The sequence below is a fragment of the Puntigrus tetrazona genome, chromosome 1, assembly GCF_018831695.1.
Source record: "Puntigrus tetrazona isolate hp1 chromosome 1, ASM1883169v1, whole genome shotgun sequence".
Taxonomy (NCBI): Eukaryota; Metazoa; Chordata; class Actinopteri; order Cypriniformes; family Cyprinidae; genus Puntigrus; species Puntigrus tetrazona.
In genome coordinates, this window is record NC_056699.1 from 30,186,354 (window position 1) to 30,253,743 (window position 67,390).

The 67,390-nt window shown below is 38.6% G+C and overlaps 1 pseudogene; it reads right to left on the reverse strand.

Moving 5' to 3' along the window:
- Nucleotides 1–49,616: 49,616 nt before the first annotated feature.
- LOC122349636 lies at nt 49,617–55,082 on the reverse strand (annotated as a pseudogene).
- Between the last annotated feature and the right edge of the window lie 12,308 nt (nt 55,083–67,390).

The window sequence follows — 67,390 nt, forward strand, 5'->3', positions numbered from 1 at the left end:
TTTATTTTTGTTAATTTAGTCACTGTACTGAATAAATACCGGGGTTGTGTTTGTTTTCTTCTAAAAGGGATGAAAAATAATCAGATCTTGCTATTTTTAATGCTTTTCTGTATGACAGCATACTCTCCCGCCAGGCAATACGAAATACTTCTAATTTGTTTTTTCTCCACCTGCGCTCCATTTTCCGGGCTGCTCTCTTTAGGGTGCGTGTGTTGTCATTATACCAAGGAGTCAGATTGTTTTCTTTATCTTTTTTAAGTGCAAAGGAGCAACTGTATCTAAAGTGCTAGAAAAAAGAGAGTGCATAGTTTCTGTTACATCATCAAGTTTTTGCATCGTATTGGATGAACTAAGGAATTGAGATAAGTCAGGAAGGTTATTTCGAAAGCTTTCTTTTGTGGTGGAAGTGATGGTTCTACCATACTTGTAATAAGGTGCAGAGTTTACAGGTTTAGCTATACAGAGTTCACACAAGACTAGATAGTGATCTGAAATGTCATCACTTTGCTGCAGTACTTCAACCATTTTAACATCTATTCCATGTGACGACCCATGTGTATTATTTATAAAGATCAAAATTTATCAGACAAGAGTTATAGATCAGGTCTGTCCGCTTGGTACAAATGTTATTTTTAAATTATCAAGAACAAAGGACTGGAGTTTTTTTTTTTTTTTTTTTTTTTTTTTAAGTACTTTTTCAAAGAATGGGACAAAATCCACACACAGATCACACCTATGTGGAAAATTAAAGATTGTAATTAATGTACCTTTTGGAACTGAAAAAGTGAAATACTGGAAGATGGCAAGATGCACTCGAGTCCGTGATAAAGAGAGAGTTTCAGAAATTACCCACTCATTGGGCAGTGAGTGTCATCTCATTTTACATGCGAGTAAAGCTGTAGACAGTTGGCATTGTACTTAAAAGAAAAATACATGAGCATTTTTAATATTGAAAATATTTGTGCATGAACACTAGCACACACCCATTACACAAGTACACTAGTGTTCTTTTTGTGTGATTCCTCTGTTTCTGGTTTGCAGGTAGTTTATGTGGTTTTGAGTATTGTAAATCACAGTACTTTGCTGGATATCTGATGAGCACACTACTGAGTGCACTGCAGCACTGCAGGGCATCGACTCCAAGACTGTGATCCTACTGGGAAAAGTTGCACTCTGGGTGATGGTTTTTGCATATGATAGATTTGTCCAGCATCACCATGGCACAGTGAGACGGAGAGGTTATCTGGACTTCTACAGACTGACCCGCAGAATAAAAAAACCTTCCACTGCTCATTCACTCTGCAGGTGAAAATATGTTTCGTGATTATGTTAACATTCCACTCCTGGTCATTAAGTGAAAAAGTTGCTCATGCTAATCGAAGTACTCTTTCAGTCACATGTTAAATGCTTGTTAGGGTTCACAACTGACCACTAGATGGCAGCAGAAAAGCTATTATTGAATGTGAGGGACCGAGAAGTCAAAGACGAGGAACACCAGCAGTCACCAGAAAAAAAAAGAACTTTAATTAAACTCAAAGAAGTACCTTTACAAAAACAAACCAGGCAGACAGAGACAGACCAACAACAACAACAACAAAAAAAAAAGCCACCAAAATGGACAACACAACAGCTTATAAAGAGAAAGATGGGCCCATTACAAATTAAAAGAAACACTAAATCATCCCCAGAGAACCTAACCCATAACCAAACAACATAAATAGACAACCAAATATAATTAATAAAATCAGCTACTTTTCCTTTCTTGCCCCCCCCCGACCATCTCTCTGAATGGTATGTCCAGGGAGAACCATTCCCCCTTAAATTCCCAGTTTCCACCCGGACTCTTAATTTTCAGTCACACCAGGAAGCTGCAGTACTTGGGCCTGACAATCGTCACCACACACGCCGGTAAACTTAAGCCAAAATAGAAACAAAGGTAAATAACAGATACAAAGCAACTAATTTGTGTGCACTCCAAATCAGCAACGATGTATGTTATAAATAAAACCTATGGAAAATAAGATTATAAACCGTGTATGCTTGTGATTAACAAATGCAACTGACAAACAGTTAAACTAAAACCATAAATAAACATGATTTACAAACTGTGTTGTGTGTGTGTGTGTAAAAGGTGATGCAGGTATATTACCACTCATGTGTGGCCACCACTGGTCGTCACATTGACACTGAACATACACTGCCTGTTCACCACCTCGATTTAACGAAGCAAACAGGTGATATGATCTGGCATCGCTGCAGCTGCTCAGGTCTAGGTTCAACAATGTTATGTTATTCCATACATTTTTTTTTTCTTCCTGATTGCATGGGCATATTCCAAGATAAAAATGCCAGGATTTATCAGGCTCAAATTGTGAAAGAAGGGTTCAGAGAGCATTAGATGTGATTTTTCACACATGGATTGGCCACCGCAGAGAGTCCATACTTTAACTCCGATGAGAATCTTTGGGATGTACTCTAGAAGACTATGTGAACAGTTCAACTCTCCCGTCATCAATATATAATCTTGGCGAAAAATGTATGCAACTCTGGATGGGAACAAATGTTACGACATTGCAGAAGCTTATCAGAAGAATCAAAGCTAAAGACAGTCCAAAGAAATATAAGTGTGTGTGTGAGTTTTTTTTTTTTTTTTTTTTTTTTTTTTTGCACAGGCAGTGTATTATTGATCATGAAATGTACACTGCCTGTACATTTCAATGCTTTTGTTATGAATAAAAGAAAAATAATTATAATAATTTTATAACGTGGTAACATTTACAATTTAATTCCACTTATTTTTACTTGATGTTTTCTACACACGTGGGTGAGTTAGACACATATATGAAGTATAAGAGATATACATTACCATAAACGAATAAGGCCACAATTTGTATTTCGTCTATCTATCATGTTTTTGGATAGTCTAAACTTACCGATAAGCGCATCCTGCCCCGTTTCTTTGTCTAACTTCCACGAGCAGGTCGCCGCCATTGTTGTCTTTTCTTGGCTGATATTCACACGCAGACCTGCTCGTACAGCGACATCCAGCGGCTGAGAAAACTTTCTACTTTGAGCTGATTGGAAGATTGCTTTCTTAATAGAGCATTATCGCCATCTACTGTGTAGTATGAAATAGTATTTGGGGGCTTGTTCATTTTACGTGGTATGGGTCTAAAATGGACCAAGTTTGCCACGGTAACGGTTCTGTTCAAATGGAAATATATTTGGTTTGGTTTGATATATATTTCATTCCATTCAGTAGTTTATGTAACACAGGTGGCTCTTTCGGGAGTGTGTGTGTGTGTGAGCGTCGGGAAAATAATAGTGTAGGTGCCGGTTTGATTGGGCAGCGATTGCCAAGTGAAAGCATCCATTCTTCTGGGAGCAACTGATTGGGTGTGGTAATATACCTTTGCGGGGAGTATCGCGAGAACTTCTTCACGCGACTCAGAGCCTGCTGAGGAAGTGTTGTGACATCGCGAGAGTTACTCAGACGAGTAAAAGTTTTCAACGAGAAACATCGTCGTAACACTCGTGGTTATTTCCCCTGCTTTTTCCGGGCGTTACAAAGACACACTCATGTATGAAAATAAAATGCATCTTTATTTAAAGGGCGTAATAAAGCGCTGTTTTAAAATTCGCATTATTTGAATTTCAGTTGGTTTCACTGACATTCCAATACGTCACAGCGCTTCGGTGCTAGACAACGAGAGAAAGTTTGCATTTGTTTATGCGTTTGGTTGATGCGTTATCTCAAAGCGACTTACATTGGACTGTAATCTACAATAAGTAGCTATTCAAAGTCTTTTCACGATCTACAGAGATAGTGTTTTTGACTGTTCTACCGACATCATGTCATTTACTTCATCCGAGAGTCAAAATGTCCCTGACGACCCTCACAGGCCCAGAAGCGACACATTCTCCGCTGAGTTGGAACTTCGCAACAGCTTTGAATCGACTCGAGGAGGCATGCTTTGACATCATGCATTGCATAAAATGAGCTGCAGCCGCATGTTCATGCAGGACAGAGGATGTAATGACGGTTTGGGATTGCTGAGCGTTGGCGGCATCTCCTCTTGTGAAAGCCAAATCGTCCGCAGTCCTCCGATGTCCAGCGCATCCTCCATACATCCTGCAATTCTCTAGAAGCAGCAGGGCCTTCAGAAAGCATGGATTTCTGTAGTGACCAAGAAGTGTCTTCTATCGAGTCTACATCTCTAGGAGTGTCACCTGCAGACTCTGTGGACAGCAGTACAGGTAACACTGAAATGTGGACCTGCACTACAGTATAAGAAGTATCTAGAAGCACTATAGAGTATAAAGTTCCCAAGTCTCTGTCTCATATTTAAGATTCCTTTACATTGTTGTATATTTTGCATAGACCAATGAATGCAATACTCACGGGACATATTTATTAAATGTAAAGTCCAAGTGAATGCTTCTTCGTTTTCGTTTTAGAAAACCATGTCAGTCTAGGGAAGAAAGTGAAGAACAGGATCTGCTCATTCTTCAAGAGGACATGGAATGCTATAAAGCGTCCTTCGTTCAGTTGTGAAACACTGACAGAGCCGTTCACGCCTCCGTCACATGACACAGATCTAGACGGTGCAGCTTCATCACGTCTTGCGGATCCTAGGCTGGCTGAATGGAGCTTTGACAGTGCCAACAACCCCTTTGAAGGAGGACGTGACAATAGCCTGGAACTGTTAAGCATTAGCAGTGAGGAACGGTTGGTCTCGGCAGAGTGGCCCTGCTAGAGAAGAGTGCGCATGTTCTGATCGTGAGAAGACGTGATGCATAACAGAGTCTTCCCTGAGCCTGAAGGAGCCGAGTGACGAAGTGGCGCCTTCTGTGGAGAACAGCACAGGTAAGAACGAAAGTACAGTAAAACCTGGGACATTTGTGTAGATAGTAAATACCAGCACAGTGCACTGGCATATGCAAATGATTCAGTCTTTTTGAATGATTTTTAGAAAAACACCGCGGTTTGAGGAAAAGGATGAAGAAAGGGATTTCTTCAGTCTTTAAGAAAGCATGGAAGCCCTTAAAGTGGCCCTCCTTCTGCTGCTGCCGCGGGACCAGAGTTGAGCCATTTGTGCCTCTACAAGAGAACTCGGAGCCGAATCCAGAGCCAGCTGATCCCAAACCACACTTTGTTGCAGAGCCCTTTGGTTTTCAATGATTTATTGAAATGTATGCATTTGAATTACACTGTATAATTTCATTAAGAATGTTTAAGCTTAGTATTTGTGAAATAATCTCCTAGTTTATTGCTATTATAATTGTACAAAAGCATTTCATTTAAATGGCTGATGATGTTTAAAATGTTTTTATTTAATAAAATGTACATATAAAAATAATATCTCTCTTTGTCTCTTACTTTTGGCTGCTCCAAAAGGTGAAATGCATCTCAGAAATGTTGAAGCTTAAATGTAAAGTCTGAATTTAAAAAAGAGTATAGGCCTAAATATCAATATATTGAGATGAGATTCATTGACGTTTATTTTAGAAAATCATTATAATTTATTTAAAAATGCAACTTCACCTAAATAGTATAAGATGCAGTCCTTTTGTGACAGGAAATAAAATAAAATTGAATTTCACTGAAATTTGCAATCATAATTTCCACAATAAAGAAAAAGGTTATGGATGATAGTGTGAGTTAAAAAAATACTCTGCTCCTATGTCACTTCTGGGGTTATCGCATGTCCTCTAAAGCTGATCGATTTCATGTGATAACCCCTGAAGACTCATAGGTTATGAGGAAGAGCCAGGATGAATTAAAGAAAAAAACCCTGAAATATGGTGCATATTTACTTTTGGGTGAACTATTCCTTTAACAGAATCTGCTGCGCATTATTATCAATCAATCAATCATTTTTATTTATATAGCGCTTTTAACAACACAGGTTGCATCAAAGCACTGTACAGTATAATGACAGGGATGTATAATGACGAAAGTGACCAATTTCTTATTAAATGCAGAGACGGTCTCTGTAGTCAATTTAACGATAATCACTAGAAGTTAAGTGTCCCCAACCAAGCAAGCCAGAGGCGACAGCGGCAAGGGAAACAAAACCCCATGCATACAGAATGGAGAAAAAAAAACCTTGGGAGAAACCAGACTCAGTTGGGGTCAGTTCTCCTCTGACCGGACGCCCAGCACTTAACTTCCAGTTCAATTTTAAACGCTGCTGTGTCAGGTAGTGTAAATGACTTTGTGTGTGTGTGTGTGTGTGTGTGTGTGTGTGTGCATCAGGATCTGGTGATCTGTCGACGGGCGCATCTAGGTGTTCTGGTCTCTGATGAACATAATCTCTGGGTGCTGATCCACCATCTAGTCTGGATACAAACTGTGAAAACAGATTGAGAAAGAAACAGGACTAATATTAGCGTAGATGCTATTCTTTTACGATGTCACAAGTACATCGATTTTAGGAGTAGTGTTCCCGGTTCCAGCAAATCTAAGTAATGCAGCCTAAAAATCCTTTAACGGATTTGAATAATAAAAGGTGTGTTGGTGTGTTATGTGTAGGCTAAGTTAAAAAGATGTGTCTTTAATCTAGATTTAAACTGGCAGAGTGTGTCTGCTTCCCGAACACAGTTAGGAGATTGTTCCAGAGTTTAGGTGCTAGATAGGAAAATGATCTGCCGCCCGCAGTTGATTTTGATATTCTAGGTATTATCAAATGGCCAGAGTTTTGAGAACGCAGCGGACGTGCAGGACTATAATGTGATAAGAGCTCGCTCAAGTATTGAGGAGCTAAACCATTCAGGGCTTTATAGGTAATTAATAAGATTTTAAAATCTATTCGATGTTTGATAGGAGCCAGTGCAGTGTTGACAGAACCGGGCTAATATGATCATACTTCCTAGTTCTAGTAAGGACTCTGGCTGCTGCGTTTTGGACTAGCTGAAGTTTGTTTATTAAGCGTGCAGAACAACCACCCAATAAAGCATTGCAATAATCTAACCTTGAGGTCATAAACGCATGAATTAATATCTCTGCATTAGAGGTTGAAAGCATAGGTCGTAATTTAGATATATTTTTAAGATGGAAAAACGCAGTTTTACAGATGCTAGAAACATGATTTTCAAAGGAAAGATTGCGGTCAAACAGCACACCTAGGTTCCTAACTGATGATGAAGAATTAACAGAGCAGCCATCAAGTGATAGGCTGTGTTCTAGATTATTATATGTGGGGTTTTAGGTCCAATTATTAGCACCTCTGTTTTTTCAGAATTTAACATTAAGAAGTTACTCATCATCCAGCTTTTTATATCGACTATGCATTCTGTTAGATTATCAATTTGGTGTGTATCACCAGGCTGCGCTGAAATATAGAGCTGAGTATCATCAGCATAGCAGTGAAAGCTAACACCATGACTCCTGATAATGTCTCCCAGAGGTAACATGTACAGGTTGAAAAGTAACGGTCCTAGCACTGAGCCTTGAGGAACTCCATATTTCACTTTTGATCGATATGATACCTCCTCATTTAATGCCACAAACTGATAGCGGTCAGATAGATATGATGTGCCATGCTAAGGCGCTTCCTCTAATGCCAACATAGTTTTCTAGTCTATCCAAGAGAATGTTGTGATCGATAGTATCGAATGCCGCGCTAAGATCTAATAGCACTAATAACTAGATAAAACCACGGTCAGATGATAGAAGCAGGTCATTAGTAACTCTAATGAGAGCAGTCTCAGTACTATGGTACGGTCTAAAACCTGATTGGAAATCCTCACAGACACCATTTTTTCTAAAAAGGAATACAGTTGTGAGGATACTACCTTTCTAGTATCTTTGACAGAAAAGGAGATTAGAGATTGGTCTGTAATTTACTAAGTCTTTGGGATCAAGATGTGGTTTCTTAATAAGAGGTTTAACTACAGCCAGTTTAAAGGTTTTGGGAACATAACCTAATGACAATGATGAATTAATAATGTTCAAAATAGGATCTATGACTTCTGGAAGCAGATCTTTTAATAGTTGAGATGGAATAGGGTCTAACATACATGTTGCTGGTTTAGATGATTTAACAAGTTTGTACAAGTCTTCTTCTCCTATAATAGAGAAAGAGTGTAATTTTTCCTTAGGGTTCTAAAGCTCACTATCTGATGTGAAACTGTAGTTGACGGCTGCATAGTTACAATTTTATCTCTGATGGTATCAATCTTAGAAGTAAAGAAATTCATGAACTCATTGCAGCTATACTCTTGGGGCATATTAGCACCTGCTGATGCTTTATTTTTGTTAATTTAGTCACTGTACTGAATAAATACCGGGGTTGTGTTTGTTTTCTTCTAAAAGGGATGAAAAATAATCAGATCTTGCTATTTTTAATGCTTTTCTGTATGACAGCATACTCTCCCGCCAGGCAATACGAAATACTTCTAATTTGTTTTTTCTCCACCTGCGCTCCATTTTCCGGGCTGCTCTCTTTAGGGTGCGTGTGTTGTCATTATACCAAGGAGTCAGATTGTTTTCTTTTATCTTTTTTAAGTGCAAAGGAGCAACTGTATCTAAAGTGCTAGAAAAAGAGAGTGCATAGTTTCTGTTACATCATCAAGTTTTTGCATCGTATTGATGAACTAAGGAATTGAGATAAGTCAGGAAGGTTATTTCGAAAGCTTTCTTTTGTGGTGGAAGTGATGGTTCTACCATACTTGTAATAAGATGCAGAGTTTACAGGTTTAGCTATACAGAGTTCACACAAGACTAGATAGTGATCTGAAATGTCATCACTTTGCTGCAGTACTTCAACCATTTTAACATCTATTCCATGTGACACCCATGTGTATTATTTATAAAGATCAAAATTTATCAGACAAGAGTTATAGATCAGGTCTGTCCGCTTGGTACAAATGTTATTTTTAAGAGCTTTTTTTTTTTTTTTTTTTTTTTTTTTTTTTTAAGTACTTTTTCAAAGAATGGGACAAAATCCACACACAGATCACACCTATGTGGAAAATTAAAGATTGTAATTAATGTACCTTTTTGGAACTGAAAAAGTGAAATACTGGAAGATGGCAAGATGCACTCGAGTCCGTGATAAAGAGAGAGTTTCAGAAATTACCCACTCATTGGGCAGTGAGTGTCATCTCATTTTTACATGCGAGTAAAGCTGTAGACAGTTGGCATTGTACTTAAAAGAAAAATACATGAGCATTTTTAATATTGAAAAATATTTGTGCATGAACACTAGCACACACCCATTACACAAGTACACTAGTGTTCTTTTGTGTGATTCCTCTGTTTCTGGTTTGCAGGTAGTTTATGTGGTTTTGAGTATTGTAAATCACAGTACTTTGCTGGATATCTGATGAGCACACTACTGAGTGCACTGCAGCACTGCAGGGCATCGACTCAAGACTGTGATCCTACTGGGAAAAGTTGCACTCTGGGTGATGGTTTTTGCATATGATAGATTTGTCCAGCATCACCATGGCACAGTGAGACGGAGAGGTTATCTGGACTTCTACAGACTGACCCGCAGAATAAAAACCTTCCACTGCTCATTCACTCTGCAGGTGAAAATATGTTTCGCATTATGTTAACATTCCACTCCTGGTCATTAAGAAAAAAGTTGCTCATGCTAATCGAAGTACTCTTTCAGTCACATGTTAAATGCTTGTTAGGGTTCACAACTGACCACTAGATGGCAGCAGAAAAGCTATTATTGAATGTGAGGGACCGAGAAGTCAAAGACGAGGAACACCAGCAGTCACCAGAAAAAAAAAGAACTTTAATTAAACTCAAAGAAGTACCTTTACAAAAACAAACCAGGCAGACAGAGACAGACCAACAACAACAACAACAAAAAAAAAAGCCACCAAAATGGACAACACAACAGCTTATAAAGAGAAAGATGGGCCCATTACAAATTAAAAGAAACACTAAATCATCCCCAGAGAACCTAACCCATAACCAAACAACATAAATAGACAACCAAATATAATTAATAAAATCAGCTACTTTTCCTTTCTTGCCCCCCCCGACCATCTCTCTGAATGGTATGTCCAGGGAGAACCATTCCCCCTTAAATTCCCAGTTTCCACCCGGACTCTTAATTTTCGTCACACCAGGAAGCTGCAGTACTTGGGCCTGACAATCGTCACCACACACGCCTGGTAAACTTAAGCCAAAATAGAAACAAAGGTAAATAACAGATACAAAGCAACTAATTTGTGTGCACTCCAAATCAGCAACGATGTATGTTATAAATAAAACCTATGGAAAATAAGATTATAAACCGTGTATGCTTGTGATTAACAAATGCAACTGACAAACAGTTAAACTAAAACCATAAATAAACATGATTTACAAACTGTGTTTGTGTGTGTGTGTGTGTGTAAAAGGTGATACAGGTATATTACCACTCATGTGTGGCCACCACTGGCCGTACATTGACACTGAACATACACTGCCTGTTCACCACCTCGATTTAACGAAGCAAACAGGTGATATGATCTGGCATCGCTGCAGCTGCTCAGGTCTAGGTTCAACAATGTTATGTTATTCCATACATTTTTTTTTCTTCCCTGATTGCATGGGCATATTCCAAGATAAAAATGCCAGGATTTATCAGGCTCAAATTGTGAAAGAAGGGTTCAGAGAGCATTAGATGTGATTTTTCACACATGGATTGGCCACCGTGCAGAGTCCATACTTTAACTCCGATGAGAATCTTTGGGATGTACTCTAGAAGACTATGTGAACAGTTAAACTCTCCCGTCATCAATATATAATCTTGGCTAAAAATGTATGCAACTCTGGATGGGAACAAATGTTACGACATTGCAGAAGCTTATCAGAACAATCAAAGCTAAAGACAGTCCAAAGAAATATAGTGTGTGTGTGTGAGCCTTTTTTTTTTTTTTTTTTTTTTTTGCACAGGCAGTGTATATTGATCATGAAATGTACACTGCCTGTACATTTCAATGCTTTTGTTATGAATAAAGAAAAATAATTATAATAATTTTATAACGTGGTAACATTTACAATTTAATTCCACTTATTTTTACTTGATGTTTCTACACACGTGGGTGAGTTAGACACATATATGAAGTATAAGAGATATACATTACCATAAACTAATAAGGCCACAATTTGTATTTCGTCTCATCTATCATGTTTTTGGATAGTCTAAACTTACCGATAAGCGCATCCTGCCCCGTTTCTTTGTCTAACTTCCACGAGCAGGTCGCCGCCATTGTTGTCTTTTCTTCGGCTGATATTCACACGCAGACCTGCTCGTACAGCGACATCCAGCGGCTGAGAAAACTTTCTACTTTGAGCTGATTGGAAGATTGCTTTCTTAATAGAGCATTATCGCCATCTACTGTGTAGTATGAAATAGTATTTGGGGGCTTGTTCATTTTACGTGGTATGGGTCTAAAATGGACCAAGTTTGCCACGGTAACGGTTCTGTTCAAATGGAAATATATTTGGTTTGGTTTGATATATATTTCATTCCATTCAGTAGTTTATGTAACACAGGTGGCTCTTTCGGGAGTGTGTGTGTGAGCGTCGGAAAATAATAGTGTAGGTGCCGGTTTGATTGGGCAGCGATTGCCAAGTGAAAGCATCCATTCTTCTGGGAGCAACTGATTGGGTGTGGTAATATACCTTTGCGGGGAGTATCGCGAGAACTTCTTCACGCGACTCAGAGCCTGCTGAGGAAGTGTTGTGACATCGCGAGAGTTACTCGTACGAGTAAAAGTTTTCAACGAGAAACATCGTCAGAACACTCGTGGTTATTTCCCTCGCTTTTTCCGGGCGTTACAAAGACACACTCATGTATGAAAATAAAATGCATCTTTATTTAAAGGGCGTAATAAAGCGCTGTTTTAAAATTCGCATTATTTGAATTTCAGTTGGTTTCCACTGACATTCCAATACGTCACAGCGCTTCGGTGCTAGACAACGAGAGAAAGTTTGCATTTGTTTATGCGTTTGGTTGATGCGTTATCTCAAAGCGACTTACATTGGACTGTAATCTACAATAAGTAGCTATTCAAAGTCTTTTCACGATCTACAGAGATAGTGTTTTTGACTGTTCTACCGACATCATGTCATTTACTTCATCCGAGAGTCAAAATGTCCCTGACGACTCTCACAGGCCCAAGCGACACATTCTCCGCTGAGTTGGAACTTCGCAACAGCTTTGAATCGGACTCGAGGAGGCATGCTTTGACATCATGCATTGCATAAAATGAGCTGCAGCCGCATGTTCATGCAGGACAGAGGATGTAATGACGGTTTGGGATTGCTGAGCGCCATGCATCTCCTCTTGTGAAAGCCAAATCGTCCGCAGTCCTCCGATGTCCAGCGCATCCTCCATACATCCTGCAATTCTCTAGAAGCAGCAGGGCCTTCAGAAAGCATGGATTTCTGTAGTGACCAAGAAGTGTCTTCTATCGAGTCTACATCTCTAGGAGTGTCACCTGCAGACTCTCAGTGGACAGCAGTACAGGTAACACTGAAATGTGGACCTGCACTACAGTATAAGAAGTATCTAGAAGCACTATAGAGTATAAAGTTCCCAAGTCTCTGTCTCATATTTAAGATTCCTTTACATTGTTGTATATTTTGCATAGACCAATGAATGCAATACTCACGGGACATATTTATTAAATGTAAAGTCCAAGTGAATGCTTCTTCTTCGTTTTGCTTTAGAAAACCATGTCAGTCTAGGGAAGAAAGTGAAGAACAGGATCTGCTCATTCTTCAAGAGGACATGGAATGCTATAAAGCGCCCTTCGCTCAGTTGTGAAACACTGACAGAGCCGCTCACGCCTCCGTCTACATGACACAGATCTAGACGGTGCAGCTTCATCACGCCTTATGGATCCTAGGCTGGCTGAATGGAGCTTTGACAGTGCCAACAACCCCTTTGAAGGAGGACGTGACAATAGCCTGGAACTGTTAAGCATTAGCAGTGAGGAACGGTTGGTCTCGCAGAGTGGCCTCTGCTAGAGAAGAGCGCATGTTCTGATCGTGAGAAGACGTGAGCAACAGAGTCTTCCTGAGCCTGAAGGAGCCGAGTGACGAAGTGGCGCCTTCTGTGGAGAACAGCACAGGTAAGAACGAAAAGTACAGTAAAACCTGGGACATTTGTGTAGATAGTAAATACCAGCACAGTGCACTGGCATATGCAAATGATTCAGTCTTTTTGAATGATTTTTAGAAAAACACCGCGGTTTGAGGAAAAGGATGAAGAAAGGGATTTCTTCAGTCTTTAAGAAAGCATGGAAGCCCTTAAAGTGGCCCTCCTTCTGCTGCTGCAGTGGGACCAGAGTTGAGCCATTTGTGCCTCTACAAGAGAACTGGAGCCGAATCCAGAGCCAGCTGATCCCAAACCACACTTTGTTGCAGAGCCCTTTGGTTTTCAATGATTTATTGAAATGTATGCATTTGAATTACACTGTATAATTTCATTAAGAATGTTTAAGCTAGTATTTGTGAAATAATCTCCTAGTTTATTGCTATTATAATTGTACAAAAGCATTTCATTTAAATGGCTGATGATGTTTAAAATGTTTTATTTAATAAAATGTACATATAAAAATAATATCTCTCTTTGTCTCTTACTTTTGGCTGCTCCAAAAGGTGAAATGCATCTCAGAAATGTTGAAGCTTAAATGTAAAGTCTGAATTTAAAAAAAGAGTATAGGCCTAAATATCAATATATTGAGATGAGATTCATTGACGTTTATTTTAGAAAATCATTATAATTTATTTAAAATGCAACTTCACCTAAATAGTATAAGATGCAGTCCTTTTTGTGACAGGAAATAAAATAAAATTGAATTTCACTGAAATTTGCAATCATAATTTCCACAATAAAGAAAAAGGTTATGGATGATAGTGTGAGTTAAAAAAATACTCGCCTCCTATGTCACTTCTGGGGTTATCGCATGTCCTCTAAAGCTGATCGATTTCATGTGATAACCCCTGAAGACTCATAGGTTATGAGGAAGAGCCAGGATGAATTAAAGAAAAAACCCTGAAATATGGTGCATATTTACTTTTGGGTGAACTATTCCTTTAACAGAATCTGCTGCGCACATTATTTATAAAGATCAAAATTTATCAGACAAGAGTTATAGATCAGGTCTGTCCGCTTGGTACAAATGTTATTTTTAAATTATCAAGAACAAAGGACTGGAGTTTTTTTTTTTTTTTTTTTTTTTTTAAGTACTTTTCAAAGAATGGGACAAAATCCACACACAGATCACACCTATGTGGAAAATTAAAGATTGTAATTAATGTACCTTTTGGAACTGAAAAAGTGAAATACTGGAAGATGGCAAGATGCACTCCTGAGTCCGTGATAAAGAGAGAGTTTCAGAAATTACCCACTCATTGGGCAGTGAGTGTCATCTCATTTTTACATGCTAGTAAAGCTGTAGACAGTTGGCATTGTACTTAAAAGAAAATACATGAGCATTTTTTAATATTGAAAATATTTGTGCATGAACACTAGCACACACCCATTACACAAGTACACTAGTGTTCTTTTTGTGTGATTCCTCTGTTTCTGGTTTGCAGGTAGTTTATGTGGTTTTGAGTATTGTAAATCACAGTACTTTGCTGGATATCTGATGAGCACACTACTGAGTGCACTGCAGCACTGCAGGGCATCGACCCAAGACTGTGATCCTACTGGGAAAAGTTGCACTCTGGGTGATGGTTTTTGCATATGATAGATTTGTCCAGCATCACCATGGCACAGTGAGACGGAGAGGTTATCTGGACTTCTACAGACTGACCCGCAGAATAAAAAAACCTTCCACTGCTCATTCACTCTGCAGGTGAAAATATGTTTCAGATTATGTTAACATTCCACTCCTGGTCATTAAGTGAAAAAGTTGCTCATGCTAATCGAAGTACTCTTTCAGTCACATGTTAAATGCTTGTTAGGGTTCACAACTGACCACTAGATGGCAGCAGAAAAGCTATTATTGAATGTGAGGGACCGAGAAGTCAAAGACGAGGAACACCAGCAGTCACCAGAAAAAAAGAACTTTAATTAAACTCAAAGAAGTACCTTTACAAAACAAACCAGGCAGACACAGAGACAGACCAACAACAACAAAAAAAAGCTACCAAAATGGACAAATACAACAGCTTATAAAGAGAAAGATGGACCCATTACATAAATTAAAAAGAAACACTAAATCATCCCCAGAGAACCTAACCCATAACCAAACAACATAAATAGACAACCAAATATAATTAATAAAATCAGCTACTTTTCCTTCTTGCCCCCTGACCATCTCTCTGAATGGTATGTCCAGGAGAACCATTCCCCTTAAATTCCCAGTTTCCACCGGACTCTAATTTCACACACCAGGAAGCTGCAGTACTTGGGCCTGACAATCGTCACCACACAATCACTGCAAACTTGCTCAAAATAGAAACAAAGGTAAATAACAGATAAAGCAAACTAATTTGTGTGCACTCCAAAACGATAACGCTGTATGTTATAAATAAAACCTATGGAAAATAAGATTATAAACCGGGTATGCTTGTGATTAACAAATGCAAACTGACAAACAAAGTTAAACTAAAACCATAAATAAACATGATTTACAAACTGCCAGTGTGTGTGTGTAAAAGCAGATGGAGCAGGTATATTACCACTCATGTGGCCACCACTGGCCGCCACATTGACACTGAACATACACTGCCTGTCTACCACCTCGATTTAACGGCTAAACAGGTGATAAGTGATCTAGTACTCCAGCTGCTCAGGTCTAGGTTCAACAATGTTATGTTATTCCATTACATTTTTTTTTCTTCCTGATTGCATGGGCATATCTCCAAGATAAAAATGCCAGGATTTATCAGGCTCAAATTGTGAAAGAAGGGGTTCAGAGCATATTAGATGTGATTTTTCACATGGATTGGCCACCGTGAGAGTCCACTTAACTCCGATGAGAATCTTGGGATGTACTTAGAAGACTATGTGAACAGTCTTCAATCCTCCCGCATCAATATATAATCTTGGCGAAAATGTATGCAACTCTGGATGGGAACAAATGTTACGACATTGCAGGCTTATCAGAAGAATCAAAGCAAAGACAGTCCAAAGAAATATATGTGTGTGTGTGTGTGTGTGTGTGTGTGTGTGTGTGTGTGTGTGTGAGCCTTTTTTTTTTTTTTTTGCACAGGCAGTGACACAGATCATGAAATGCACACTGCCTGTACATTTCAATGCTTTTGTTATGAATAATAAAAGAAAAATAATTATTATAATTTTATAACGTGGGTAACATTTATAATTTAATTCCACTTATTTACTTGATGTTTTCTACACACGTGGTGAGTTAGACACATATATGAAGTATAAGAGATATACATTACCATAAAACGTAATAAGGCTACAATTTGTATTTCTGCCTATCTATCATGTTTTTGGAGGGTTCTAAAACTCATCGATAAGCGCATCCTGCCCCGCTTTCTTGTTCAACTTCCACGAGCAGGTCGCCATTGTTGTCTTCTTTCTTCGGCTGATATTCACACGCAGACCTGCTCGTACAGCGACATCCAGCGGCTGAGAAAACTTTCTACTTTGAGCTGATTGGAAGATTGCTTTTTAATAGAGCATTACCATCTACTGTGTAGTGGCGTGAAATAGCATTGGGGCTTGTTCATTTACGTGTATATGGGTCTAAATGGACCAAGTTTGCCACGGTAACGGTTCTGTTCAAATGAAATATATTTGGTTTGGTTTGATATATACTTCCATTCCATTCAGTAGTTTATGTAAATACAGGTGGCTCTTTCGAGTGTGTGTGTGTGTGTGTGTGTGTGTGTGTGTGTGTGTGTGTGTGGAGCTGCTGGGAAAATAATAGTGTAGGTGCTGGTTTGATTGGGCAGCGATTGCCAAGTGAAAGCATCCATTCTTCTGGGAGCAACTGATTGGGTGGTAATATACCATGGGAGTATCGCGAGAACTTCTTCACGCGACTCAGAGCCTGCTGAGGAAGTGTTGTGACATCGCGAGTTACTCAGACGAGTAAAAGCTAACGAAACATCGTCAGAAGACTGTGGTTATTTCCTGCTTTTCCGGGGCGCTACAAAGACACACTCATGTATGAAAATAAATGCATCTTTAGTTTAAAGGGCGTAATAAAGCGCTGTTTTAAAATTCGCATTATTTGAATTTCAGCTGGTTTCACGACATTCCAATACGCTACAGCCGTGCTAGACAACGAGAAGAAAGTTTGCATTTGTTTATGCGCTGGTTGATGCTTATCTCAAAGCTTAATTTACATTGACTGTAATCTACAATAAGTAGTTATTCAAAAGTCTTTTCACGATCTACAGAGATAGTAAGCTTTTGACTGTTCCCATCGACATCATGTCATTTACATCATCCGAGAGTGAAATGTCCCTGACGACTTCTCACAGGCCCAGAAGCTACACATCTGGGCTGAGTTGGAACTTCGTGAACAGCTTTGAATCGGACTGAGAGGCATGCTTTGACACGTATGCATTGCATAAAAATGAGCTGCAGCCGCACAGTCTGGCAGGACAGAGGATGTAATGACGGTTTGGGATTGCTGAGCGCTGGCGTAATCTCCTCTTGTGAAAGCCAAATCGCCCGAGTCCTCCGGGATGTCCAGCGCATCCTCCATACATCCTGCAATTCTCTAGAAGCAGGGCCTTTCAGAAAGCATGGATTTCTGTAGTGACTACTTGGCATGTGTCTTCTATCTAGTCTACATCTCTAGGAGGTCACCTGCAGACTTCTGTGGACAGCAGGCAGGTAACACTGAAATGGACCTGCACTACAGTATATAAGAAGTATCTAGAAGCACTATAGAGTATAGTTCCCAAGTCTCTGTCTCATATTTAAGATTCCTTTACATTGTTATATTTCTGCATAGAAGCAATTTTAGACCAATGAATGTAATACTCACGGGACATTTATTAAATGTAAAGTCCAAGTGAATGCTTCTTCGTTTTCGTTTTAGAAAACCATGTCAGTCTACGAAGAAAGTGGAAGAACAGGATCTGCTCACTCTTCAAGAGGATATGGAATGCTGGTGTCGCCCTTCGCTCAGTTAGGAAACACTGACAGAGCCGCTCACGCTCCATTACATGACACAGATCTAGACGGTGCAGATCATCACGCCTTGATCCTAGGCTGGCTGAATGAGCTTTGACAGTGCCAACAACCTTGAAGGAGGATCATGTGACAATAGCCTGGAACTACATTAGCAGTGAGAACGGTTGGTCTCGCAGAGTGGCCCTGCTAGAGAAGAGTGCGCATGTTCTGATCAGGAGAACACGTGACGCTAAACAGAGTCTTCCCTGAGCCCGAAGGAGCCGAGAGGACGAAGTGGCGCCTTCCTGTGGAGAACAGCACAGGTAAGAACGAAAGTACAGTAAAACCTGGGAGCATTTGTGTAGATAGTAACACCAGCACAGTGCACTGGCATATGCAAATGATTCAGTCTTTTGAATGATTTTTAGAAAACACCGCGGTTTGAGGGAAAAGGATGAAGAAAGGATTTCTTCAGTCTTAAGAAAGCATGGAAGCTCCCAAAGTGGCTCCTCTTCAGCCTGCTGGGACCAGAGTTGAGCCATCGTGCCTCTATACAAGAGAACTCGGAGCCTAATCCAGAGCCAGCTGATCCCAAACTACACTTTGTTGCAGAGCCCTCTTGGTTTTCAATGATTTATTGAAATGTATGCATTTGAATTACACTGTATAATTTCATTAAGAATGCTTAAGCTACATTTGTGAAATAATCTCCTAGTTTATTGCTATTTATAATTGTACAAAAGATATTTTCATTTAAATGGCTGATGATGTTTAAAAATGTTTTATTTAATAAAATGTACATATAAAAATAATATTCTCTTGTCTCTTACTTTTTGCTGCTCCAAAAGGTGAAATGCATCTCAGAAATGTTGAAGCTAAAATGTAAAGTCTGAATTTAAAAAAGAGTATAGGCCTAAATATCAACATATATTGGAGATGAGATTCATTGACGCTTATTTTAGAAAATCATTATAATTTATTGCAACTCACCTAAATAGTATAAGATGCAGTCCTTTTTGTGACAGGAAATAAAAATAAAATTGAATTTCACTGAAATTTGCAATCATAATTTCACAATAAAGCAAAAAAGGTTATGATGATAGTGAGTTAAAAAAATACTCGCCCTATAAACATTTTTCCTGGGGGTTATCGTATGTCCTCTAAAGCTGATCGATTTCATGTGATAACCCCGAAGACCTGTTGAGGTTGGTGAGGAAGAGCCAGGATGACCTAAAGAAACCCCTGAATATGGTACATTTATTTTTGGGTGAACTATTCCTTTAATAGAATTGCGCATTATTATTTATAAAGATCAAAATTTATCAGACAAGAGTTAGATCAGTTCATCTCGCTGGTACAAATGTTATTTTTAATTATCAAGAACAAAGGACTGGAGTTTTTTTTTTTTTTTTTTTTTTAAGTACTTTTTCAAAAGAATGGGACAAAATCCACAATATGTGGACTACACCTATGTGGAAAATTAAAGATTGTAATTAATGTACCTTTGGAACTGAAAAGGAAATACTGGAAGATGGCAAGATGCACTGAGTCTTACAAAGAGAGAGTTTCAGAAATTACCCACCATTGGGCAAAGAGTGTCATCTCATTTTACATGCGAAAGAAGCTGTGGACAGTTGGCATTGTACTTAAAAGAAAAATATATGAGCATTTTTTAATATTGAAAATATTTGTGTATGAACACTAGCACACACTCCATTACAATATACATGTTCTTTTGTGTGATTCCTCTGTTTGGTTTGCAGGTGTCTATGGGTTTTTGAGCATTGTAAATCACAGTACTTCTTGTTGATATCTGATGAGCACAATTACTGAGTGCACTGCAGCACTGCAGGGCATCGACTCAAGACTGTGATCCTACTGGGAAAAGTTGCACTCTGGGTGATGGTTTTTGCATATGATAGATTTGTCCAGCATCACCATGGCACAGTGAGGCGGAGAGCTTATCTGGACTTCTACAGACTGACCCGCAGAATAAAAACCTTCCACTGCTCATTCACTCTGCAGAGTGAAAATATGTTTCGTGATTATGTTAACATTCCACTCCTGGTCATTAAGTGAAAAAAGTTGCTCATACTAATCGAAGTACTCTTTCAGTCACATGTTAAATGCTTGTTAGGGTTCACAACTGACCACTAGATGGCAGCCAGAAAGCTATTATTGAATGTGAGGGACCGAGAAGTCAAAGACGAGGAACACCAGCAGTCACTAGAAAAAAAGAACTTTAATTAAACTCAAAGAGGTACCTTTAAAAAACAAGCCAGGCAGACAGAGACAGACCAACAACAACAACAGAGCAAAAAAAAAAAAAAGCCACTCATAAAGAAATGATACCTTACACAAAAGAAACATACCAGAGATGTTCCCACCGCATTACAAATTATCAAAGAAACACTAAATCATCCCCAGAGAATAATTAACATAACTAAACAAATATAATAGACAACCAAAAACAACTACGATTTAGGCTAATTAATAAAATCAGCTACTTTTCAGAGTTAAAAAGGTTGGGAACCTTTCATCCCTTGCCCCCATAACCAAACAAATACAAATAGACAACCAACATAATCTCTCTGAATGGTATGTCCAGGAGAACCATTCCCCCTTAAATTCCCAGTTTCCCACCTCGGACTCTTAATTTTCAACCACACCAGGAAGCTGCAGTACTTGGGCACTGATAATCGCCACCACACACCACGCTAAACTTAAGCCAAAATAGAAACAAAGGTAAATAATAGATACAAAGCAAACTAATTTTGTGTACTCCAAATCAAGCAACGATGTATGTTATAAATGAAACCTATAAAATAAGATTATAAACCGTGTATGCTTGTGATTAACAAATGCAACTGACAAACAGTTAAACTAAAACCATAAATAAACATGATTTACAAACTGTGTTGTGTGTGTGTGTGTGTAAAAGGTGATACAGGTATATTACCACTCCATGTGTGGCCACCACTGGGTCGTCACATTGACACTGAACATACACTGCCTGTTCACCACCTCGATTTAACGTAAGCAAACAGGTGATATGATCTGGCATCGCTGCAGCTGCTCAGGTCTAGGTTCAACAATGTTATGTTATTCCATACATTTTTTCTTTTCTTCTTCCCCTGATTGCATGGGCATATTCCAAGATAAAAATGCCAGGATTTATCAGGCTCCAAATTGTGAAAGAAAGGTTCAGAGAGCATTAGATGTGATTTTTCACACATGGATTAGCCACCGCAGAGTCCATACTTTAACTCCGATGAGAATCTTTGGGATGTACTCTAGAAGACTATGTGAACAGTTCAACTCTCCCCGCGTCATCAATATATAATCTTGGCACAAAATGTATACAACTCTGGATGGGAACAAATGTTACGACATTGCAGAAGCTTATCAGAACAATCAAAGCTAAAAGACAGTCCAAAGAAATATGTGTGTGTGTGTGTATTTTTTTTTTTTTTTTTTTTTTTTTTGCACAGGCAGTGTACATTGATCATGAAATGTACACTGCCTGTACATTTCAATGCTTTGTTATGAATAAAGAAAAATAATTATTATAATTTTATAACGTTAGTAACATTTACAATTTAATTCCACTTATTTTTACTTGATGTTTTCTACACACGTGGGTGAGTTAGACACATATATGAAGTATAAGAGATATACATTACCATAAAACGAATAAGGCCACAATTTGTATTTCGCTCTATCTATCATGTTTTTGGATGTTCTAAACTTACCGATAAGTTTATCCTGCCCGCTTTCTTTGTCTAACTTCCCACGAGCAGGTCGCCGCCATTATTGTCTTTTCTTCGGCTGATATTCACACGCATGACCTGCTCGCATAGCAACATCCAGCGGCTGAGAAAACTTTCTACTTTGAGCTGATTGGAAGATTGCTTTCTTAATAGAGCATTATCGCCATCTACTGTGTAGTATGAAATAGTATTTGGGGCTTGTTCATTTTACGTGGTATATGGGTCTAAATGGACCAAGTTTACCACAGTAACAGTTCTGTTCAAATGGAAATATATTTGGTTTAGTTTTGATATATATTTCATTCCATTCAGTAGTTTATGTAACACAGGTGGCTCTTTGGGAGTGTGTGTGTGTGTGTGTGTGTGTGTGTGTGTGTGTGTGTGTGTGTGTGTCGGGGAAAATAATAGTGCTAGGTGCTGGTTTGATTGGGCAGCGATTGCCAAGTGAAAGCATCCATTCTTCTGGGAGCAACTGATTGGGTGTGGTAATATACCTTTAGCGGGAGTATCGCGAGAACTTCTTCACGCGACTCAGAGCCTGCTGAGAGAAGTGTTGTGACATCGCGAGAGTTACTCGTACGAGTAAAAAGTTTTTCAACGAGAAACATCGTCGTAACACTCGTGGTTATTTCCTGCTTTTTCGGGGCGTTACAAAGACACACTCATGTATGAAAATAAAATGCATCTTTATTTAAAGGGCGTAATAAAGCGCTGTTTTAAAATTCGCATTATTTGAATTTCAGTTGGTTTCACTGACATTCCAATACGCCAGCGCTCGGTGCTAGACAACGAGAGAAAGTTTGCATTTGTTTATGCGTTTGGTTGATACGTTATCTCAAAGCGACTTACATTGGACTGTAATCTACAATAAGTAGCTATTCAAAGTCTTTTCACGATCTACAGAGATAGTGTTTTTGACTGTTCTACGGACATCATGTCATTTACTTCATCCGAGAGTCAAAATGTCCCTGACGACCCTCCACAGGCCCAGAAGCGACACATTCTCCGCTGGGTTGGAACTTCGCAACAGCTTTGAATCGGACTCCGAGGAGGCATGCTTTGACATCATGCATTGCATAAAATGAGCTGCAGCCGCATGTTCATGCAGGACAGAGGATGTAATGACGGTTTGGGATTGCTGAGCGTTGGCGGCATCTCCTCTTGTGAAAGCCAAATCGTCCGCAGTCCTCCGATGTCCAGCGCATCCCTCCATACATCCTGCAAGGCTCTAGAAGCAGCAGGGCCTTCAGAAAGCATGGATTTCTGTAGTGACCAAGAAGTGTCTTCTATCGAGTCTACATCTCTAGGAGTGTCACCTGCAGACTCTGTGGACAGCAGTACAGGTAACACTGAAATGTGGACCTGCACTACAGTATAAGAAGTATCTAGAAGCACTATAGAGTATAAAGTTCCCAAGTCTCTGTCTCATATTTAAGATTCCTTTACATTGTTGTATATTTTGCATAGAAGCAATTTTAGACTAATGAATGTAATACTCACGGGACATATTTATTAAATGTAAAGTCCAAGTGAATGCTTCTTCGTTTTTACGTTTAGAAAACCATGTCAGTCTAAGGAAGAAAGTGAAGAACAGGATCTGCTCATTCTTCAAGAGGACATGGAATGCTATAAAGCGTCCTTCCGTTCAGTTGTGAAACACTGACAGAGCTCGTTCACGCTCCGTCACATGACACAGATCTAGACGGTGCAGATTCATCACGCCTTGCGGATCCTAGGCTGGCTGAATGGAGCTTTGACAGTGCCAACAACCCCTTTGAAGGAGGACGGACAATAGCCTGGAACTGTTAAGCATTAGCAGTGAGGAACGGTTGGTCTCGCAGAGTGGCCCTGCTAGAGAAGAGTGCGCATGTTCTGATCGTGAGAACACGTGACGCAACAGAGTCTTCCCATGAGCCTGAAGGAGCCGAGTGACGAAGTGGCGCCTTCTGTGGAGAAACAGCACAGGTAAGAACGAAAGTACAGTAAAACCTGGGACATTTGTGTAGATAGTAAATACCAGCACAGTGCACTGGCATATGCAAATGATTCAGTCTTTTTGAATGATTTTTAGAAAAACACCCTCCTTTCTGGTTTGAGGAAAAGGATGAAGAAAGGGATTTCTTCAGTCTTTAAGAAAGCATGGAAGCCCTTAAAGTGGCCCTCCTTGCTGCTGCCGTGGGACCAGAGTTGAGCCATTTGTGCCTCTACAAGAGAACAAACAAAGCCGAATCCAGAGCCAGCTGATCCCAAACCACACTTTGTTGCAGAGCCCTTTGGTTTTCAATGATTTATTGGAAATGTATGCATTTGAATTACACTGTATAATTTCATTAAGAATGTTTAAGCTAGTATTTGTGAAATAATCTCCCTAGTTTATTGCTATTATAATTGTACAAAAGCATTTCATTTAAATGGCTGATGATGTTTAAAATGTTTTTATTTAATAAAATGTACATATAAAAATAATATCTCTCTTTGTCTCTTACTTTTGGCTGCTCCAAAAGGTGAAATGCATCTCAGAAATGTTGAAGCTTAAATGTAAAGTCTGAATTTAAAAAAAGAGTATAGGCCTAAATATCAATATATTGAGATGAGATTCATTGACGTTTATTTTAGAAAAATCATTATAATTTATTTAAAAATGCAACTTCACCTAAATAGTATAAGATGCAGTCCTTTTTGTGACAGGAAATAAAATAAAATTGAATTTCACTGAAATTTGCAATCATAATTTCCACAATAAAGAAAAAGGTTATGGATGATAGTGTGAGTTAAAAAAATACTCGCTCCTATAAACACTTCTGGGGTTATCGCATGTCCTCTAAAGCTGATCGATTTCATGTGATAACCCCTGAAGACTCATAGGTTATGAGGAAGAGCCAGGATGAATTAAAGAAAAAAAAACCTGAAATATGGTGCATATTACTTTTTGGGTGAACTATTCCTTTAACAGAATCTGCTGCGCATTATTATTTATAAAGATCAAAATTTATCAGACAAGAGTTATAGATCAGGTCTGTCCGCTTGGTACAAATGTTATTTTTAAATTATCAAGAACAAAGGACTGAGTTTTTTTTTTTTTTTTTTTTTTTTTTTTTTTAAGTACTTTTTCAAAGAATGGGACAAAATCCACACACAGATCACACCTATGTGGAAAATTAAAGATTGTAATTAATGTACCTTTTTGGAACTGAAAAAGTGAAATACTGGAAGATGGCAAGATGCACTCGAGTCCGTGATAAAGAGAGAGTTTCAGAAATTACCCACTCATTGGGCAGTGAGTGTCATCTCATTTTTACATGCGAGTAAAGCTGTAGACAGTTGGCATTGTACTTAAAAGAAAAATACATGAGCATTTTTTAATATTGAAAAATATTTGTGCATGAACACTAGCACACACCCATTACACAAGTACACTAGTGTTCTTTTTGTGTGATTCCTCTGTTTCTGGTTTGCAGGTAGTTTATGTGGTTTTGAGTATTGTAAATCACAGTACTTTGCTGGATATCTGATGAGCACACTACTGAGTGCACTGCAGCACTGCAGGGCATCGACTCCAAGACTGTGATCCTACTGGGAAAAGTTGCACTCTGGGTGATGGTTTTTGCATATGATAGATTTGTCCAGCATCACCATGGCACAGTGAGACGGAGAGCTTATCTGACTTCTACAGACTGACCCGCAGAATAAAAAACCTTCCACTGCTCATTCACTCTGCAGGTGAAAATATATGTTTCATTATGATGTTAATATTCCACTCCTGGTCATTAAGTGGAAAAAGTTGCTCATGCTAATCAAAGTACTCTTCAGTCACATGTTAAATGCTTGTTAGGGGTTCACAACTGACCACTAGATGGCAGCAGAAAAGCTATTATTGAATGTGAGGGACCGAGAAGTCAAAGACGAGGAACACAGCAGTCACCAGAAAAAAAAAGAACTTTAATTAAACTCAAAGAAGTACTTTTACAAAAACAAACCAGGCAGACAGAGACAGACCAACAACAACAACAACAACAAAAAAAAAGCCACCAAAATGGACAACACAACAGCTTATAAAGAGAAAGATGGACCCATTACAAATTAAAAGAAACACTAAATCATCCCCAGAGAACCTAACCCATAACCAAACAACATAAATAGACAACCAAATATAATTAATAAAATCAGCTACTTTTCCTTTCTTTGCCCCCGACCATCTCTCTGAATGGTATGTCCAGGAGAACCATTCTCTTAAATTCCCCAGTTTCCACCCGGACTCTTAATTTTCACACACCAGGAAGCTGCAGTACTTGGGCCTGACAATCGTCACCACACACACCGGTAAACTTAAGCCAAAATAGAAACAAAGGTAAATAACAGATACAAAGCAACTAATTTGTGTGCACTCCAAATCAGCAACGATGTATGTTATAAATGAAACCGATGGAAAATAAGATTATAAACCGTGTATGCTTGTGATTAACAAATGCAACTGACAAACAGTTAAACTAAAACCATAAATAAACATGATTTACAAACTGTGTTGTGTGTGTGTGTGTGTAAAAGGTGATGCAGGTATATTACCACTCATGTGTGCCACCACTGGTCGTCACATTGACACTGAACATACACTGCCTGTTCACCACCTCGATTTAACGGCGCAAACAGGTGATATGATCTGGCATCGCTGCAGCTGCTCAGGTCTAGGTTCAACAATGTTATGTTATTCCATACATTTTTTTTCTTCCTGATTGCATGGGCATATTCCAAGATAAAATGCCAGGATTTATCAGGCTCAAATTGTGAAAAAGAAGGGTTCAGAGAGCATTAGATGTGATTTTTCACACATGGATTGGCCACCGCAGAGTCCATACTTTAACTCCTGATGAGAATCTTTGGGATGTACTCTAGAAGACTATGTGAACAGTTCAACTCTCCCACGTCATCAATATATAATCTTGGCGAAAAATGTATGCAACTCTGGATGGGAACAAATGTTACGACATTGCAGAAGCTTATCAAACAATCAAAGCTAAAGACAGTCCAAAGAAATATGTGTGTGTGTGTGTGTGTGTGTTTTTTTTTTTTTTTTTTTTTTTTTTGCACAGGCAGTGTACATTGATCATGAAATGTACACTGCCTGTACATTTCAATGCTTTTGTTATGAATAAAAGAAAAATAATTATTATAATTTTATAACGTGGTAACATTTACAATTTAATTCCACTTATTTTTACTTGATGTTTTCTACACACGTGGGTGAGTTAGACACATATATGAAGTATAAGAGATATACATTACCATAAACGAATAAGGCCACAATTTGTATTTCGTCATCTATCATGTTTTTGGATGTTCTAAACTTACCGATAAGCGCATCCTGCCCCGTTTCTTTGTCTAACTTCCACGAGCAGGTCGCCGCCATTGTTGTCTTTTTCTTCGCTGATATTCACACGCAGACCTGCTCGTACAGCGCGACATCCAGCGGCTGAGAAAACTTTCTACTTTGAGCTGATTGGAAGATTGCTTTCTTAATAGAGCATTATCGCCATCTACTGTGTAGTATGAAATAGTATTTGGGGCTTGTTCATTTTACGTGGTATATGGGTCTAAAATGGACCAAGTTTGCCACGGTAACGGTTCTGTTCAAATGGAAATATATTTGGTTTGGTTTGATATATATTTCATTCCATTCAGTAGTTTATGTAACACAGGTGGCTCTTTCGAGTGTGTGTGTGTGTGTGTGTGTGTGAGCGTGGGGGAAAATAATAGTGTAGGTGCCGGGTTTGATTGGGCAGCGATTGCCAAGTGAAAGCATCCATTCTTCTGGGAGCAACTGATTGGGTGTGGTAATATACCTTGCGGGAGTATCATGAGAGAACTTCTTCACGCGACTCAGAGCCTGCTGAGGAAGTGTTGTGACATCGCGAGAGTTACTCGTGACGAGTAAAAGTTTTCAACGAAAACATCGTCGTAACACTCGTGGTTATTTCCCTGCTTTTTCCGGGCGTTACAAAGACACACTCATGTATGAAAATAAAATGCATCTTTATTTAAAGGGCGTAATAAAGCGCTGTTTTAAAATTCGCATTATTTGAATTTCAGTTGGTTTCACTGACATTCCAATACGTCACAGCGCTCGTGCTAGACAACGAGAGAAAGTTTGCATTTGTTTATGCGTTTGGTTGATGCGTTATCTCAAAGCGACTTACATTGACTGTAATCTACAATAAGTAGCTATTCAAAGTCTTTTCACGATCTACAGAGATAGTGTTTTTGACTGTTCTACCGACATCATGTCATTTACTTCATCCGAGAGTCAAATGTCCCTGACGACCCTCACAGGCCCAGAAGCGACACATTCTCCGCTGAGTTGGAACTTCGCAACAGCTTTGAATCGACTCGAGGAGGCATGCTTTGACATCATGCATTGCATAAAAATGAGCTGCAGCCGCATGTTCATGCAGGACAGAGGATGTAATGACGGTTTGGGATTGCTGAGCGCTAAGCGGCATCTCCTCTTGTGAAAGCCAAATCGTCCGCAGTCCTCCGATGTCCAGCGCATCCCTCCATACATCCTGCAATTCTCTAGAAGCAGCAGGGCCTTCAGAAAGCATGGATTTCTGTAGTGACCACGAAGTGTCTTCTATCGAGTCTACATCTCTAGGAGTGTCACCTGCAGACTTGTGTGGACAGCAGTACAGGTAACACTGAAATGTGGACCTGCACTACAGTATAAGAAGTATCTAGAAGCACTATAGAGTATAAAGTTCCCAAGTCTCTGTCTCATATTTAAGATTCCTTTACATTGTTGTATATTTTGCATAGAAGCAATTTTAGACCAATGAATGTAATACTCACGGACATATTTATTAAATGTAAAGTCCAAGTGAATGCTTCTTCGCTTTCAAGTTTTAGAAAACCATGTCAGTCTAAGGAAGAAAGTGAAGAACAGGATCTGCTCATTCTTCAAGAGGACATGGAATGCTATAAAGCGTCCTTCGCTCAGTTGTGAAACACTGACAGAGCCGCTCACGCCTCCGCACACATGACACAGATCTAGACGGTGCAGATTCATCACGTCTTATGGATCCTAGGCTGGCTGAATGGAGCTTTGACAGTGCCAACAACCCCTTTGAAGGAGGACGTGACAATAGCCTGGAACTGTTAAGCATTAGCAGTGAGGAACGGTTGGTCTCGGCAGAGTGGCCCTGCTAGAGAAGAGTGCGCATGTTCTGATCGTGAGAACACGCACGTGCAACAGAGAGTCTTCCCTGAGCCTGAAGGAGCCGAGTGACGAAGTGGCGCCTTCTGTGGAGAACAGCACAGGTAAGAACGAAAGTACAGTAAAACCTGGGACATTTGTGTAGATAGTAAATACCAGCACAGTGCACTGGCATATGCAAATGATTCAGTCTTTTGAATGATTTTTAGAAAACACCGCGGTTTGAGGAAAAGGATGAAGAAAGGATTTCTTCAGTCTTTAAGAAAGCATGGAAGCCCTTAAAGTGGCCCCCTCCTTTCTGCTGCTGCCGTGGGACCAGAGTTGAGCCATTTGTGCCTCTACAAGAGAACTCGAGCCGAATCCAGAGCCAGCTGATCCCAAACCACACTTTGTTGCACAGAGCCCTTTGGTTTTCAATGATTTATTGAAATGTATGCATTTGAATTACACTGTATAATTTCATTAAGAATGTTTAAGCTAGTATTTGTGAAATAATCTCCCAGTTTATTGCTATTATAATTGTACAAAAGCATTTCATTTAAATGGCTGATGATGTTTAAAATGTTTTTATTTAATAAAATGTACATATAAAAATAATATCTCTCTCTTTGTCTCTTACTTTTGGCTGCTCCAAAAGGTGAAATGCATCTCAGAAATGTTGAAGCTTAAATGTAAAGTCTGAATTTAAAAAAAGAGTATAGGCCTAAATATCAATATATTGAGATGAGATTCATTGACGTTTATTTTAGAAAATCATTATAATTTATTTAAAAATGCAACTTCACCTAAATAGTATAAGATGCAGTCCTTTTTGTGACAGGAAATAAAATAAAATTGAATTTCACTGAAATTTGCAATCATAATTTCCACAATAAAGAAAAAGGTTATGGATGATAGTGTGAGTTAAAAAAATACTCGCTCCTATATCACTTCTGGGGTTATCGATGTCCTCTAAAGCTGATCGATTTCATGTGATAACCCCTGAAGACTCATAGGTTATGAGGAAGAGCCAGGATGAATTAAAGAAAAAAACCCTGAAATATGGTGCATATTTACTTTTTGGTGAACTATTCCTTTAATAGAATCTGCAATGCATTATTATTTATAAAGATCAAAATTTATCAGACAAGAGTTATAGATCAGGTCTGTCCGCTTGGTACAAATGTTATTTTTAAATTATCAAGAACAAAGGACTGAGTTTTTTTTTTTTTTTTTTTTTTAAGTACTTTTTCAAAGAATGGGACAAAATCCACACACAGATCACACCTATGTGGAAAATTAAAGATTGTAATTAATGTACCTTTTGGAACTGAAAAAGTGAAATACTGGAAGATGGCAAGATGCACTCGAGTCCGTGATAAAGAGAGAGTTTCAGAAATTACCCACTCATTGGGCAGTGAGTGTCATCTCATTTTACATGCGAGTAAAGCTGTAGACAGTTGGCATTGTACTTAAAAGAAAAATACATGAGCATTTTTTAATATTGAAAATATTTGTGCATGAACACTAGCACACACCCATTACACAAGTACACTAGTGTTCTTTTTGTGTGATTCCTCTGTTTCTGGTTTGCAGGTAGTTTATGTGGTTTTGAGCATTGTAAATCACAGTACTTTGCTGGATATCTGATGAGCACACTACTGAGTGCACTGCAGCACTGCAGGGCATCGACTCCAAGACTGTGATCCTACTGGGAAAAGTTGCACTCTGGGTGATGGTTTTTGCATATGATAGATTTGTCCAGCATCACCATGGCACAGTGAGACGGAGAGGTTATCTGGACTTCTACAGACTGACCCGCAGAATAAAAACCTTCCACTGCTCATTCACTCTGCAGGTGAAAATATATTTTCTGCATTATGTTAACATTCCACTCCTGGTCATTAAGTGAAAAAGTTGCTCATGCTAATCGAAGTACTCTTTCAGTCACATGTTAAATGCTTGTTAGGGTTCACAACTGACCACTAGATGGCAGCAGAAAAGCTATTATTGAATGTGAGGGACTGAGAAGTCAAAGACGAGGAACACCAGCAGTCACCAGAAAAAAAGAACTTTAATTAAACTCAAAGAAGTACCTTTACAAAAACAAACCAGGCAGACAGAGACAGACCAACAACAACAACAAAACAAGCCACCAAAATGGACAACACAACAGCTTATAAAGAGAAAGATGGGCCCATTACAAATTAAAAGAAACACTAAATCATCCCCAGAGAACCTAACCCATAACCAAACAACATAAATAGACAACCAAATATAATTAATAAAATCAGCTACTTTTCCTTTCTCTTTGCCCTCTGACCATCTCTCTGAATGGTATGTCCAGGAGAACCATTCCCTTAAATTCCCAGTTTCCACCCGGACTCTTAATTTTCTCACACACCAGGAAGCTGCAGTACTTGGGCCTGACAATCGTCACCACACACCGCCAACTGCCACTAAACTTAAGCCAAAATAGAAACAAAGGTAAATAACAGATACAAAGCAACTAATTTGTGTGCACTCCAAATCAGCAACGATGTATGTTATAAATGAAACCTATGGAAAATAAGATTATAAACCGTGTATGCTTGTGATTAACAAATGCAACTGACAAACAGTTAAACTAAAACCATAAATAAACATGATTTACAAACTGTGTTGTGTGTGTGTGTAAAAGGTGATACAGGTATATTACCACTCATGTGTGGCCACCACTCGGGTCGTCACATTGACACTGAACATACACTGCCTGTTCACCACCTCGATTTAACGTAAGCAAACAGGTGATATGATCTGGCATCGCTGCAGCTGCTCAGGTCTAGGTTCAACAATGTTATGTTATTCCATACATTTTTTTTTCTTTCCTGATTGCATGGGCATATTCCAAGATAAAAATGCCAGGATTTATCAGGCTCAAATTGTGAAAGAAGGGTTCAGAGAGCATTAGATGTGATTTTTCACACATGGATTGGCCACCGCAGAGTCCATACTTTAACTCCGATGAGAATCTTTGGGATGTACTCTAGAAGACTATGTGAACAGTTCAACTCTCCCGTCATCAATATATAATCTTGGCGAAAATGTATGCAACTCTGGATGGGAACAAATGTTACGACATTGCAGAAGCTTATCAGAACAATCAAAGCTAAAGACAGTCCAAAGAAATATGTGTGTGTGTGTGTGTGCCTTTTTTTTTTTTTTTTTTTTTTTTTTTTGCACAGGCAGTGTATTATTGATCATGAAATGTACACTGCCTGTACATTTCAATGCTTTTTGTTATGAATAAAAGAAAAATAATTATAATAATTTTATAACGTGGTAACATTTACAATTTAATTCCACTTATTTTTACTTGATGTTTTCTACACACGTAGGTGAGTTAGACACATATATGAAGTATAAGAGATATACATTACCATAAACGAATAAGGCCACAATTTGTATTTCGTCTATCTATCATGTTTTTGGATGTTCTAAACTTACCGATAAGCGCATCCTGCCCCGCTTTCTTTGTCTAACTTCCACGAGCAGGTCGCCGCCATTGTTGTCTTTTTTTCTTCGGCTGATATTCACACGCAGACCTGCTCGCATAGCCACATCCAGCGGCTGAGAAAACTTTCTACTTTGAGCTGATTGGAAGATTGCTTTCTTAATAGAGCATTATCGCCATCTACTGTGTAGTATGAAATAGTATTTGGGGGCTTGTTCATTTTACGTGGTATGGGTCTAAAATGGACCAAGTTTGCCACGGTAACGGTTCTGTTCAAATGGAAATATATTTGGTTTGGTTTGATATATATTTCATTCCATTCAGTAGTTTATGTAACACAGGTGGCTCTTTCGGGAGTGTGTGTGTGTGTATGCGTGTGGGAAAATAATGAGTGTAGGTGCCGGTTTGATTGGGCAGCGATTGCCAAGTGAAAGCATCCATTCTTCTGGGAGCAACTGATTGGGTGTGGTAATATACCTTGCGGGAGTATCGCGAGAACTTCTTCACGCGACTCAGAGCCTGCTGAGGAAGTGTTGTGACATCGCGAGAGTTACTGCAATGAGTAAAAGTTTTCAACGAGAAACATCGCCGTAACACTCGTGGTTATTTCCCGCTTTTTCCGGGCATAAAGACACACTCATGTATGAAAATAAAATGCATCTTTATTTAAAGGGCGTAATAAAGCGCTGTTTTAAAATTCGCATTATTTGAATTTCAGTTGGTTTCACTGACATTCCAATACGTCACAGCGCTTTCGGTGCTAGACAACGAGAGAAAGTTTGCATTTGTTTATTTTGTTATCTCAGCTCAAAGCTTACTTACATTGGACTGTAATCTACAATAAAGTAGCTATTCAAAGTCTTTTCACGATCTACAGAGATAGTGTTTTTGACTGTTCTACCGACATCATGTCATTTACTTCATCCGAGAGTCAAAATGTCCCTGACGACCCTCACAGGCCCAGAAGCTTACACATTCTCCGCTGAGTTGGAACTTCGCAACAGCTTTGAATCGGACTCCGAGGAGGCATGCTTTGACATCATGCATTGCATAAAATGGCTGCAGCCGCATGTTCATGCAGGACAGAGGATGTAATGACGGTTTGGGATTGCTGAGCGCTGGCGGCATCTCCTCTTGTGAAAGCCAAATCGTCCGCAGTCCTCCGATGTCCAGCGCATCCCTCCATACATCCTGCAATTCTCTAGAAGCAGCAGGGCCTTCAGAAAGCATGGATTTCTTCTGTAGTGACCAAGAAGTGCTCTTCTATCCAGTCTACATCTCTAGGAGTGTCACCTGCAGACTTCAGTGGACAGCAGTACAGGTAACACTGAAATGTGGACCTGCACTACAGTATAAGAAGTATCTAGAAGCACTATAGAGTATAAAGTTCCTAAGTCTCTGTCTCATATTTAAGATTCCTTTACATTGTTGTATATTTTGCATAGACCAATGAATGCAATACTCACACGGGACATATTTATTAAATGTAAAGTCCAAGTAGAATGCTTCTTCGTTGCTTTAGAAAACCATGTGTCAGTCTAGGGGAAGAAAGTGAAGAACAGGATCTGCTCATTCTTCAAGAGGACATGGATATGCTATAAAGCGTCCTTCGTTCAGTTGTGAAACACTGACAGAGCCGTTCACGCCCCGTCACATGACACAGATCTAGACGGTGCAGCTTCATCACGTCTTGCGGATCCTAGGCTGGCTGAATGGAGCTTTGACAGTGCCAACAACCCCTTTGAAGGAGGACGTGATAATAGCCTGGAACTGTTAAGCATTAGCAGTGAGGAACGGTTGGTCTCGCAGAGTGGCCTGAGAAGAGTGCGCATGTTCTGATCGTGAGAACACGTGACGCAACAGAGTCTTCCTGAGCCTGAAGGAGCCGAGGTGACCAGTGGCGCTTCTGTGGAGAACAGCACAGGTAAGAACGAAAGTACAGTAAAACCTGGGACATTTGTGTAGATAGTAAATACCAGCACAGTGCACTGGCATATGCAAATGATTCAGTCTTTTTGAATGATTTTTAGAAAAACACCATGTTTGAGGAAAAGGATGAAGAAAGGGATTTCTTCAGTCTTTAAGAAAGCATGGAAGCCCTTAAAGTGGCTCCTCCTCTGCTGCTGCCATGGGACCAGAGTTGAGCCATTTGTGCCTCTACAAGAGAACTCGGAGCCGAATCCAGAGCCAGCTGATCCCAAACCACACTTTGTTGCAGAGCCCTTTGGTTTTCAATGATTTATTGAAATGTATGCATTTGAATTACACTGTCTAATTTCATTAAGAATGTTTAAGCTTAGTATTTGTGAAATAATCTCCTAGTTTATTGCTATTATAATTGTACAAAAGCATTTCATTTAAATGGCTGATGATGTTTAAAATGTTTTTATTTAATAAAATGTACATATAAAAATAATATCTCTCTTTGTCTCTTACTTTTGGCTGCTCCAAAAGGTGAAATGCATCTCAGAAATGTTGAAGCTTAAATGTAAAGTCTGAATTTAAAAAAGAGTATAGGCCTAAATATCAATATATTGAGATGAGATTCATTGACGTTTATTTTAGAAAATCATTATAATTTATTTAAAAATGCAACTTCACCCTAAATAGTATAAGATGCAGTCCTTTTGTGACAGGAAATAAAATAAAATTGAATTTCACTGAAATTTGCAATCATAATTTCCACAATAAAGAAAAAGGTTATGGATGATAGTGTGAGTTAAAAAAATACTCGCTCCTATGTCACTTCTGGGGGTTATCGCATGTCCTCTAAAGCTGATCGATTTCATGTGATAACCCCCTGAAGACTCATAGGTTATGAGGAAGAGCCAGGATGAATTAAAGAAAAAACCCTGAAATATGGTGCATATTTACTTTTTGGGTGAACTATTCCTTTAACAGAATCTGCTGCATTATTATCAATCAATCAATCATTTTTATTTATATAGCGCTTTAACAACACAGGTTGCATCAAAGCACTGTACAGTATAATGACAGGGATGTATAATGACGAAAGTGACCAATTTCTTATTAAATGCAGAGACGGTCTCTGTAGTCAATTTAACGATAATCACTAGAAGTTAAGTGTCCCCAACCAAGCAAGCCAGAGGCGACAGCGGTAAGGAAACAAAACCCCATGCATACAGAATGGAGAAAAAAACCTTGGGAGAAACCAGACTCAGTTGGGGCTCAGTTCTCCTCTGACCGGACGCCCAGCACTTAACTTCCAGTTCAATTTTAAACGCTGCTGTGTCAGGTAGTGTAAATGACTTTGTGTGTGTGTGTGTGTGTGTGTGTGTGTGTGTGTGTGCATCAGGATCTGTGATCTGTCGACGGGCTTATCTAGGTGTTCTGGTCTCTGATGAACATAATCTCTGGGTGCTGATCCACCATCTAGTCTGGATACAAACTGTGAAAACAGATTGAGAAAGAAACAGGACTAATATTAGCGTAGATGCTATTCTTTTCACGATGTCACAAGTACATCGTATTTTAGAGTAGTGTTCCCGGTTCCAGCAAATCTAAGTAATGCAGCCTAAAAATCCTTTAACGGATTTGAATAATAAAAGGTGTGTTGGTGTGTTATGTGTAGGCTAAGTTAAAAAGATGTGTCTTTAATCTAGATTTAAACTGGCAGAGTGTGTCTGCTTCCCTAACACAGTTAGGAGATTGTTCCAGAGTTTAGGTGCTAGATAGGAAAATGATCTGCCGCCCGCAGTTGATTTTTGATATTCTAGGTATTATCAAATGGCCAGAGTTTTGAGAACGCAGCGGACGTGCAGGACTATAATGTGATAAGAGCTCGCTCAAGTATTGAGGAGCTAAACCATTCAGGGCTTTATAGGTAATTAATAAGATTTTAAAATCTATTCGATGTTTGATAGGGAGCCAGTGCAGTGTTGACAGAACCGGCTAATATGATCATACTTCCCTAGTTCTAGTAAGGACTCTGGCTGCTGCGTTTTGGACTAGCTGGAAGTTTGTTTATTAAGCGTGCAGAACAACCACCCAATAAAGCATTGCAATAATCTAACCTTGAGGTCATAAACGCATGAATTAATATCTCTGCATTAGAGGTTGGAAAGCATAGGTCGTAATTTAGATATATTTTAAGATGGAAAAACGCAGTTTTACAGATGCTAGAAACATGATTTTCAAAGGAAAGATTGGTGTCAAACAGCACACCTAGGTTCCTAACTGATGATGAAGAATTAACAGAGCAGCCATCAAGTGATAGGCTGTGTTCTAGATTATTATATGTGGGTTTTTAGGTCCAATTATTAGCACCTCTGTTTTTCAGAATTTAACATTAAGAAGTTACTCATCATCCAGCTTTTTATATCGACTTCATGCATTCTGTTAGATTATCAATTTGGTGTGTATCACCAGGCTGCGCTTGAAATATAGAGCTGAGTATCATCAGCATAGCAGTGAAAGCTAACACCATGACTCCTGATAATGTCTCCCAGAGGTAACATGTACAGGTTGAAAAGTAACGTCCTAGCACTGAGCCTTGAGGAACTCCATATTTCACTTTTGATCGATATGATACCTCCTCATTTAATGCCACAAACTGATAGCGGTCAGATAGATATGATGTAAGCCATGCTAAGGCGCTTCCTCTAATGCCAACATAGTTTTCTAGTCTATCCAAGAGAATGTTGTGATCGATAGTATCGAATGCTGCGCTAAGATCTAATAGCACTAATAACGCAGATAAAACCACGGTCAGATGATAGAAGCAGGTCATTAGTAACTCTAATGAGAGCAGTCTCAGTACTATGGTACGGTCTAAAACCTGATTGGAAATCCTCACAGACACCATTTTTTCTAAAAAGGAATACAGTTGTGAGGATACTACCTTTTCTAGTATCTTTGACAGAAAAGGGAGATTAGAGATTGGTCTGTAATTTACTAAGTCTTTGGGATCAAGATGTGGTTTCTTAATAAGAGGTTTAACTACAGCCAGTTTAAAGGTTTTGGGAACATAACCCAATGACAATGATGAATTAATAATGTTCAAAATAGGATCTATGACTTCTGGAAGCAGATCTTTTAATAGTTGAGATGGAATAGGGTCTAACATACATGTTGCTGGTTTAGATGATTTAACAAGTTTGTACAAGTCTTCTTCTCCTATAATAGAGAAAGAGTGTAATTTTTCCTTAGGGTTCTAAAGCTCACTATCTGATGTGAAACTGTAGTTGACGGCTGCATAGTTACAATTTTATCTCTGATGGTATCAATCTTAGAAGTAAAGAAATTCATGAACTCATTGCAGCTATACTCTTGGGGCATATTAGCACCTGCTGATGCTTTATTTTTGTTAATTTAGTCACTGTACTGAATAAATACCGGGTTGTGTTTGTTTTCTTCTAAAAGGGATGAAAAATAATCAGATCTTGCTATTTTTAATGCTTTTCTGTATGACAGCATACTCTCCCGCCAGGCAATACGTAAATACTTCTAATTTGTTTTTTTCTCCACCTGCGCCCATTTTCCGGGCTGCTCTCTTTAGGTGCGTGTGTTGTCATTATACCAAGGAGTCAGATTGTTTTCTTTATCTTTTAAGTGCAAAGGAGCAACTGTATCTAAAGTGCTAGAAAAAGAGAGTGCATAGTTTCTGTTACATCATCAAGTTTTTGCATCGTATTGGATGAACTAAGAATTGAGATAAGTCAGGAAGGTTATTTCTGAAAGCTTTCTTTTGTGGTGGAAGTGATGGTTCTACCATACTTGTAATAAGGTGCAGAGTTTACAGGTTTAGCTATACAGAGTTCACACAAGACTAGATAGTGATCTGAAATGTCATCACTTTGCTGCAGTACTTCAACCATTTTAACATCTATTCCATGTGACGACCCATGTGTATTATTTATAAAGATCAAAATTTATCAGACAAGAGTTATAGATCAGGTCTGTCCGCTTGGTACAAATGTTATTTTTAAATTATCAAGAACAAAGGACTGGAGTTTTTTTTTTTTTTTTTTTTTTTTTTTTTTTGCTACTTTTTCAAAGAATGGGACAAAATCCACACACAGATCACACCTATGTGGAAAATTAAAGATTGTAATTAATGTACCTTTTTGGAACTGAAAAAAGTGAAATACTGGAAGATGGCAAGATGCACTCGAGTCCGTGATAAAGAGAGAGTTTCAGAAATTACCCACTCATTGGGCAGTGAGTGTCATCTCATTTTTACATGCAAGTAAAGCTGTAGACAGTTGGCATTGTGACTTAAAAGAAAAAAATACATGAGCATTTTTAATATTGAAAAATATTTGTGCATGAACACTAGCACACACCCATTACACAAGTACACTAGTGTTCTTTTTGTGTGATTCCTCTGTTTCTGGTTTGCAGGTAGTTTATGTGGTTTTGAGTATTGTAAATCACAGTACTTTGCTGGATATCTGATGAGCACACTACTGAGTGCACTGCAGCACTGCAGGGCATCGACTCCAAGACTGTGATCCTACTGGGAAAAGTTGCACTCTGGGTGATGGTTTTTGCATATGATAGATTTGTCCAGCATCACCATGGCACAGTGAGACGGAGAGGTTATCTGGACTTCTACAGACTGACCCGCAGAATAAAAAAACCTTCCACTGCTCATTCACTCTGCAGGTGAAAATATGTTTCGCATGATTATGTTAACATTCCACTCCTGGTCATTAAGTGAAAAAGTTGCTCATGCTAATCGAAGTACTCTTTCAGTCACATGTTAAATGCTTGTTAGGGTTCACAACTGACCACTAGATGGCAGCAGAAAAGCTATTATTGAATGTGAGGGACCGAGAAGTCAAAGACGAGGAACACCAGCAGTCACCAGAAAAAAAGAACTTTAATTAAACTCAAAGAAGTACCTTTACAAAAACAAACCAGGCAGACAGAGACAGACCAACAACAACAACAACAACAAAAAAAAAGCCACCAAAATGGACAACACAACAGCTTATAAAGAGAAAGATGGGCCCATTACAAATTAAAAGAAACACTAAATCATCCCCAGAGAACCTAACCCATAACCAAAACAACATAAATAGACAACCAAATATAATTAATAAAATCAGCTACTTTTCCTTTCTTGCCCCCGACCATCTCTCTGAATGGTATGTCCAGGAGAACCATTCCCATAAATTCCCAGTTTCCACCCGGACTCTTAATTTTCGTCACACCAGGAAGCTGCAGTACTTGGGCCTGACAATCAAGTCACCACACACACCGGTAAACTTAAGCCAAAATAGAAACAAAGGTAAATAACAGATACAAAGCAACTAATTTGTGTGCACTCCAAATCAGCAACGATGTATGTTATAAATGAAACCTATGGAAAATAAGATTATAAACCGTGTATGCTTGTGATTAACAAATGCAACTGACAAACAGTTAAACTAAAACCATAAATAAACATGATTTACAAACTGTGTTGTGTGTGTGTGTAAAAGGTGATACAGGTATATTACCACTCATGTGTGGCCACCACTGGTCGTCACATTGACACTGAACATACACTGCCTGTTCACCACCTCGATTTAACTGAAGCAAACAGGTGATATGATCTGGCATCGCTGCAGCTGCTCAGGTCTAGGTTCAACAATGTTATGTTATTCCATACATTTTTTTTTTTCCCTGATTGCATGGGCATATTCCAAGATAAAAATGCCAGGATTTATCAGGCTCAAATTGTGAAAGAAGGGTTCAGAGAGCATTAGATGTGATTTTTCACACATGGATTGGCCACCGCAGAGTCCATACTTTAACTCCGATGAGAATCTTTGGGATGTACTCTAGAAGACTATGTGAACAGTTCAACTCTCCCGTCATCAATATATAATCTTGGCGAAAAATGTATGCAACTCTGGATGGGAACAAATGTTACGACATTGCAGAAGCTTATCAGAACAATCAAAGCTAAAGACAGTCCAAAGAAATATAAGTGTGTGTGTGTGAGCCTTTTTTTTTTTTTTTTTTTTTTTTTTTTTTTGCACAGGCAGTGTATGATTGATCATGAAATGTACACTGCCTGTACATTTCAATGCTTTTGTTATGAATAAAAGAAAATAATTATAATAATTTTATAACGTGGTAACATTTACAATTTAATTCCACTTATTTTTACTTGATGTTTTCTACACACGTGGGTGAGTTAGACACATATATGAAGTATAAGAGATATACATTACCATAAACGAATAAGGCCACAATTTGTATTTCGTCTATCTATCATGTTTTTGGATGTTCTAAACTTACCGATAAGCGCATCCTGCCCCGTTTCTTTGTCTAACTTCCACGAGCAGGTCGCCGCCATTGTTGTCTTTTCTTCGGCTGATATTCACACGCAGACCTGCTCGTACAGCGACATCCAGCGGCTGAGAAAACTTTCTACTTTGAGCTGATTGGAAGATTGCTTTCTTAATAGAGCATTATCGCCATCTACTGTGTAGTATGAAATAGTATTTGGGGGCTTGTTCATTTTACGTGGTATGGGTCTAAAATGGACCAAGTTTGCCACGGTAACGGTTCTGTTCAAATGGAAATATATTTGGTTTGGTTTGATATATATTTCATTCCATTCAGTAGTTTATGTAACACAGGTGGCTCTTTCGGGAGTGTGTGTGTGTGTGAGCGTCGGGGAAAATAATAGTGTAGGTGCCGGTTTGATTGGGCAGCGATTGCTAAGTGAAAGCATCCATTCTTCTGGGAGCAACTGATTGGGTGTGGTAATATACCTTTGCGGGGAGTATCGCGAGAACTTCTTCACGCGACTCAGAGCCTGCTGAGGAAGTGTTGTGACATCGCGAGAGTTACTCGTACGAGTAAAAGTTTTCAACGAGAAACATCGTCGTAACACTCGTGGTTATTTCCCCTTTTTCCGGGCGTTACAAAGACACACTCATGTATGAAAATAAAATGCATCTTTATTTAAAGGGCGTAATAAAGCGCTGTTTTAAAATTCGCATTATTTGAATTTCAGTTGGTTTCCACTGACATTCCAATACGTCACAGCGCTTCGGTGCTAGACAACGAGAGAAAGTTTGCATTTGTTTGTTATCTCAAAGCGACTTACATTGGACTGTAATCTACAATAAGTAGCTATTCAAAGTCTTTTCACGATCTACAGAGATAGTGTTTTTGACTGTTCTACCGGACATCATGTCATTTACTTCATCCGAGAGTCAAATGTCCCTGACGACCCTCCCAGGCCCAGAAGCGACACATTCTCCGCTGAGTTGGAACTTCGCAACAGCTTTGAATCGGACTCCGAGGAGGCATGCTTTGACATCATGCATTGCATAAAAATGAGCTGCAGCCGCATGTTCATGCAGGACAGAGGATGTAATGACGGTTTGGGATTGCTGAGCGTTGGCGGCATCTCCTCTTGTGAAAGCCAAATCGTCCGCAGTCCTCCGATGTCCAGCGCATCCCTCCATACATCCTGCAATTCTCTAGAAGCAGCAGGGCCTTCAGAAAGCATGGATTTCTGTAGTGACCAAGAAGTGTCTTCTATCGAGTCTACATCTCTAGGAGTGTCACCTGCAGACTCTGTGGACAGCAGTACAGGTAACACTGAAATGTGGACCTGCACTACAGTATAAGAAGTATCTAGAAGCACTATAGAGTATAAAGTTCCCAAGTCTCTGTCTCATATTTAAGATTCCTTTACATTGTTGTATATTTTGCATAGACCAATGAATGCAATACTCACGGGACATATTTATTAAATGTAAAGTCCAAGTGAATGCTTCTTCGTTTTCGTTTTAGAAAACCATGTCAGTCTAGGGAAGAAAGTGAAGAACAGGATCTGCTCATTCTTCAAGAGGACATGGAATGCTATAAAGCGTCCTTCGTTCAGTTGTGAAACACTGACAGAGCCGTTCACGCCTCCGTCACATGACACAGATCTAGACGGTGCAGCTTCATCACGTCTTGCGGATCCTAGGCTGGCTGAATGGAGCTTTGACAGTGCCAACAACCCCTTTGAAGGAGGACGTGACAATAGCCTGGAACTGTTAAGCATTAGCAGTGAGGAACGGTTGGTCTCGGCAGAGTGGCTCTGCTAGAGAAGAGTGCGCATGTTCTGATCGTGAGAACACGTGACGCAACAGAGTCTTCCTGAGCCTGAAGGAGCCGAGTGACGGAGTGGCGCCTTCTGTGGAGAACAGCACAGGTAAGAACGAAAGTACAGTAAAACCTGGGACATTTGTAGATAGTAAATACCAGCACAGTGCACTGGCATATGCAAATGATTCAGTCTTTTTGAATGATTTTAGAAAAACACCGCGGTTTGAGGAAAAGGATGAAGAAAGGGATTTCTTCAGTCTTTAAGAAAGCATGGAAGCCCTTAAAGTGGCCCTCCTTCTGCTGCTGCCGCGGGGACCAGAGTTGAGCCATTTGTGCCTCTACAAGAGAACTCGGAGCCGAATCCAGAGCCAGCTGATCCCAAACCACACTTTGTTGCAGAGCCCTTTGGTTTTCAATGATTTATTGAAATGTATGCATTTGAATTACACTGTATAATTTCATTAAGAATGTTTAAGCTTAGTATTTGTGAAATAATCTCCTAGTTTATTGCTATTATAATTGTACAAAAGCATTTCATTTAAATGGCTGATGATGTTTAAAATGTTTTATTTAATAAAATGTACATATAAAAATAATATCTCTCTTTGTTCTTACTTTTGGCTGCTCCAAAGGTGAAATGCATCTCAGAAATGTTGAAGCTTAAATGTAAAGTCTGAATTTAAAAAAAAAAAAAAAAAAAAAGAGTATAGGCCTAAATATCAATATATTGAGATGAGATTCATTGACGTTTATTTTAGAAAAATCATTATAATTTATTTAAAAATGCAACTTCACCTAAATAGTATAAGATGCAGTCCTTTTTGTGACAGGAAATAAAATAAAATTGAATTTCACTGAAATTTGCAATCATAATTTCCACAATAAAGAAAAAGGTTATGGATGATAGTGTGAGTTAAAAAAATACTCTGCTCCTATGTCACTTCTGGGGGTTATCGCATGTCCTCTAAAGCTGATCGATTTCATGTGATAACCCTGAAGACTCATAGGTTATGAGGAAGAGCCAGGATGAATTAAAGAAAAAAACCCTGAAATATGGTGCATATTTACTTTTTGGGTGAACTATTCCTTTAATAGAATCTGCTGCGCATTATTATCAATCAATCAATCATTTTATTTATATAGCGCTTTTAACAACACAGGTTGCATCAAAGCACTGTACAGTATAATGACAGGGATGTATAATGACGAAAGTGACCAATTTCTTATTAAATGCAGAGACGGTCTCTGTAGTCAATTTAACGATAATCACTAGAAGTTAAGTGTCTAACCAAGCAAGCCAGAGGCGACAGCGGCAAGGAAACAAAACCCCATGCATACAGAATGGAGAAAAAGAAAAACCTTGGGAGAAACCAGACTCAGTTGGGGTCAGTTCTCCTCTGACCGGACGCCTTAGCACTTAACTTCCAGTTCAATTTTAAACGCTGCTGTGTCAGGTAGTGTAAATGACTTTGTGTGTGTGTGTGTGTGTGTGTGTGTGTGTGTGTGCATCAGGATCTGGTGATCTGTCGACGGGCGATCTAGGTGTTCTGGTCTCTGATGAACATAATCTCTGGGTGCTGATCCACCATCTAGTCTGGATACAAACTGTGAAAACAGATTGAGAAAGAAACAGGACTAATATTAGCGTAGATGCCATTCTCTTTTTACGATGTCACAAGTACATCGTATTTTAGAGTAGTGTTCCCGGTTCCAGCAAATCTAAGTAATGTAGCCTAAAAATCCTTTAACGGATTTGAATAATAAAAGGTGTGTTGGTGTGTTATGTGTAGGCTAAGTTAAAAAGATGTGTCTTTAATCTAGATTTAAACTGGCAGAGTGTGTCTGCTTCCCGAACACAGTTAGGAGATTGTTCCAGAGTTTAGGTGCTAGATAGGAAAATGATCTGCCGCCGCAGTTGATTTTGATATTCTAGGTATTATCAAATGGCCAGAGTTTTGAGAACGCAGCGGACGTGGCAGGACTATAATGTGATAAGAGCTCGCTCAAGTATTGAGGAGCTAAACCATTCAGGGCTTTATAGGTAATTAATAAGATTTTAAAATCTATTCGATGTTTGATAGGGAGCCAGTGCAGTGTTGACAGAACCGGGCTAATATGATCATACTTCCTAGTTCTAGTAAGGACTCTGGCTGCTGCGCGTTTTGGACTAGCTGAAGTTTGTTTATTAAGCGTGCAGAACAACCACCCAATAAAGCATTGCAATAATCTAACCTTGAGGTCATAAACGCATGAATTAATATCTCTGCATTAGAGGTTGAAAGCATAGGTCGTAATTTAGATATATTTTTAAGATGGAAAACGCAGTTTTACAGATGCTAGAAACATGATTTTCAAAGGAAAGATTGCGGTCAAACAGCACACCTGGGTTCCTAACTGATGATGAAGAATTAACAGAGCAGCCATCAAGTGATAGGCTGTGTTCTAGATTATTATATGTGGGGTTTTTAGGTCCAATTATTAGCACCTCTGTTTTTCAGAATTTAACATTAAGAAGTTACTCATCATCCAGCTTTTTATATCGACTATGCATTCTGTTAGATTATCAATTTGGTGTGTATCACCAGGCTGCGCTGAAATATAGAGCTGAGTATCATCAGCATAGCAGTGAAAGCTAACACCATGACTCCTGATAATGTCTCCCAGAGGTAACATGTACAGGTTGAAAAGTAACGGTCCTAGCACTGAGCCTTGAGGAACTCCATATTTCACTTTTGATCGATATGATACCTCCTCATTTAATGCCACAAACTGATAGCGGTCAGATAGATATGATGTGCCATGCTAAGGCACTTCCTCTAATGCCAACATAGTTTTCTAGTCTATCCAAGAGAATGTTGTGATCGATAGTATCGAATGCTGCGCTAAGATCTAATAGCACTAATAACGAGATAAAACCACGTCAGATGATAGAAGCAGGTCATTAGTAACTCTAATGAGAGCAGTCTCAGTACTATGGTACGGTCTAAAACCTGATTGGAAATCCTCACAGACACCATTTTTTCTAAAAAGGAATACAGTTGTGAGGATACTACCTTTCTAGTATCTTTGACAGAAAAGGGAGATTAGAGATTGGTCTGTAATTTACTAAGTCTTTGGGATCAAGATGTGGTTTCTTAATAAGAGGTTTAACTACAGCCAGTTTAAAGGTTTGGGAACATAACCTAATGACAATGATGAATTAATAATGTTCAAAATAGGATCTATGACTTCTGGAAGCAGATCTTTTAATAGTTGAGATGGAATAGGGTCTAACATACATGTTGCTGGTTTAGATGATTTAACAAGTTTGTACAAGTCTTCTTCTCCTATAATAGAGAAAGAGTGTAATTTTTCCTTAGGGTTCTAAAGCTCACTATCTGATGTGAAACTGTAGTTGACGGCTGCATAGTTACAATTTTATCTCTGATGGTATCAATCTTAGAAGTAAAGAAATTCATGAACTCATTGCAGCTATACTCTTGGGGCATATTAGCACCTGCTGATGCTTTATTTTTTGTTAATTTAGTCACTGTACTGAATAAATACTGGGGTTGTGTTTGTTTTCTTCTAAAAGGGATGAAAAATAATCAGATCTTGCTATTTTTAATGCTTTTCTGTATGACAGCATACTCTCCCGCCAGGCAATACTGAGTCACTTCTAATTTGTTTTTCTCCACCTGCGCTCCATTTTCCGGGCTGCTCTCTTTAGGGTGCGTGTGTTGTCATTATACCAAGGAGTCAGATTGTTTTCTTTTATCTTTTAAGTGCAAAGGAGCAACTGTATCTAAAGTGCTAGAAAAAGAGAGTGCATAGTTTCTGTTACATCATCAAGTTTTTGCATCGTATTGGATGAACTAAGGAATTGAGATAAGTCAGGAAGGTTATTTCAAAGCTTTCTTTTTGTGGTGGAAGTGATGGTTCTACCATACTTGTAATAAGGTGCAGAGTTTACAGGTTTAGCTATACAGAGTTCACACAAGACTAGATAGTGATCTGAAATGTCATCACTTTGCTGCAGTACTTCAACCATTTTAACATCTATTCCATGTGACGACCCATGTGTATTATTTATAAAGATCAAAATTTATCAGACAAGAGTTATAGATCAGGTCTGTCCGCTTGGTACAAATGTTATTTTTAAATTATCAAGAACAAAGGACTGGAGTTTTTTTTTTTTTTTTTTTAAGTACTTTTTCAAAGAATGGGACAAAATCCACACACAGATCACACCTATGTGGAAAATTAAAGATTGTAATTAATGTACCTTTTGGAACTGAAAAAAGTGAAATACTGGAAGATGGCAAAGATGCACTCAGAGTCCGTGATAAAGAGAGAGTTTCAGAAATTACCCACTCATTGGGCAGTGAGTGTCATCTCATTTTTACATGCGAGTAAAGCTGTAGACAGTTGGCATTGTACTTAAAAGAAAATACATGAGCATTTTTAATATTGAAAATATTTGTGCATGAACACTAGCACACACCCATTACACAAGTACACTAGTGTTCTTTTTGTGTGATTCCTCTGTTTCTGGTTTGCAGGTAGTTTATGTGGTTTTGAGTATTGTAAATCACAGTACTTTGCTGGATATCTGATGAGCACACTACTGAGTGCACTGCAGCACTGCAGGGCATCGACTCCAAGACTGTGATCCTACTGGGAAAAGTTGCACTCTGGGTGATGGTTTTTGCATATGATAGGATTTGTCCAGCATCACCATGGCACAGTGAGACGGAGAGGTTATCTGGACTTCTACAGACTGACCCGCAGAATAAAAAAACCTTCCACTGCTCATTCACTCTGCAGGTGAAAATATGTTTCAGCATTATGTTAACATTCCACTCCTGGTCATTAAGTGAAAAAGTTGCTCATGCTAATCGGGAAGTACTCTTTCAGTCACATGTTAAATGCTTGTTAGGGTTCACAACTGACCACTAGATGGCAGCAGAAAAGCTATTATTGAATGTGAGGGACCGAGAAGTCAAAGACGAGGAACACCAGCAGTCACCAGAAAAAAAAGAACTTTAATTAAACTCAAAGAAGTACCTTTACAAAAACAAACCAGGCAGACAGAGACAGACCAACAACAACAACAACAAAAAAAAAAAAGCCACCAAAATGGACAACACAACAGCTTATAAAGAGAAAGATGGGCCCATTACAAATTAAAAGAAACACTAAATCATCCCCAGAGAACCTAACCCATAACCAAACAACATAAATAGACAACCAAATATAATTAATAAAATCAGCTACTTTTCCTTTCTTGCCCCCCCCGACCATCTCTCTGAATGGTATGTCCAGGGAGAACCATTCCCCCTTAAATTCCCAGTTTCCACCCGGACTCTTAATTTTCGTCACACCAGGAAGCTGCAGTACTTGGGCCTGACAATCACCACACACCGCCCGGTAAACTTAAGCCAAAATAGAAACAAAGGTAAATAACAGATACAAAGCAACTAATTTGTGTGCACTCCAAATCAGCAACGCTGTATGTTATAAATAAAACCTATGGAAAATAAGATTATAAACCGTGTATGCTTGTGATTAACAAATGCAACTGACAAACAGTTAAACTAAAACCATAAATAAACATGATTTACAAACTGTGTTGTGTGTGTGTGTGTGTGTAAAAGGTGATACAGGTATATTACCACTCATGTGTGGCCACCACTGGAATCGTCACATTGACACTGAACATACACTGCCTGTTCACCACCTCGATTTAACGAAGCAAACAGGTGATATGATCTGGCATCGCTGCAGCTGCTCAGGTCTAGGTTCAACAATGTTATGTTATTCCATACATTTTTTTTTTTCTTCCCTGATTGCATGGGCATATTCCAAGATAAAAATGCCAGGATTTATCAGGCTCAAATTGTGAAAGAAGGGTTCAGAGAGCATTAGATGTGATTTTTCACACATGGATTGGCCACCGCAGAGTCCATACTTTAACTCCGATGAGAATCTTTGGGATGTACTCTAGAAGACTATGTGAACAGTTCAACTCTCCCGTCATCAATATATAATCTTGGCGAAAAATGTATGCAACTCTGGATGGGAACAAATGTTACGACATTGCAGAAGCTTATCAAAGCTAAAGACAGTCCAAAGAAATATAAGTGTGTGTGTGTGAGCTTTTTTTTTTTTTTTTTTTTTTTTGCACAGGCAGTGTACATTGATCATGAAATGTACACTGCCTGTACATTTCAATGCTTTTGTTATGAATAAAAGAAAATAATTATTATAATTTTATAACGTGGTAACATTTACAATTTAATTCCACTTATTTTTACTTGATGTTTTCTACACACACGTGGGTGAGTTAGACACATATATGAAGTATAAGAGATATACATTACCATAAACGAATAAGGCCACAATTTGTATTTCGCCTATCTATCATGTTTTTGGATAGTCTAAACTTACCGATAAGCGCATCCTGCCCCGTTTCTTTGTCTAACTTCCACGAGCAGGTCGCCGCCATTGTTGTCTTTTTCTTCGGCTGATATTCACACGCAGACCTGCTCGTACAGCGACATCCAGCGGCTGAGAAAACTTTCTACTTTGAGCTGATTGGAAGATTGCTTTCTTAATAGAGCATTATCGCCATCTACTGTGTAGTATCAAATAGTATTTGGGGGCTTGTTCATTTTACGTGGTATGGGTCTAAAATGGACCAAGTTTGCCACGGTAACGGTTCTGTTCAAATGGAAATATATTTGGTTTGGTTTGATATATATTTCATTCCATTCAGTAGTTTATGTAACACAGGTGGCTCTTTCGGGAGTGTGTGTGTGTGTGTGTGAGCGTCGGGGAAAATAATAGTGTATTCCATTCATTTAACTTTTCACAATAATGTGTCATTTTTACTCACTTTATGGTATTCGCTTTTTTGGTTTTAAATTAAAGTGCTTGAAAAGGTACAATGACGTTTGACAACACATTTTACTTCATGCCAAATGTTTAATTTAAAGACATTAACATTCAAATTGAAGTTTTCTTTTTAGTAGGTTAAAATTTAACCTCTTTAAAAAGGGGTCAAAGGTACAATCGAGATCAAAGTGTATTGTAATGTTCTACTCAAGCTAATAAGTATTGTGCTTCCAAATTAATCCATCTATGTATATAAAATCTAATACACTTTACACACTTGTAATATCCAAAGTCATATAATCTAAAATAATTTATGGAAATAAATTATCTTTGAACATTTTGAAAATACAGTTTGCTAGGAAACAGAATTTAAGAACATATACTTTACAGTTTAATGCATAGAAAGAAAAGAAAGAAATAAAGAACTTCAGGTATTGCACTAGTTTGTTAATAATGACATTCTCCATCCAGGGACTTTTAGGTTACAAGGCCATCATTCACACTCGATCACTGCCTGGAGCAGAAGCTCATCGGGTACCTCTTCAGTGGCCCTTTCTACTTCCTGCAGAGCTTCCAGATAAGCAGGGTCATCCGGCCACTCTCCCCAGTCCTCAGCTTTCTCAGCCTGAGGAGCCGAGGAATCAGTCCTGGGTACAGAAGTCTGGGCAAGCTCGATGTTCCCCAGTTCATCCGTTAAATATGCCTGATCCTCCTCATCCTGTGCAATTCAACACACAAATATACATTCAAACTTATGTATGGTTACGTAAATTACAGGTGATTCTCCAGAAGAACTAAATCCAGCCTGACCTCCATCAGCAGGTGGCTCATGCAGACTTCTTGAGGCAGTGGGAAGCCTGTTAAACCATAGAAATGCCATAATATTACAATCTAACCCAAATCCATGTAACATCATTCCCTACACAAGTTCCCTATCTAGTTAACAAACAAACAACACTGCCCTCATCAGATCTGAAAGTAATGTCATCTATAGCAAAGAAACTGTCACCTCTACTGGCAGGACAAGCTAAAGTAGTTTAACTATATAGTAGCTAGAAAGTAAAAGGTTTATTACTGGAGGATCTGTAGTTCTGTCTTCTGCACTCAGGGTCATGACATCTCTGATACCACACTTCTTCTTTGAGATCCACCACAATTCTATGAAAAATAAGAAAGCCGAGCATTCGTAATTGTTACAGACCCTCAAACAGACGATATTAATCAATGCAAGTCGCAGCCGTGAAGACCCACATGATGTTGTTGCTCTTGTGAAAGCGCTTCACGTTGTGGCACCAGCGGAATTTCTCGATATCATAAACCAACAGCTGTTCAGACGCAAAGTAGTTCCATCTCCGGATGCCTGTTTGGGTTAAACGTGACATTCAGTTAACAAAGTATTCAGTTGAAATAATTCCTTTTGAGAAAAAGGCGGTTTTGCTTAAAATTCAGTAGAAAGAAACTAAAGTACAATGAAAGCATGGCTCCATTTTGTTACAGTTGCTTACTTCCTTGAATGCCGTCTTTGCACAAGAGTGTCAGCACGAATTCATCCACCTCTTTAAAAGAAGATAGCTTCTGTTCACCCAACAGATCTATACGGAAAGGACAGAGCGAGAAGTGTCTACTTGTAGTTAACTGTCAATGATGTGAATAGTAAAGCATGACATTCAGGCAGGGTGGGAAATGATCCTAATAGGGCTGGTGAATGTTCAGTTTCATACATATAAAGGCACATTTTAAGTTAAGCACATTGCAGCATTGAGATGGTTAATTCTGTTCTTAGAAACCACTGCTAGCACTTGGTGATGTTAAGTTGTATTTCTCATTACCAGAGCTATGTGGTTCTCTCTGAGAGGGGACAGACACTGAGATCCTGCTGTACTCTTCTGTGGCATATCATAAGTCAAAATCCTCTGTCCTGTGAAACTAATTCAAAACAGCCATGTGTGTTAGTGTGTGTGTGTGTGTGTGTGTGTGTGAAACTCGATATTCTAAAACAATGGCACAATCAGAAAAAGTTGACCCAACCGTAGTGTGGACAACACACCTGATATTGGTGATTAAGGAAGTTAAAAATATGCATTCTTCTTTTGTGGTGTGCTTGAGGGCTTTGGGACAAACTTGTTGTCTTCTGCCACACAAAAGGCAGCATTCTTTCCAAGTTTGGAGGACTTGTAGAGACGGAAGTTTCTGTTCTTGGTGTAGACCCCTTCAAAGGAGGAAAGAGTTACTTTAATCTCGTCCCTTACCTTCACTTGCAGTACAATTTAAATCATAAGAACATATTTAAAAACTACATTCTGATAATAAAAATTTAAATAAAATGTCATCAATACATTTTAAAAACAGTCAAGTACACTGTATAATAATGTTTAATATTTTATTTTAAATAATATTTTATATTTTAATAAACATGATTTATGTCTTCATTTAAAGAAGTACACTCACATTGATGTTAACTAACATACTAAAGCACACACAAAGTACTTTGATTATAATTTTAACAGTTGTGTTATTTAAAATTACAAAGTAAATATAGATTAAATGTACAAAATTCATCATTATAAATGTAAATGAAATTACAAATATATTTAAATACGCAACATATTATAATTTATTAAACATATTGCAGATGACCATAAATTAAATATACTTTAACCATATTTCAAAGATAACAGTAATAGTAATTTTGAATTTAAAAGGTAGTCAAGTAACTAATTTAAAAAATGTAAGTTTTATAAAAGTAATTTTAATTTCAAAAGCATTTATTTAATTGTAAATAAAATGCAATTACATATCAGAAAACATTACATTCTGCTAACACTCCATGCTTTTATTTACATTATATATTATTAATATATTATTTATTTAATAAGTACACTTATTCATTTCATCAACAGCAAAGAATTTGCAGTGAACAGTAGTCCTTTAAAGTCAAGTGTTTCATTGAAATAATCGATTTTATAAGACTTTTTAAAAATGAAAAACTTTTAATTCCTACCCAGGTCAACAAAAAGTTGTTCTTGTCCATTTTGCTCTTCACTATCAGAAAGTCAAGATCCTTCTCTTCATACTTTCTTCTCTTGGCCTGTGATCCATCCACATCAGCTCTGTTCTCTCTTGGACAAACTTCTGTTGTGGGTGCCTCTGGTTTGCTTTTTAAAACAAATTAAACCAATATGATATTATATCAGAAACAGAAGGATGTATGAAGGTAGAACACTGCGGAAATATAAAAGATTTGTCTGTGAGAAACAGATAAAATTTTGGTTACATCTTCCACTGTCTGTCATCTCACCTTTTCTGAAGGCTTTTAGAGCAGGATGTAGGATATCATGAATAAATCGACCTGCAAACACACACATCACTCACTATCACAGACCGTAATATAAATATATATATATATATATATGCATCAACCACCACGTAATCACTTTTAGTAAATGTTGAAGATGTAACTTTGACTCACCACCAACATGAGAGTTGTCTTTGAATGCAGCACTGGGAAGCATGAAGATAAGATGACGACTAAACTTCTCAGTGGTGCTGGAGTCTAGATTAAGGACATCTTTTGCAGAGCAGCGTGACCGTAAACCTCCTCGAGCTTCTCACACACATACTGTTATTGCATACGGGGAAAGTTATTGTAATTGTTGAATAATTGTATTTGGAGCTATTTTAAGCTTTTTTGTATAATACACTATTCAAAAGCTTTAATAAGGTCAATAAGAATTTGTTCTTTTGGAAAGATCTTTTGAGCTCAGCAAGGCTGCATTTACTTGGTTAAAAATACACTGTAGAGAGTAATATTGTGAATAATTATTACAATTTAAAGTATGTTTTTTCTAACTTAATAAAATGTATTCATGTAATAGCAAAGCTTTATTTTTAGCAGCCGCTATTCCAATTTTCAGTGTCACGATTGATTCTTCAGAAATCATCATAATATGCTCTAATTGGTGATCAGTAACAATTTGAAAGCAGTGGTGCTGGGGTTTTTTTGTGTGGAAAAAATTATACATTTTTAAAAATATATGTCTTGAATTTGATATTTAGCATAAATGTAATAATAAAAATAATTTAATTAAAATAATTTGTTTTATAATGATTTTTAATTTTAATCATATTTGTTTCATAAATGAATACATCTGTTTGCAATCATTTGTAATTTATTTATATCTTTTGTAACATTGTAAATGTCTTTAATATTTGTTTACTTCCATATGTTCTTGCTAAATAAAAATAAAAATATCATTTATTTAAACAAATCTTACTGACCCCAAAATGACTGAAGTAGTGTACACTTACTTGAATTAGTTTTGTCACCATCATCTTGCCGTCCAGGTGCGTGTTGGAGGCTTTGTTTAACTCTAAGTCAAAGTAGAGTTTGCAGACGGCCCCTTCCAGAATGACCTCATAACAGTGCATCAGAGACTGTCTGTGAGTGCTGAGGAGACAAAGATCTCTCATTCACCTACAGCTATGCCTTTAAGTGCATGCACTTTTATTAATTAAAAGTACATCACTACTGATTACACTTTTATAAAATACCTCATCTGTAGCAAATTACTTCCTTTAAATATCTTTCCTAAAACTAATTTATACATATTATGTGTCAGGGGTACCTGTAGTAATGCCAGAGTTCACTGTAGCTGGTCACTAGGAAAATCCTCTGTCCAGCATCACTGCCTTCCTTCTCCAAAGAAAATAAATGCACGTCCTGATAAAGACATAATAAGAGCCAAACATAGTGGTAGGTATACTTCATTTAAACAGATATACAGCAGCTTCTGTTAATGTATTTAACCTGTTTAATGTGCTGAGTGAAGGTGATGGCTGCGTTCTGCCGTGGGAAGAGTCTCCAGACAGAGGAGGGCTGCCATGGCCGGGACAGACGGGGCTTGTACGGACAGCTCAGAGGAGAAGACTGAAAAGATGAGGCTCTCTGCTCCACAGACTTCAGCCTGTCCTGCCATTTTTCTCTCTTGTCATCCTGGCTTGAAAACACTTAAGTATGATTAAATCACACTAATGCTCTGTGATGTGATCAGCAGAGTACAGTAAAGAGCTCAGGAGAACTGAAGTCACCCGTAAACAAATAAAAAAGTCCATCAGCAAACAACATACAGCGGATCATAATAGATTTCTCTAATACTACTTCTCTAATACTCTATATGGATATTTTTAGGCTGTATTATGTATGGTGTGTATATCAATACATTTAGAGACAGACAGACAGACACAGAGAGAGAGAGAGAGAGAGAGAGACAATTGTACTGATGTCGGATGACATGTTAGTTATGTTACAGTACTTTATAATATATAACGTACAATGTAACGTGAATCTATGGTGTTTATATATTTACCGCCTGTACAAAGAGTACATTTGAGTGATGAGTGCTACACCTAGTTTGGTCGCTTACTTGTATTCTTCCTTGTGTAGTCCTTCGTTAATTATTTTTGTATATTTACAGTCTGAAGCGTTCCCTTTATCATGTATTTTCTCTTTTGAGGAACGCGCTTCGCTGCACGTCATAAAATGAAGCGTTGCGCATGCGCCGGATACACCAAGCGCGAAACGGAACTGCTTTGATTCATGAATATTAATAAGCCAACACCCTCCTCATCGTTGATGACGTTATTTTCTTTCTTTTTTTGTCTAATTGTTCACATGTTATATTTTTTGTAGATGCGTAACATGTGTGCATGTTACGGTACAATATGGTATTGTGTTATAACAGAAAGTTTAATAAAACGAAATAAAGTATTTACTTAATATTCATGAGCTCCTGCGTATGTCGCCGAGCATAGCATAGCAGATAAACATTAACTATCCGTTTAAACTTTATAATTCGATTAAAAACAATCGGGTTTACTGTATCACTACATAGTCATACTATATAATACACATATAATCACATCTTGTGTCAACTTAACGAGCAGCCTGCGTCTCTTTTGGGGCGTTATTAACGAGAGCCACCATATCGTGTTGACTTTTTGACATGTTTCAGCCTGGGTGGATGCAGTGTGGGATTTCGAGTTCACGCACACAGACCCTCTTGACCCAGTTATTGAGGAGGAGATAAAGGAAGGCCCTGATGTTTTCAAAACAATTTACGTGCAGCTTTTGCCCTTCTCCAATGAGGAGGATGACAATACACAGGTATAACGTGATGATACTGTGATTTCTTTGTGCATCTCATACCAAAATAGTACATCTGATGCAGTGATTGTAATTTTTACTTGCTTATGATGTATTTTTTTCTCTGCAGAGTGTCTGGGTGGTGTTCGTGAGAACGGAGTCTCTGCAAAAACTGTCCTTTCCTACTTCATCCTTGGTGCTAAAACCAGAAGTCCCAGTCTTGAACAGAGACTATGTGGTCTACAGGCAGCCTCTCTATACTTGTTGTTGCTAAAAATACCTGGTCAGTTTCTATCTTTTGCATCTAGCTGCAGTGCTGAATTCTGTTCCTAATGCATGGCATGACACAGATTCATTTTGTTTATTTAACACTCATTGGGCAGTGAGTGTCATCTCATTTTTACATGCGAGTAAAGCTGTAGACAGTTGGCATTGTACTTAAAAGAAAAATACATGAGCATTTTTTAATATTGAAAAATATTTGTGCATGAACACTAGCACACACCCATTACACAAGTACACTAGTGTTCTTTTTGTGTGATTCCTCTGTTTCTGGTTTGCAGGTAGTTTATGTGGTTTTGAGCATTGTAAATCACAGTACTTTGCTGGATATCTGATGAGCACACTACTGAGTGCACTGCAGCACTGCAGGGCATCGACTCCAAGACTGTGATCCTACTGGGAAAAGTTGCACTCTGGGTGATGGTTTTTGCATATGATAGATTTGTCCAGCATCACCATGGCACAGTGAGACGGAGAGCTTATCTGGACTTCTACAGACTGACCCGCAGAATAAAAAAACCTTCCACTGCTCATTCACTCTGCAGGTGAAAACATATGTTTCGCATTATGTTAACATTCCACTCCTGGTCATTAAGTGAAAAAGTTGCTCATGCTAATCGAAGTACTCTTTCAGTCACATGTTAAATGCTTGTTAGGGTTCACAACTGACCACTAGATGGCAGCAGAAAAGCTATTATTGAATGTGAGGGACCGAGAAGTCAAAGACGAGGAACACCAGCAGTCACCAGAAAAAAAAAAAGAACTTTAATTAAACTCAAAGAAGTACCTTTACAAAAACAAACCAGGCAGACAGAGACAGACCAACAACAACAACAACAACAACAACAAAATAGAAACAAAGGTAAATAAAAGAAACAGATACAAAGCAAACCAAACAAATCAACCAAATTTGTGTGCACTCCAAATCAGCAACGATGTATGTTATAAATGAAACCTATGGAAAATAAGATTATAAACCGTGTATGCTTGTGATTAACAAATGCAACTGACAAACAGTTAAACTAAAACCATAAATAAACATGATTTACAAACTGTGTTGTGTGTGTGTGTGTGTGTGTGTGTGTAAAAGGTGATGCAGGTATATTACCACTCATGTGTGGCCACCACTGGTCGTCACATTGACACTGAACATACACTGCCTGTTCACCACCTCGATTTAACGAAAGCAAACAGGTGATATGATCTGGCATCGCTGCAGCTGCTCAGGTCTAGGTTCAACAATGTTATGTTATTCCATACATTTTTTTCTTCTTCCTGATTGCATGGGCATATTCCAAGATAAAAATGCCAGGATTTATCAGGCTCAAATTGTGAAAGAAGGGTTCAGAGAGCATTAGATGTGATTTTTCACACATGGATTGGCCACCGCAGAGTCCATACTTTAACTCCGATGAGAATCTTTGGGATGTACTCTAGAAGACTATGTGAACAGTTCAACTCTCCCACCATCAATATATAATCTTGGCGAAAAATGTATGCAACTCTGGATGGGAACAAATGTTACGACATTGCAGAAGCTTATCAGAAGAATCAAAGCTAAAGACAGTCCAAAGAAATATGTGTGTGTGTGTGTGAGCCTTTTTTTTTTTTTTTTTTTTTTTTTTGGCAGTGTATATTGATCATGAAATGTACACTGCCTGTACATTTCAATGCTTTGTTATGAATAAAAGAAAAATAATTATTATAATTTTATAACGTGGTAACATTTACAATTTAATTCCACTTATTTTTACTTGATGTTTTCTACACACGTGGGTGAGTTAGACACATATATGAAGTATAAGAGATATACATTACCATAAACGAATAAGGCCACAATTTGTATTTCGTCTATCTATCATGTTTTTGGATGTTCTAAACTTACCGATAAGCGCATCCTGCCCCGCTTTCTTTGTCTAACTTCCACTTGGCAGTCGCCGCCATTGTTGTCTTTTTTCTTCGGCTGATATTCACACGCAGACCTGCTCGTAACAGCGACATCCAGCGGCTGAGAAAACTTTCTACTTTGAGCTGATTGGAAGATTGCTTTCTTAATAGAGCATTATCGCCATCTACTGTGTAGTATGAAATAGTATTTGGGGGCTTGTTCATTTTACGTGGTATATGGGTCTAAAATGGACCAAGTTTGCCACGGTAACGGTTCTGTTCAAATGGAAATATATTTGGTTTGGTTTGATATATATTTCATTCCATTCAGTAGTTTATGTAACACAGGTGGCTCTTTCGGGAGTGTGTGTGTGTGTGTGTGTGTGTGCGTGCAGGCGTCGGGAAAATAATAGTGTAGGTGCCGGTTTGATTGGGCAGCGATTGCCAAGTGAAAGCATCCATTCTTCTGGGAGCAACTGATTGGGTGTGGTAATATACCTTTGCGGGAGTATCGCGAGAACTTCTTCACGCGACTCAGAGCCTGCTGAGGAAGTGTTGTGACATCGCGAGAGTTACTCGTGACGAGTAAAAGTTTTCAACGAGAAACATCGTCGTAACACTCGTGGTTATTTCCCCTGCTTTTTCCGGGCGTTACAAAGACACACTCATGTATGAAAATAAAATGCATCTTTATTTAAAGGGCGTAATAAAGCGCTGTTTTAAAATTCGCATTATTTGAATTTCAGTTGGTTTCACTGACATTCCAATACGTCACAGCGCTTCGGTGCTAGACAACGAGAGAAGTTTGCATTTGTTTATGCGTTTGGTTGATGCGTTATCTCAAAGCGCGACTTACATTGGACTGTAATCTACAATAAGTAGCTATTCAAAGTCTTTTCACGATCTACAGAGATAGTGTTTTGACTGTTCTACCGGACATCATGTCATTTACTTCATCCGAGAGTCAAAATGTCCCTGACGACCCTCACAGGCCCAGAAGCGACACATTCTCCGCTGAGTTGGAACTTCGCAACAGCTTTGAATCGGACTCCGAGAGGCATGCTTTGACATCATGCATTGCATAAAATGAGCTGCAGCCGCATGTTCATGCAGGACAGAGGATGTAATGACGGTTTGGGATTGCTGAGCGTTGGCGGCATCTCCTCTTGTGAAAGCCAAATCGTCCGCAGTCCTCCGATGTCCAGCGCATCCCTCCATACATCCTGCAATTCTCTAGAAGCAGCAGGGCCTTCAGAAAGCATGGATTTCTGTAGTGACCACGAAGTGTCTTCTATCGAGTCTACATCTCTAGGAGTGTCACCTGCAGACTCTGTGGACAGCAGTACAGGTAACACTGAAATGTGGACCTGCACTACAGTATAAGAAGTATCTAGAAGCACTATAGAGTATAAAGTTCCCAAGTCTCTGTCTCATATTTAAGATTCCTTTACATTGTTGTATATTTTGCATAGAAGCAATTTTAGACCAATGAATGTAATACTCACGGGACATATTTATTAAATGTAAAGTCCAAGTGAATGCTTCTTCGCTTTTCGTTTTAGAAAACCATGTCAGTCTAAGGAAGAAAGTGAAGAACAGGATCTGCTCACTCTTCAAGAGGACATGGAATGCTATAAAGCCGCCCTTCGTTCAGTTGTGAAACACTGACAGAGCCGCTCACGCCTCCGTCTACATGACACAGATCTAGACGGTGCAGATTCATCACGTCTTGCGGATCCTAGGCTGGCTGAATGGAGCTTTGACAGTGCCAACAACCCCTTTGAAGGAGGACGTGACAATAGCCTGGAACTGTTAAGCATTAGCAGTGAGTCCACTGAACGGTTGGTCTCGGCAGAGTGGCCCTCTGCTAGAGAAGAGTGCGCATGTTCTGATCGTGAGAACACGTGACGCAACAGAGTCTTCCCTGAGCCTGAAGGAGCCGAGTGACGAAGTGGCGCCTTCTGTGGAGAACAGCACAGGTAAGAACGAAAGTACAGTAAAACCTGGGACATTTGTGTAGATAGTAAATACCAGCACAGTGCACTGGCATATGCAAATGATTCAGTCTTTTTGAATGATTTTTAGAAAAACACCGCTGTTTGAGGAAAAGGATGAAGAAAGGGATTTCTTCAGTCTTTAAGAAAGCATGGAAGCTCCTTAAAGTGGCTCTCCTTCTGCTGCTGCCGTGGGACCAGAGTTGAGCCATTTGTGCCTCTACAAGAGAACTCGAGCCAATCCAGAGCCAGCTGATCCCAAACCACACTTTGTTGCAGAGCCTTTTGGTTTTCAATGATTTATTGAAATGTATGCATTTGAATTACACTGTATAATTTCATTAAGAATGTTTAAGCTAGTATTTGTGAAATAATCTCCTAGTTTATTGCTATTATAATTGTACAAAAGCATTTCATTTAAATGGCTGATGATGTTTAAAATGTTTTTATTTAATAAAATGTACATATAAAAATAATATCTCTCTTTGTCTCTTACTTTTGGCTGCTCCAAAAGGTGAAATGCATCTCAGAAATGTTGAAGCTTAAATGTAAAGTCTGAATTTAAAAAAAGTATAGGCCTAAATATCAATATATTGAGATGAGATTCATTGACGTTTATTTTAGAAAAATCATTATAATTTATTTAAAAATGCAACTTCACCTAAATAGTATAAGATGCAGTCCTTTTTGTGACAGGAAATAAAATAAAATTGAATTTCACTGAAATTTGCAATCATAATTTCACAATAAAGAAAAAGGTTATGGATGATAGTGTGAGTTAAAAAAACTACGCTTCTATATGTCACTTCTGGGGGGTTATCGCATGTCCTCTAAAGCTGATCGATTTCATGTGATAACCCCTGAAGACTCATGGGTTATGAGGAAGAGCCAGGATGAATTAAAGAAAAAAACCCTGAAATATGGTGCATATTTACTTTTTGGGTGAACTATTCCTTTAACAGAATCTGCTGCGCATTATTATTTATAAAGATCAAAATTTATCAGACAAGAGTTATAGATCAGGTCTGTCCGCTTGGTACAAATGTTATTTTTAAATTATCAAGAACAAAGGACTGGAGTTTTTTTTTTTTTTTTTTTTTTTTTTTTTTAAGTACTTTTTCAAAGAATGGGACAAAATCCACACACAGATCACACCTATGTGGAAAATTAAAGATTGTAATTAATGTACCTTTTGGAACTGAAAAAGTGAAATACTGGAAGATGGCAAGATGCACTCGAGTCCGTGATAAAGAGAGAGTTTCAGAAATTACCCACTCATTGGGCAGTGAGTGTCATCTCATTTTACATGCGAGTAAAGCTGTAGACAGTTGGCATTGTACTTAAAAGAAAAATACATGAGCATTTTTTAATATTGAAAAATATTTGTGCATGAACACTAGCACACACCCATTACACAAGTACACTAGTGTTCTTTTTGTGTGATTCCTCTGTTTCTGGTTTGCAGGTAGTTTATGTGGTTTTGAGTATTGTAAATCACAGTACTTTGCTGGATATCTGATGAGCACACTACTGAGTGCACTGCAGCACTGCAGGGCATCGACTCCAAGACTGTGATCCTACTGGGAAAAGTTGCACTCTGGGTGATGGTTTTGCATATGATAGATTTGTCCAGCATCACCATGGCACAGTGAGACGGAGAGCTTATCTGGACTTCTACAGACTGACCCAGCAGAATAAAAAAACCTTCCACTGCTCATTCACTCTGCAGGTGAAAATATATGTTTCGCATTATGTTAACATTCCACTCCTGGTCATTAAGTGAAAAAGTTGCTCATGCTAATCGAAGTACTCTTTCAGTCACATGTTAAATGCTTGTTAGGGTTCACAACTGACCACTAGATGGCAGCAGAAAAGCTATTATTGAATGTGAGGGACCGAGAAGTCAAAGACGAGGAACACCAGCAGTCACCAGAAAAAAAGAACTTTAATTAAACTCAAAGAAGTACCTTTACAAAAACAAACCAGGCAGACAGAGACAGACCAACAACAACAACAACAACAACAAAAAAAAGCCACCAAAATGGACAACACAACAGCTTATAAAGAGAAAGATGGGCCCATTACAAATTAAAAGAAACACTAAATCATCCCCAGAGAACCTAACCCATAACCAAACAACATAAATAGACAACCAAATATAATTAATAAAATCAGCTACTTTTCCTTTCTTGCCCCCCGACCATCTCTCTGAATGGTATGTCCAGGAGAACCATTCCCTTAAATTCCCAGTTTCCACCCGGACTCTTAATTTCGCCACACCAGGAAGCTGCAGTACTTGGGCCTGACAATCGTCACCACACACCGCGCGTAAACTTAAGCCAAAATAGAAACAAAGGTAAATAACAGATACAAAGCAACTAATTTGTGTGCACTCCAAATCAGCAACGATGTATGTTATAAATGAAACCGATGGAAAATAAGATTATAAACCGTGTATGCTTGTGATTAACAAATGCAACTGACAAACAGTTAAACTAAAACCATAAATAAACATGATTTACAAACTGTGTTGTGTGTGTGTGTGTGTGTAAAAGGTGATGCAGGTATATTACCACTCATGTGTGGCCACCACTCGGGTCGTCACATTGACACTGAACATACACTGCCTGTTCACCACCTCGATTTAACGTAACGAAGCAAACAGGTGATATGATCTGGCATCGCTGCAGCTGCTCAGGTCTAGGTTCAACAATGTTATGTTATTCCATACATTTTTTTTTCTTCCTGATTGCATGGGCATATTCCAAGATAAAAATGCCAGGATTTATCAGGCTCAAATTGTGAAAGAAGGGTTCAGAGAGCATTAGATGTGATTTTTCACACATGGATTGGCCACCGCAGAGTCCATACTTTAACTCCGATGAGAATCTTTGGGATGTACTCTAGAAGACTATGTGAACAGTTCAACTCTCCTGTCATCAATATATAATCTTGGCGAAAAATGTATGCAACTCTGGATGGGAACAAATGTTACGACATTGCAGAAGCTTATCAAAGCTAAAGACAGTCCAAAGAAATATGTGTGTGTGTGTGTGTGTGTGTGTGTGTGTGCCTTTTTTTTTTTTTTTTTTTTTTTTTGCACAGGCAGTGTATTATTGATCATGAAATGTACACTGCCTGTACATTTCAATGCTTTTGTTATGAATAAAAGAAAAATAATTATTATAATTTTATAACGTGGTAACATTTACAATTTAATTCCACTTATTTTTACTTGATGTTTTCTACACACGTGGGTGAGTTAGACACATATATGAAGTATAAGAGATATACATTACCATAAACGAATAAGGCCACAATTTGTATTTCGTCTATCTATCATGTTTTTGGATGTTCTAAACTTACCGATAAGCGCATCCTGCCCCGTTTCTTTGTCTAACTTCCACGAGCAGGTCGCCGCCATTGTTGTCTTTTTTTCTTCGGCTGATATTCACACGCAGACCTGCTCGTACAGCGACATCCAGCGGCTGAGAAAACTTTCTACTTTGAGCTGATTGGAAGATTGCTTTCTTAATAGAGCATTATCGCCATCTACTGTGTAGTATGAAATAGTATTTGGGGGCTTGTTCATTTTACGTGGTATATGGGTCTAAAATGGACCAAGTTTGCCACGGTAACGGTTCTGTTCAAATGGAAATATATTTGGTTTGGTTTGATATATATTTCATTCCATTCAGTAGTTTATGTAACACAGGTGGCTCTTTCGGGAGTGTGTGTGTGTGTGTGTGTGTGTGTGTGTGCAATGGGAAAATAATAGTGTAGGTGCCGGTTTGATTGGGCAGCGATTGCCAAGTGAAAGCATCCATTCTTCTGGGAGCAACTGATTGGGTGTGGTAATATACCTTTGCGGGGAGTATCGCGAGAACTTCTTCACGCGACTCAGAGCCTGCTGAGGAAGTGTTGTGACATCGCGAGAGTTACTCGTGACGAGTAAAAGTTTTCAACGAGAAACATCGTCGTAACACTCGTGGTTATTTCCCCCTGCTTTTTCCGGGGCGTTACAAAGACACACTCATGTATGAAAATAAAATGCATCTTTATTTAAAGGGCGTAATAAAGCGCTGTTTTAAAATTCGCATTATTTGAATTTCAGTTGGTTTCACTGACATTCCAATACGCCACAGCGCTTCGTGCTAGACAACGAGAGAAAGTTTGCATTTGTTTATGCGCTTTGGTTGATGCGTTATCTCAAAGCGACTTACATTGGACTGTAATCTACAATAAGTAGCTATTCAAAGTCTTTTCACGATCTACAGAGATAGTGTTTTTGACTGTTCTACCGGACATCATGTCATTTACTTCATCCGAGAGTCAAAATGTCCCTGACGACCCTCACAGGCCCAGAAGCGACACATTCTCCGCTGAGTTGGAACTTCGCAACAGCTTTGAATCGGACTCGAGGAGGCATGCTTTGACATCATGCATTGCATAAAAATGAGCTGCAGCCGCATGTTCATGCAGGACAGAGGATGTAATGACGGTTTGGGATTGCTGAGCGTTGGCGGCATCTCCTCTCTTGTGAAAGCCAAATCGTCCGCAGTCCTCCGATGTCCAGCGCATCCCTCCATACATCCTGCAATTCTCTAGAAGCAGCAGGGCCTTCAGAAAGCATGGATTTCTGTAGTGACCACGAAGTGTCTTCTATCGAGTCTACATCTCTAGGAGTGTCACCTGCAGACTCTGTGGACAGCAGTACAGGTAACACTGAAATGTGGACCTGCACTACAGTATAAGAAGTATCTAGAAGCACTATAGAGTATAAAGTTCCCAAGTCTCTGTCTCATATTTAAGATTCCTTTACATTGTTGTATATTTTGCATAGAAGCAATTTTAGACCAATGAATGCAATACTCACGGACATATTTATTAAATGTAAAGTCCAAGTGAATGCTTCTTCGTTTTCGCTTTAGAAAACCATGTCAGTCTAAGGAAGAAAGTGAAGAACAGGATCTGCTCATTCTTCAAGAGGACATGGAATGCTATAAAAGCGCCCTTCGTTCAGTTGTGAAACACTGACAGAGCCGCTCACGCCTCCGTCACATGACACAGATCTAGACGGTGCAGATTCATCACGCCTTGCGGATCCTAGGCTGGCTGAATGGAGCTTTGACAGTGCCAACAACCCCTTTGAAGGAGGACGTGACAATAGCCTGGAACTGTTAAGCATTAGCAGTGAGGAAACGGTTGGTCTCGGCAGAGTGGCCCTGCTAGAGAAGAGTGCGCATGTTCTGATCGTGAGAACACGTGACGCAACAGAGTCTTCCTGAGCCTGAAGGAGCCGAGTGACGGTGGCGCCTTCTGTGGAGAAATAGCACAGGTAAGAACGAAAGTACAGTAAAACCTGGGACATTTGTGTAGATAGTAAATACCAGCACAGTGCACTGGCATATGCAAATGATTCAGTCTTTTTGAATGATTTTTAGAAAAACACCGCGGTTTGAGGAAAAGGATGAAGAAAGGGATTTCTTCAGTCTTTAAGAAAGCATGGAAGCTCCCTTAAAGTGGCTCTCCTTCTGTTGCTGCCGCTGGGACCAGAGTTGAGCCATTTGTGCCTCTACAAGAGAACTCGAGCCGAATCCAGAGCCAGCTGATCCCAAACCACACTTTGTTGCAGAGCCCTTGGTTTTCAATGATTTATTGAAATGTATGCATTTGAATTACACTGTATAATTTCATTAAGAATGTTTGCTTAGTATTTGTGAAATAATCTCCTAGTTTATTGCTATTATAATTGTACAAAAAGCATTTCATTTAAATGGCTGATGATGTTTAAAATGTTTTTATTTAATAAAATGTACATATAAAAATAATATCTCTCTTTGTCTCTTACTTTTGGCTGCTCCAAAAGGTGAAATGCATCTCAGAAATGTTGAAGCTTAAATGTAAAGTCTGAATTTAAAAAAGAGTATAGGCCTAAATATCAATATATTGAGATGAGATTCATTGACGTTTATTTTAGAAAAATCATTATAATTTATTTAAAAATGCAACTTCACCTAAATAGTATAAGATGCAGTCCTTTTTGTGACAGGAAATAAAATAAAATTGAATTTCACTGAAATTTGCAATCATAATTTCTACAATAAAGAAAAAAGGTTATGGATGATAGTTAGGCAAGGCAAGGCAAGTTTATTTATATAGCACATTCCCATACACAATGGTAATTCAAAGTGCTTTACAAAAGAGGAAATAAAATAATTATAAGGTTTAAATAACAATAAAAGAAATTAAAATAAAATAAAAAAACACTGATTTAAGATAAATTGAATTTAAAGCAAAAAGAGATTAAAACAGTTTAAATAAAAGAAGCAAAGTAGTACAGTTCGACGCAGCACAGTGCTCATTCTGTAAATGCACAAATAAACAGATGAGTTTTGAGTCTGGATTTAAAAGTGACTAATGTTTCAGCACATCTGATCTCTTCAGGAAGCTGGTTCCAGATGCGAGCAGCATAATAACTAAAAGCAGATTCTCTCCTTGTTTGGTGTGAACTCTTTGGTATTTCTAACTGACTTGATCCTAGTGATCTGAGTGGCCTGTTAGGTGTATAAATAGTGATCATATCTGCAATGTATTTAGGTCCTAGTCCATTGAGTGATTTATAAACGAGTAAAAAGTGCTTTAAAAAATCAATTCTAAATGTCACTGGAGCCAGTATAAGGACCTGAGGACTGGTGTGATGTGCTCTGATTTTCTGGTTCGAAAGTCAGGATCCTGGCAGCAGCGCTTCTGGAATGAGCTGCAGCTGTCTGATGGTCTTTTGGGAAGGCCAGTGAGGAGACCATTACAATAGTCCACCCTGCTGGGTGATGAAGGCATGGACTAGTTTCTCCAGGTCTTGCCTGGGCACAAAGCATCTGATTCTCGGCAATATTTTTAGGTGATAGTACGCTGATTTAGTCACTGCTTTGACATGACAGCTGAAACTCAGGTCGGTCTCTAGAATCACACCAAGATTCTTGACTTGCCTTTGGTTGTTTGACTTCTTGAGTCAAGATATGCATTCACCTTGTGAATCCCATCTTTATTTCCAAATGCAATGACCTCAGTTTTCTCCTTGTTTAACTGAAGAAAATTTTCATGCATCCAACTGTTGATTTCATCGATGCATTGGCAGAGTGAGTCAATGGGGCTGTAGTCACTTGGATATAAGGCTAGGTAAATTCATGGTCGTCACAGCATAGCTGTGATAGGCAATTTGATTCTTTCTCATTATTTGACTTAGTGGGAGCATATACAGGCTAAACAAGAGCGCGCAAGAATTGAGCCTTGTGACTCGCATGTCATGGACGCTCCACTTAGACTTATGCCTCCCTATACTCACATAATAACCCTCCTCTAAATATGACCTGAACCAGTTTAGAGCCATTCCAGAAAGCCCACCCAGTTTTCCAGTCTGTCTAGGAAGAATGTTATGATCGACAGTGTCAAACGCAGCACTAAGATCTAGTAGTACTCAGCACTGATATTTTACCAGAATCAGAGTTTAGGCGAATATCATTTATTATCTTAACTAACGCTGTCTCTGTGCTGTGGTGTGTCTGAAACCAGATTGAAAATTATCCAGATAACCTCACTTGAGTTCAAGTAGCTGTTCAGCTGATTCAGA